The sequence below is a fragment of the Alnus glutinosa genome, chromosome 7 (assembly GCF_958979055.1).
Source record: "Alnus glutinosa chromosome 7, dhAlnGlut1.1, whole genome shotgun sequence".
NCBI lineage: Eukaryota > Viridiplantae > Streptophyta > Magnoliopsida > Fagales > Betulaceae > Alnus > Alnus glutinosa.
In genome coordinates, this window is record NC_084892.1 from 18,900,369 (window position 1) to 18,972,457 (window position 72,089).

The 72,089-nt window shown below is 35.6% G+C and overlaps 4 protein-coding genes across 5 annotated transcripts; 3 read left to right on the forward strand and 1 right to left on the reverse strand.

Annotated features, from left to right (window-relative positions):
- Nucleotides 1-20,366: 20,366 nt before the first annotated feature.
- On the forward strand, nt 20,367-21,208 carry LOC133872950 (protein SRC1-like). The gene is made up of 2 exons (XM_062310634.1): nt 20,367-20,826; nt 21,004-21,208. The coding sequence occupies exon 1, from the start codon at nt 20,450-20,452 to the stop codon at nt 20,795-20,797; it is 348 nt and encodes a 115-aa protein (XP_062166618.1). The 5' UTR covers nt 20,367-20,449; the 3' UTR covers nt 20,798-20,826; nt 21,004-21,208.
- Nucleotides 21,209-24,974: 3,766 nt separating this feature from the next.
- Nucleotides 24,975-25,795, forward strand: LOC133873038 (protein SRC1-like). The gene is made up of 2 exons (XM_062310750.1): nt 24,975-25,465; nt 25,609-25,795. The coding sequence occupies exon 1, from the start codon at nt 25,054-25,056 to the stop codon at nt 25,435-25,437; it is 384 nt and encodes a 127-aa protein (XP_062166734.1). The 5' UTR covers nt 24,975-25,053; the 3' UTR covers nt 25,438-25,465; nt 25,609-25,795.
- Nucleotides 25,796-28,767: 2,972 nt separating this feature from the next.
- On the forward strand, nt 28,768-35,004 carry LOC133873297 (uncharacterized). The gene is made up of 3 exons (XM_062311017.1): nt 28,768-33,121; nt 33,766-33,845; nt 34,006-35,004. The coding sequence occupies exons 1-3, from the start codon at nt 28,768-28,770 to the stop codon at nt 35,002-35,004; spliced, it is 5,433 nt and encodes a 1,810-aa protein (XP_062167001.1).
- Nucleotides 35,005-37,060: 2,056 nt separating this feature from the next.
- Nucleotides 37,061-39,287, reverse strand: LOC133872260 (protein VAPYRIN-like). Of its 2 annotated transcripts, none has more exons than XM_062309734.1 (2): nt 38,084-39,287; nt 37,061-37,941 (listed from the first exon to the last, which is right to left on the reverse strand). In XM_062309734.1, the coding sequence occupies exons 1-2, from the start codon at nt 38,997-38,999 to the stop codon at nt 37,238-37,240; spliced, it is 1,620 nt and encodes a 539-aa protein (XP_062165718.1). In that variant the 5' UTR covers nt 39,000-39,287; the 3' UTR covers nt 37,061-37,237. The 2 variants fall into 2 exon arrangements, with proteins under 2 accessions (XP_062165718.1, XP_062165720.1); XM_062309736.1 differs by having other exon boundaries at nt 37,061-37,938; nt 38,084-39,282.
- Between the last annotated feature and the right edge of the window lie 32,802 nt (nt 39,288-72,089).

Sequence of the window (72,089 nt, forward strand, 5' to 3'; positions counted from 1 at the left end):
ATTAAATGCCACATCAGCGCCACGTCAAATCAATAAGATGGCGACACGTGTCCATCTGAATAAAAAAAGGGGAGGGGTGGCTTGGCCACCCCCGGCCACCTCTGGGGGTGGCCGCAGCCTCCCTAAAGGCTGGGGGTGGCCATCGGGCCATCACTAGAAGGTCTAGGGGTGGACCAAAGGCCATCCCCGGCCACTGGGGGTGGCTGCGCGCCATTTTATTCAAATGAACACGTGTAGCCATCTTATTGGTTTGACGTGGTGCTGACGTGGCATTTAACAGAATCTGTCAAAAATTTTAACGGAACATGACTTCAAGGATCGATTTGTAATTATAGTTTACCATAAGGACCTCTCATAAACTTTTTAAACTATAGGGAGTGATTTGTAATTATGGCATACCCCAAGGACCAATGGTGCAATTATCCCTAAATATTTTTGACATTAGCAACGATTTTCAGCAACGACATATAAGTCGTTGCTACAGATTGCTTATTAGCAACGACTTTGAAAAGTCGTTGTTGTTAAGTGATATTTAGCAACAACTTTTATGTCGTTGCTAAAAAAGTCGTTGCTACTGGCCAAATTTCTTGTAGTGTGCAAGGCTTGGGGAACATTCGGCATTACCAGAATGCATGCAAATCTAAAGATAATCTAAATCTAACATGCTAAGTCTTAAACAAAGCTCCTAATAGCATAACTAGGGTATAACAAAACATGTCTCAATGACCATTTATGAAAATCAAGAGTGGTTGAAAGCTTATATTTTTGAAAATGTCATTTTCTTTTGAAAAGGGGAAAATAATTCTTTAAAGTTTGCATGAAATGAAATTGTAAAACTAATAATGAACCAGTAAAGAGAGAACATTAATACTCGTGAAAGAAAAGGTTAGGCAACAAGGGTTACCTCAATGAAGGTGGATTATCAACAAAATTATCCTCTTCTCACTCTAGAACTCTCTTCTAATCAAGAAACATGATACAATAGGTGTATACAGTAGAAATGGTTCTGAGAGGCATGGGGTAAGGGGTATTTATAGGTAAGGAATCCAGAGGATAATGATCAATTTGGTCATTTGGCGAATGTTCCTTAAGTAAGTGACGAACGTTCGTAACAAATTTAGGGTTGAACGATCGTTCAGCGTACGACAACGATCGTACATTGTACGATTTTACACACACACTGAAGGCCTGGGATGTACTTCCCGACACACTATACAATACATCAACGATCATTCGTGGTGAGGACCACGATTGTTTGTGAAGGGATAAGGATTGACTAGCCATGTCAACTAAGGTTTCTTGCGATCATTTGTGAAATGGTGACAAACATTCGTCAAAGGCATAATGAACGTTCCAGGAAAAATGGAGAATGTTCGTGGAGGAGATTAAATGAATTAAAAGAATTTTATTTATTTTGTAGAAAATTGTTGTCTTTTTGATGGTTGTGTGATTGGATTAAATTTTTCTAAAAATATTGATTTTTATACAAGGCATTACATTCCCCCCTTATAAAAATTTCGTAAAGAAATAAGCATTTTCAAATAAATATTCATGCAAACATCGTTATCCCAAATTATCCAAATTATTGAATAAAAGATGTTCAAAAATTTAACCAAAATTAAAAGCAAGGAAATGTCATAGAAAACCAAGGTAAACAAACAAAATAATAAAACTACCACTCTACGAGCATCTCATCAAAGGTCATCTCCTTGCTCGCCATCCCTTCCTTGATGAGGTTGATCATCGTGGTGAGGTGTGCCGACATTGACTGGTCAGCATCTCATTTGCCCCTCTCCTTTTTGAAGATGGCAATGTGGTCATCCACGAATGCCACAGTGAGCGCATCTCACCAAAAAGCTAGGCTGCCCAAGGGGGCATGACCTGGTCCTGAGGTGGTGGTTGGGGTGTTGTTGCCCCATCAGATGGCTGCGCTGCCACTGTGGTCATGTTACCCTTGCTCATGCTTATGAAGCACTTGGTGAAGGGCCCTAGGGGTTTCTGAGTATCTCCCCCATTCAAGGCCTCTATCCCGACTGTCCCCGCTATCTTCATAATCAGCCTTCCAAAGGTCAAAGCGTTGTTGGCCACAATCCTATGGACATTCCACATCATTCTAATGGAGTGGGTGGTGAAGTCGACAGGGATGTCTTGTAGCAGTGCATGTAGAAAGTAAGCCCTCTAAGATGTGATCGGGTTGATGTTGGAGACAGGGTAGATGCATGTTGCTACTATCCAACAAAGGAGGCAGACATCTACTGAGAGGATCTTGAGGAAATACTGAGTACCGGCCTCAATCTATCATGTGCCAAGGGTGGAGACGACCTCCATGTGGGATGGGGCCTGTTCGGGAGTCCATGGATAGGGCGAATCATCGACGAAAGGAGTGCTGTTGAGTTCGTGGATTAGGGAGGGAGAGATCAAAATCGGCTTCTCCTGGGGCATGGATCGGAAGATGCCATCCTCGTAGTCGTGCATGTTTGTATAGAACTCGCAAACCAAGGTGGGGGACACCTCCTCTACTGTGGAAAGCATCTCCACCCATTTCTTGGTGGTGAATACCTCTACCACTCGTGGAGCGAACTCCACGAGGTTGTCAAACTTCACGCTCATCTCCAAACCACATTCCTCCCCAAGTACTGTGTGAAGAATGTGTGGGATGCCTGTTGGGTGCAGAATTTGGTGCGGCTGCTTACCCCATTTTTATATTGGTTTGTTTTATTTCTAGGGCTATTTTTGAGAATTTTATAGTTATTAAATGTTAATGAAGTCATAATTATCATAATAATTTTGGGAAAGACACAGCATCCCAATTTTAGAATGATATTTGCATCAAGATTACACACATGAACTTCATAAATAATTTTATTAGATGTTTATGAATTGCATCGTGATTATCATAATAATTTTGGGAGAGCCACAGCATCCCGATTTTACAAATGATAATTGCATAAAGATTATACACGTGAACTTCATAAAGAGAATTAACATCATGTTGTAATTAATTCATAAATTTAATTACTTATCCCCACATGAACGTTTTTATTTTTAAGACTTAATTAGAATAAGATAGCAAATTTAGCGTTAAAGGTAAAGTTTCTCTTAGGCCCATTGATGGGCCCCATGATAGGCCGAATCTTAAAGATCCCTTGCAAGTTCCAGATGGGCCAATCACAAGGTCAAGAGCTAAGAAGATCAAGGAAGCAATGCAAGGATTGGTACAATCCACTTGGGCCGAGTTTGCAAATTTATCGAGAAAGACCCCAACATTCAATATGGGCTTCAAAGAAGATGAACCAGCTTTAATGCATGTGATCCAAGCTACATAAGGATAATATTATTGATAAGGATAAGATTATGGTAGATAGGTTTAATAGTTGAGTTGGAATGAAATTCCAACTTATTAGGTTTAGATTATCTACTATATCCTAGTGGATTGACAAGGATCATATTAGAGTAATAGGTGGAGCTAGAATATAATACCAACTCATTAGTATTAGATTAGGATTAGAATTTATTTGAATTTGAATTTGAATTTGATTTCTAGATCTTATCACTTTAGATTTTATCCATTTGTATTTCTATTTAAAGACCCTTTGGGTCCTTGATGAAAACAGAATTTGATAATGAATAAAGTTTTCTTTATAGAGAATTTTCAGTTTTCCCTACTTGTTCTTTATTGAACTAAGAACTTATCAAAGACATTTGCTTTGTGGCGTTCTCACCAATCTAGATTTTTGAAACAAGATTTCAACTGGTCTAGATCTTCTTGACTTGATTCTTGGCTTTCTTGGGTAGGTTTCAATTTGATTGAGGGTTCAAGGGAGATCGATCCCACGGGTTCACATCACCCACAGATACGAAAATTTTTATTTATTAATATTTAAATTTATTAGTCTTATTAATAAAAAGTAAATTTCATATGTGATGTAACCTTTGCCCATAGGTAGGTCGAAATTTACTATTAAAATAGCATTGATTAATTTAAATAAAGTTACTTCATAGCATTAAAGTATTTTATTTTATTCTCTTGGTCATTGTAGCTATTCCTACTACTCTACTTATTGGTAGTTTTATGTTCCAATACTTTATGGTAATAATTTTTTCTAACTGGAAAAAGAAAATGTGGTTTTTCACTTGGGGTGTTTGAAATTATATTTGGCGCTTCGTGTGGACAAACCACCTACTTTCACGGAATTAAGTATATCACATGAGATTATTAAGCATGAACAGTGGGAGTGATTTAATCGCCTAAGTTAGATGTCCATGAAATCTCATGTCACCAAAAGCATCAGACGTTTATTTCTGAATGTTTGAGGGCCAAAGATTTTATAAAAGCTGTTGATGAACATTTAGTGAGTTCTAATAAAGCTTTAGCCAGTACTTTAATAGAAAAAGCTTTAAACAAAAACTTTTTACAGTTTCAAAAGTGTTTCTAATCTCATTATGAGAATGAAGGATATGATAGTTGTAAGTCCCTAAAGGTTGAGATTGTTTGAGTCATTCTTGGTAAATTTCATTTTGAATTCTCTCTGCTAAATATGATATTTTATCTTGTGGCACACATAAGGATAATTAGTTGGTAAAAGAACCTCTAACCATGTGTGTTCAACAAAATGAGAGAATCTGAAAGTGTTCACATGGTTACTCATGTTAAGCAAAAGAACAATAAATGTAATCATGCCCAACATTTAAAGCATGAATAAGGTACCAAGAAAGTGTTATAGCAATCAAGATACCCATTTCTCCTACAAGAAGGAAAATTAAGGGCATATAAAGAAAGATTGCATGAAGTAAGAGAAATGATTTGAAATAAAGAAAATCTCATATATTTAGTGTGTTATGAATCTCTTTTCATTGACTTCCTTAAATATGTTGTAGATTGATTCTGGTTTAACAATCTACGTTGTCAACACAAATGCAAAGTTTTCTTAAAATGAATAACACATGTTTACAATTGGAGGTTGTTGGGATCTATAGATTAATTTTAAAATTCAATTATATTTTGGACCTCAATAATGTTTTATATTTTCCATAATTTTTTAGAAATTTAATTTCTATTTTAGTTTGTTAAATCAAATTTCTTTATTTTAAACTTTAAATTTTTATTTGGGGTGGAATATTAGTTGATGGTCTATTTAAAATTGATCTATATCCCAACTTTGAAACAAATTAATTGTTTATTTCTGCATATTGATGTCAACATAAAACGGAGTATGATAGATACACACAAAAGGAAAATGATTAGTAATAGTAATCTGCTATTAACCTTACAGATAAAAGCCTTGAAAAACCCGTTGTGTATATGTTAAACAGGATTCCATCTAAAGTTGTCCTTAAGACACCTAAATTTTGGAATAGATGGAAACCAATTTTTAAGTCATTTACTCATATAGGGTTGTCCTATTGAAGTCGGGATTCACAATCCACACATAGGGAAATTAGATTCAAGGACAACTAGTGAATTTTTTATATGCTATGCAGTAAAATCCAAAGGATTTAGGTTTTATTGTCTTTCTTATAGTACTAGAATTGTTGAGTCTATAAATGTAAAATTTTTAGAGGATTCTAAACATAGTAGGAGTGCTTATCCTCAAAAGATTGAATTAGAGAAAGCACAAGAGTTGCTAAGGCTCCTTTATCTAAAGAATGTTTGATTATGCTAAAGGAAATCCAAATTGATTACCTTGAACCACAATCAATTTCAATTCATAAGGAACAAGTTTAGAATGAACCTATTCAACCTCCTCCAAATGTAGAGGAAGTAGGATTAAGAAGATCCTCTAAGATAATTAGGCTAGCAATTCCTAGTGATTATGTTGTATACATCCAAGAGTTTGATTTTGACATTGGACCTAAAGATAATCCAAAATTATTTTCACAAGTCATGAGTGGAGATAACTCCACATTATGTTTCAATGCCATGAAGGAAGAGATGAAATCTATGGCTAAAAATCAAGTTTAGGATCTCGTTGACTTACCCAAGGGAGCAATAGCCATAGGCTGCAAATCGGTTTATAAAAACTAAAATGGATGCTTCCATTAATGTTGAACGATATAAAGCTAGACTCACATCCAATGGTTTTACTCAAAAGAAAGGTATTGATTATCATGAAATCTTCTCTCCAATGTCTAAGAATGGTTCATCATGACATTAGTAGCTCATTTTGACCTAGAGTTACATCAAACAGATGTGACAATAACTTTGATGAATATTGATCTTAAGTAGGAGGTTTACATGAAACAACCAAAATGTTTTATGGATAACAGTCAGAATACTTGAAAATTAAAAAAAAAAACTATTTATGGGCTAAGATAGGTCTCTCGTTGGTGGTATACAAAAATCTTTACAAGATTAGTATATATACTTTAACATCCCCAACCCAGAAAGGGGTAGGATTGTCAATTTACTCTCTTAGGGGTGCAAAGATTACTAAGGTTTACCAAAGCAATTGCTACATGTGATACAAAATGCATGATAGAATAAAAACATCAATTTAAAACTTTATAAAATGCAGAAAAGCTTGATGTAAACAAAATATAATTATCATTCTTCATTAGATAAGCCAAAATCCTGAAATTGTGCCAATGCACTTGTTAAAAAGGTATGCTGCTCAGATGGACTCAATAATTAACCTCGCCCCCATTCTGGCCTCCTAGACTGAATTGTTAATCACCTGAAAACAAAAGTAAACTAAATGAGCTGAAAGGCTCAGTAAGTAAATCCCCAACCAGAAAACAATTAGGTTAGCCGCAAGACTGGCTCATCAGCTAATTAATCAAAGTACACTTAGCATGACCTAGAGATGGATTACCGTCTTCTCAACGTCCTTCAGTGGGTGTGCTTCCATCTCAAGCAACGGTACTAAGCTTAAACCTCTGTAAATATCTCTGGGGCTAAAATAATCTTTTCCACACACGTGCCTTCATCTCATAAAACTTTTCTCATTCTTTTCACTTCTCTTGGTACATCTTGAGGCAATGTGTAGGAGGGTTTTACATTTATACACTTCTCTTTTTCATCACTTTCTAAAAGTAGTGACTTCCCCATCTCGGAAACTTTAGAAAAAGACCTAGAGATGGATTACCGTCTTCTCAACATCCTTCAGCGAGTGCGCTTCCATCTCAAGCAACGTTAATAAGCTTAAACCTTTGTAAATATCTCTGGGGCCAAAATAATCTTCTCCACACACTTGCCTTCATCTCATAAAACTTTTCTTATTCTTTTCACTTCTCTTGGTACATCTTGAGGCAATGTGTAAGAGGGTTTTACATTTATACACTTCTCTTTTTCATCACTTTCTAAAAGTAGTGACTTCCCCATCTCGAAAACTTTAGAAAAAGACTGATTTGCTATAGTTAGAAAACCTTTCATAACTAAGGTCTTTCTCAACAAATTTTTGATTTCAAGGATATTCCTTTCCACAAACAACTTTTCATTTAAAAAACTCTTTAGAAATATTTATACAAGTAAGGTAAATTTACAATACACAAACAGAACAATTATTCACAAGTACGCTAAAAATTCTAATTTCAAATATATCACTTGCCACAAACACTTTTCAATTCAAAAACTCTTAGAAATCTTTCATGCAAACAAGGTAAATTTGCAATATATAAATAGAACAATTATTCACAAATATGCTGAAATAATGGATAAAGTAATATGACATGAAATAATCTTAGAAGGGGTAAAGGATCTACTTACCTCTCTGAATGCAGTTAAGTCAATTTCTTGGTAACTAGTTAGTCACCTGAGTACATTAAATAAATTATTACGTAATACTCGTCACTAGACAACATCCTGACACCACTATGGTTCGTCTTGCTAGCCAATTGAGAATAGACTCACTAGGTATATTTAACGACATTAACTGAATAATAATTAAACAATTAAATAGGCAATAGAATTTTTTTTATTATTTGAAATAGGACTCAACAAAGGCACATGTCATAAGAAATATTTCTATTAGAGTTATATAATTTGATGAAGTTTCATGTGATTAATTTAATAAGAAAAAGAGGCTACATGTGTTGTGAAGACATACCTCATTATATATATACATATAAGTTACCAATATATTATAGGTTGTTAAAGTAACTCCATAAAAATATACAATAGGATTATCAATACCAATCCTTTTACGCTTTGTGTACACGTGTTAACATATATTAAAAAAAAAGTATTAACACGTGCTACCAACTAAAATTTTGACAAACTTAGGCATCACAAAGTTATACATACACAAAATAAATTATTAAAAGCTCTGTTATTTTAAGCAATTTACAAGAAGGTTTAAAACACTTGAATTAAATCTGTTTTTGTTTCTTTGTGGAACAGATTTAAAACAACTAAAATTTAATAGAATTATAGAAGCATTCCATGGAAAAACTTGTTACAGCTAGGAGAGAAGAAAAGGAAAATTTAAACAATCCAAACAGCAAGGTAACAAGAGTGGAAAACAAGTAAATAGTAGGCTAAAGTAACTATGTCTTGTGACTAAAACAAAAAGAAAACAAGGATAATAAAATAAAAAGTAGGTAACAGGGCATGGAGACCCCTACGGTACATATTAAAAAAAGGAAACATGAGAGGATAGGTCCTTGACCTGCTGTGGTTGTACACCAAATAAATAAATAAATAAAGAGAACAAGATGTAAGAATAAATCGTGCTACGGTTGAAAAAGAAAGGAAAGGAAAAAGAAATAGGACAAGACATGGGGATCCTGTTACGGTCAGAACATAAAGAAACAGAAAGGAAAGTGGGTGACCGACTATAAATGGTGCCTCAATAGAAAAGAGAAGAAAAAGAAAATACATATCCAACCTACATAGTACTCGGCCATCATAGGTAAAAAGAAAACAGTAAGGCAAACAAAACAAGTCCTGTTAAGGTGCTACGGATAGCAATCAAAGACACTGACAGAAAAGAGATAAAGGAAAAGCAATCTAGTCGATACAGTGAGGAAATAGAAAAGAAAAAGAAAAGAATACAAGGGATTGCGGCCAAACCAAAAGAAAAGAAGAAGAAAACAAAAGGTTACATTTGTCTGCAGTGGGAGAGACAGCTTGTAGAAATTTTATAGGGTTGGGGAAAGGGAGTGACGGCTACAAGGTGTATTTATAGGGTTGGGGTTTTATTATTTGGTGGCTGCTAGGGCTTTGACAATTAGGGTTTTACATGTAAGACTAAAAATTGGGTATTTCAATATTAATATAAAAATTTTGAAGTGTAAAAGTGGCATTTAATATTAATATAAAAATTATTAAATGTAAAAGCATGTATTTAATAAAATATAGAAGCGGGTATTTAATAAAATATAAAAGAGGGTATTTAATATGAATAATAAAATATTAAATATAAACTCAAGTGTTTACTATTCAAAATATCAAATTGGGTTTTTAATATTTCTACTCAATGATCCATTCTCATTGCTAAGTCAAACCTACTATTACCTAGTTTCTTAATTAATAGCAATTTACCATTCTAACATCTAAAGAAGATTATGATTTTACATATACCTTAAGGTCAGTGGAAGTAAATTAATATTTCTAGTCCTATATGTAAATATTATTTTGCAAATAGTGATTTAAGTTTTGCTACATGAAGTTGCTCTCACAAAATTTTGAAATGAAGGATTTGGGTGAAACCTCTTAAGTCTTTGACTTTAAGATTCACAGAGACATAAAAAAGAATATTAACACTGTCTCAGAAGGCCTACATTGAAAAAGTTTTGGGAAGATTTAGAATGAAGGATTTTGCACCTTCAGTAGCACCTATTATTAAAAAGGATAAATTCAATAAAAATTAAACAGATAATTGCACCACAGGTCCTTGGGATATGCCATAATTACGAATCACTTCCTATAGTTTAAAAAGTTCATGGAAAGTCATTGTGGTAAATTATAATTACAAATTGATCCCAAGAGTCAAATTCCGTTAAAATTTTTAACACATTCTGTTAAATGCCAGTGCCACATCAAACCAAATAAATAAATAAACTTATTTAAAAAAAAAAATTAAAATTCAAAAAAAGAAAACAAAAAGGAAGGAGTGGTCGCGCGCCACCCCTGGAAGGTCTAGGGGTGGCCTGAAGGCCATCCCCAAGCCACTGGGGGTAGCTGCACGCCACCCCTTCCCTTTTTTCTTTTTTCTTTTTGAATTTTAATTTTTTTAAAAAAAAAATATAAGTTTATTTATTTATTTTTTAATAAATTTATATTTTTTTTATTAAAATGGACACGTGTCACCATCTTATTGGTTTGATGTGGCGCTAACGTGACATTTAACAGAATCTGTTAAAAAATTTAATGGAATTGGACTCCAATGATCGATTTGTAATTATAGTTTATCACAATAAACTTCCATGAACTTTTAAACCATAGGGAGTGATTTGTAATTATAAAATACCTAAGGAACAGTGGTGCAATTATCCCAAAATTAAAATCCCCAAAATGTATTGGAACAGGAGTAGATGAAAAGTCTTTTGTAAGTATCTGCAGTATGCAACCTAATGCAAGCACAAATCTACACTAGACCTAACCATTGGACTGACAGTTTGACTAGTGGGTTAATGGAGAGAGGCAAATAAAGTCTTACAATATACGCAATGAATCAAGAATTACAACTTAACCTAAATATACACTTTTCATTTGGAGATGGTTGGTTAGTCAAATTGATTTGAATTTTGCTGAATGTGTAGAAAGTAGAAAGTTTACTTCAGGATATATTTTCTTATTGTGAAAAGGCTATATCATAGAGATGCAATAAGCAAACTACATTTGCTACGTCTACCATGAAAGCTAAAATTATTACATGCTATGAATTCACTACACAGACATGATGAATGAGACATTTATTAAAAGTCTCAAGATTGTCGATTTTACAGTTAGACCATAAAGATATATATATTTTGCGATAATTCTACCATAGTTTTCTTTTGTAAGAACAATGAGTAAAAGCAGAAGTAAATATATCGACATCAAGTATTTCTGTACGAGAAAGAACATTAAGAGACAAAAAAGTGTCTATTGAGCATATAAGTACTGAATTAATGATTGCAGATCCCATGACTAAAAGTTTACCGGTTAAGAAAGTATAAACTCATGCAGAGTATATAAAACTCAAAATTCATTTTTTCTTAGTTTCTTTCTATTTGGTCTATAGACATGAAGTTATTATAAAGTTTTTGTGCACATTTGTTATCTTATCCATGGGGATAAAATTAAAGTTGGACCTGGATAATTTATTGCAAGTTTATTCATAAAGTTTGATTGCCTATATAGTACTCATTTAGGGAATATGATATACGTAATGCATGGAAGGGACAGCTTATTATATAAAGTTTTATCGTCATAATTCATGTGTAGCATTTCTTGTGTGAGTGGGAGGATTCCATGAATGATTGGAATAAATAAAGTAATGGTCATATTGTAGAACCGAACATCATAAGGAATTATATGTGTCATAAGGGCCAAATGGGAGAATGTAAGAAATTTCACATAGATCATACCACAATCTATCACACTTAGATTGTACCATGATCGAGCACACTTAGATCGTGCCACGATCTATCACATTTAGATCATACCACGATCTATCACATTGATTGTACCACGATCGATCACACTTAGATCGTACCACAATCGATCACACTTAGATCATACCACGATCGATCACATTTAGATCGTACCATGATCTATCACACTTAGATCGTACTACAATCTATCACATTGATCGTACCACGATCGATCAAATAGATTATACCACGATCGATCACATTGATCATACAACGATCGATCAAATAGATTATACCACAATCGATCACATTGATTGTACCACGATCTATCACATAGATTGTACCACGATCGATCACACAGGATCGTACCACGATCCATCACAGAGATCATACCACGATTGATCACACATGATCATGTGATGGATTGTGGTACGATCTATGTGATCGATCGTGGTACAATTTATATATCCCCCAAAATACCAATTGTGTCAATGTTCTCCATAATGACAAAAATACCTTTCATAAAATTATTAAAATATATATATATATATATATATATATATATATATATATATATATATATATATAAAAAAAAAATAAGGGGTAATTACTTTTTCCCCCCATGAACTACCGGTCTGTGTCACTTTGCCCCCATGAACTACCACTTCGACCAAAAAAGAGCATCAAACTACCATTTTTACGTACTTTGGCCCCTTTCGTCAGTCAAATTCATGCAAAGACTTAAATGCCCTAACTCAATTTCAAAAATGACCTAAATACCTTCATCTTAAACACACACACAAAAAAAAAAAAAAAAAAAAAAAAAAAAAAAAAAAAAAGCTAAAGGAAAAGGGGGTGGCTGAGGTGGCCAGGTGGTTGGCGGCCACCCCATCTTATCTCTAGGGTGGCCGCCACCCCCCTTAGGCCGGGGTGGGCCGCGAGCCACCTTAGAGGTGCCCGGTGCCACCTCTGGGGGTGGTTCATGCACCACCCCCCCTTAGGTTTTTTTTTTTTGTTTTTTTTTTAAAAAATATATATATTAATTTTAATATTTTTTATTAATTACTGTAGAGGGCATTTTGGTATTTAAATCAAAATTAACGGTAAAAAATGGCATATTCCATCCAAGTTAATTGGATTCCCTGATGGAAGGGGTCAAAATATGTAAAGATGGTAGTTTGATGCTCTTTTTTTGTCGAAGTGGTACTTCACGGGGGCAAAATGACACAGGCCGGTAGTTCATGGGGGGAAAAGGTAATTTCCCCATAAAATAATAAAAAAAATTATAGAAAAATAAATAAATAAAAACTAGTTTTAATTTTTTTTGTTTGTTTATTTAATTTTTTATATATATAATTTTCAGTTTTTTTTAAACAAATTTTTTTCCTTTTTTCTTTAATTTTTTTAATTTATTTAAAAAAATATTTTTTCATATGTACTTTTTCCTATAATTAATATGTAATACTATATTTAATTAGCTAGTATACTATATGCTTAGTTATCAAAAAATTAATTAAACATAAAAATAAGTGATTGGAAAAAAAGGGTCCAGTTACTTACAAAAAAAAAAATGCTCCAGTTGGAGTCGTTTTGGAAGAAAACGACTCTAATTTTGGAGTCGTTTTCTTCCAAAACGACTCTAAATTTTGGGGTCCTGCGCTCACATTCAAGGTTTTGAATTTTTATTTTTTTATTTTTTTTTTCCTTCCTCATACCCAAAAAATATCTCATTCACTCTCATCTCTCTTAATCTCTCTTCCTTTCTCCCTTTCTTTCTTCTTTATTGTTCAGAGTTCTTCTTCTCCCTTCTTCCTCTCTCTCTCTCTCACGATGACCACCGTCATGGGTCTCAAGAGACCCACAACCACTGTCTCTTGAGACCCAGGACGTGGGTCTCTTGAGACCTAGCCGTGGGTTTTTTGAGACCCAGGCCTTGGGTCTCTTGGCAGGGCTCGAGAGCGGCGGTCTTCTTCCACCTACTACATCCCTCCCCACCGCACCAACCGCACCCAACTGCACTCGCGCATGTACCTCTTCTCCCCAACCCCAGCAAACCCTAAACCACCTTTCCAATCCCAAACCAAATGCCTCCTCTTCGCCTCCCTCTTCACCATTCCTTTCCTCTTCTATCTCTTTACCACCGCCCAGAAGATCCACCAATCCACCAAGTTTGCCCAACCCAAGTCCAACTTCTTCGGTGTGTTCATCAATGCCAGCCCCACTGGTGCCCGCATCCGTGTCTTCGAGTTCCTCAGCGAGGGCCGGATCCCGCTCATGGACGGGACTGACTCCAGCTCCATAAAGGTGCGTCCGGGTCTCTTAAGACTCAGCTGTGGGTCTCTTCAGACCCTGGTCGTGGGTCTCTCGGCAAGGCTCGAGAGCCTTCGTTCATCTGCCCAGGTGAAGAACAGGTTTTTTTTTTTTTCCTATGCTTCCGAAAATCATATTATTTCTGATTATGGGTTTCTATGTTTTTGAAAATCACATTTTAGTTTTGCTTTTGATTTTCGTGTTGTAACATTTTTGTTTGTGAAAATGTCACATCGAGAATCAAGGTCCATGAGCTGCGTCAGAAATTGAAGGCCAAGCTGCTGAACCAGCTCAAGGATCTCAAGGCAGATCTTTCCCTCCTCCGCGTCACCAAGGTCACCGGTGGTGCACACAACAAGCTCTCCAAGATGTACTCTCTCTCTCTCTCTCTCTCTCTCTCTCTGGTTTTATTTTCAAAAGGCAAAGTCTTTGTTTTTTATATTATTGTTGGTATTTTTTGGGGGGTTTCCTAGGTAATACAGAAAGGTAGTGAGGCTGTCGATTGCGTAGGTGTTGATGGTGATATCGCAAAAGCAGGAGGTTCTGAGGGAAGTTTACAGGAAGACTTCGAGTTTAATTCATGTATTTTTTTGTGCTTTGTAAATTTAAGCTTTACTGGTTTCATTTTTCTTCTTCTTCTTCTTTCTTTTTTCCCCCTTGGGTTGCAGTAACTCTAAATGGAATTGGCATTGAGGCTTTTGGTTCAAAGTTTTGAAGGATTGTTCAAGATATTGAATTGGGTTGTATGTGGACTTCTTGTAGATCTCGATCAAGAACTGTTAGTTTTTATGTTGGCTGCAATCTGTTGGACAAAATCACTTCTATGTAATATTGCTGCTTTCACAGGGATGCTGCTTTATCCAGAGTCTACTCTTCAGCTATGTTCTTCGAGAAGATTCTGTGAAGTTTTCAAGGATTTGTTTCAATTCCCTGTCAGCCGTCCGGACGATGTGGCATTCCATCCGGACGCTCATCAGTCAGCAACATCCGTCCGGACGATGAGATCTTTCCGTCCGGACGCCCATCAGTGTCTAGATGCTTCGAACAGTTCAAGGTTTCATCCGTCCGGACGTAATGGCAAATCGTCCGGACGCTCTTCAGAGTTTGAGAAGACCCCAGTGTTCCAGCGCATCCGTCCGGACAACGTGGCTATACTGTCTGGACGCCATTCAGTGTTTGACAAGCATTAGGGTTTCTAACTCAAGACACAATTATGTGAAGACGGCTGCTACCGTCCGGACGATGTGTGATCCCGTCCGGACGATGTTCTCTATAAGGCAAGACGTGCATACAAAGTTCAACCGTCCAAACGGCAATCTTCATGGTCCGGACGATCAAACTTCATATATGGAAATTGCATGCATCAGTTCAACCGTCCGGACGTTAGCCTTCAAGGTTTGGACGCTCAAAGTCTTTATATGGTAATGACGTGCAGCCAAAGTGCAACCGTCCGGACGATAGGGCATCACCGTCCGGACGCGGCCTTGTATGGAAGCTTTCTGTGCTACTTTGGAAAGGCGGTTGCAGTTGACCGTCCGGACGCTCGGTCAAACCGTCCGGACACCCTCGGGTATTTTGGTCATAACGTTTTACTCAAATATCGGATTGGGACGAAATCGGCTTCATTGGAAAGCTAAGAAAAATTTCTGTAATTTGAGTATCTTGAAGGCCATTAATAGCGTCCAGACAGCCTCCATCCGGACGAAAAGATTTGCCCGTCCGGATGGCCCTGCAGAAAATTCCAGAATACTTTTCAAACAAGAAAACCTTGGCCCATCCGGACGGCCCAAGTCTCCCGTCCGGACGCGCGTGCCTCAGACTCCGTTTTTGACTCAAAATAGGGTTTCCTAAGCCTATAAATAAGATGCTCTAGGCATGCTTTCAACATAGAATTCGGTGGTGAATTCTCTACAGCTTCGAGATGGTGTTTAGGGAGATATTGAAGATCTGCTAGCTCTCTAGCTTTGCCAGTGTTTGATTTGATCAGCTGTGAAGTCTATCTTAGGGGTTGACCTTAAGGTAAATGATTCCATTGAAGAACCCTTCAGGTAGGAGACCTGGTTGGGAAGCGCTCGTGTTGGGTTACACGTTAGAGAGTAAGGTACGACCACTGCATCAGGAGTATGTGAGTGTTACTGCTTTGTATCTAGCTTTGTCTTCTAAATAGTGGATATCCTGGGTTTAGCTGCCCCAGAGTGGTTTTTCTCTTAACTGAGTTTCCACTTCGTTAACAAAATATTTGTCTCCTTTAATTCCGCATTTAATATTTTGTTGCACACTGTTTTACACACACTGTTAAATTAGAAGTCCATTTATTTTTTCAAGAACTATTGTGGATTAGTTCTTTTAATTTTTTTTTTTATTATTTTTTTTTCAATTTAGAGTCGTTTTAGGGGTTCCTAAAACGACTCTATTTTTTTTTTAATTTATTTATTTAGAGCCATTTTGGGTCCTTAAAACGACTCCAACTAGATGGAGCCGTTTTAGTCTAAAACGGCTCTAAACGTTTTGAGCTGTTTTTGTTAAAACGGCTCCAAACCGGTTTGAGCCGTTCTGGTTAAAACGGTTCAAACCGGTTTGAGCCATTTTAATTAAAACGACTCTAATTCGAGCCGTTTTTGTCCAAAACGACTCAAACCGAGACTATAATACTTGATATGTGGAGCCATTTTGAAAATAGCTAAAAAAAAAAAAAAAAAAAAAAATGGTTCAAAACATTTTGAGCCGTTTTTAGGCCTTAAAATGGCTAAAAAAAAATACGACTAAAAACACTTTTTTTTTGTAGTGAATTATAAAATAAATACAATTACAGTTTTATTGTAATAGTAATTATTTAATAATTCTAATTATAGTATTCAATATGATTTATTCCATATAAATGGTTCATGATAAAACTATTATTATATTTAATTATTCTGATTTTATTCTTTGATGAGAGGAGAAAAGTCAGCTAACCAATAAAGATGAGGGTCCCTGACTTATTTATATATAAGAGCCCTGTATAACCATCTACTATCACTGGTAGGCATAGGTCAGAAGAGCCTCTCTAAATTTTTGTTTTCTAGATTTTCTGTTGTTGCATAAAAGTTTTCTTCACTTTGCTTGAACAAAGCAATGGTTAAAGTTATTTATAATCATTCTGCTGCTTATGCTTATTTAAATTATTAAATTAGCATTTGATTTATATTATGCTAACAAAAATAACATCCAACCAATTGAAGTTGTAGACACCGGTCGTAACACAGTATAGTCAAATCGGCACTCCTCAAACCACCAAGTGTTAAGGAAAGTACACATTGCATCAACCATTTCCCACCTCGAGCTCCACCGAAAGCCTTACATTTGGGTACGGAAACCACCCCACAGTCGACATGTGGCATCGAGTCACATCACAGGCCACTGTACACCTCCAATCTCAAGATTCGGGGGTAGGAGAATCCAACTCATCAATGCTAAGCACAAACACATTATATAAAAAAAAAAATATATATATATATATATATATAAAAGAAGAAAAAAGACAACTCCAATCGGGGAAATTCTGAGTGATTTTCTTATCATTTCTAAAAAGGAAAACAACGATCATGATTTAAGCCACGTCCTTATCAAACTCATCAATTACTGTTCTTGTCATATGTTAAAAGGAAAATGCTGTACTCACACCCAAATTCCCACAACATTTTTTTACAACCTGATGTGGAATTTTCACATCAGATCTTTTTTTTCTTTTTCCAACCTGATGAAAACTCTCTCTCTCTCTCTCTCTCTCTCTCTCTCTCTCTCTTGTTCTTCTCTCCTCTCGCTCTTCTCTCTCTCATTCTTCTTTTCTCTTCCGGTCGGCAACTGAAAACGGAGACGGTGACGGAGAGAGCCGGATCTGGACAAGATCCGGGCTTTTCCCGGCCGTCTGGTCGGGATCTGGTCGTTCCCCTGCCGTTCTGGCTGGGGATCCGGTCCTTCCCGACCAGAACGAGCCTGTCGGGATCCGGTTGTTCCCTGGCCGTTCTGGCCGGGGATCCGATCCTTCCCGGCCAGATCCTGGCCGGGATTCGGCCCTTTCTTGGCCAGTCAACTAGGATCCGGCCGTTCTGGCCGTTTCCCGGCCAGAACGGCTGGATTGGCTATCAGGTTGTGGGAGGGAAGAGAAGATGGAGGGAGGTGGGAGGGAAGAGAAGATGGAGGGAGGAAGTGGAGAGGAAAAAAAAAAAAAAAAAAAATCTGATGTGGAATGCCACATCGGGTTGTAGGGATTTGATTGTGGAGGTTTGTGTGGATTTGGTTGTGGAGGTTTGTGTGTGAGTGCAGCAGCCCTCATGTTAAAAAATAGAAATTAAAAAAAAAAAAAAAAAAAAAAAAAGAAAAAAAAAAAGAGGAGGCTCCAACAAATGGACCCGTTTGGTAACTTCCTCCCCTCCCCTCCACTTCTTCATTTCTTTCGCTTCGTCCAAAAAAAAAAAATCAACTTTAAAATATTTTAATTTTTTTTATTTTTTACATGACATCAACAATTTTTTGTTACTATTTAAATAAAAAAATCTATTATAATATAATTTTTTTTATCACTTTTTAATATAAATTTTTTCTACTTGATATGATACCAATCACTTTTTCCTATTACGAAAAAAGAATTTATCTCATATGGGAAGGAGTTGCCGAACAAAGCCATTGGTGATATCGACTCCTAGATCAAGTTATCAAATTTGAGATCTACTCAGAAGAAGAAGAAGAAAAAAAACACTTTCTTGGAAACTTAGAGTAAGCCGTTGGTTTCGTCCGGATAACACTCCCAATATGTCGACATCCCCCGTATTCTTTATAATTTTTTTTTTTTTAACAACCCCGTATTGGTTTTGAAGGAAGGTTGTGGATAATGGATATCTACTCTCTAGCTACTATGCAACCGCACAACAGGATAACACTCCCAAGATGTCGGCAAGCGACCATAAATATCTGCAACGTTCGATTAAAAGAAGCCGTTGTTTGGAGATTGGAATAGTTCTTCGTGATCCTTATTGATAGTGTGGGGCCCGACTCTCAGTGGATGGCACCTATCCTCTATTGATTCGATGACAAGTGTCAGAAGCACGTGAATTTCTCTGAACTCGTAATGGCGTGTGTGGCCCTCAATCCTCATTAGCCCTCATCAAAAGGTCAAAGTTTCTTGTCCGCATCTGGTGCCGTGTCCCACGGCTTTATCGACATCTCTTATCCGTTATAAAACACATCTTCAGATATTTTGTCCTTTTTCATTTCTTTTGTGTATATTTGGATGTGGGAATTATAAATTTTTTTTATTGAATAAAAGACTTTACTAAGCTTAACCTCAATAATCCAAACCTTACAGTGAAGACCGAAAACAACTCCTGCATATGGACAAAACCTCCTAACTAGGAAAACAATAAATACAACACAACATCAAAACAGAACAACAAAGAACAGATCAAACAAAGGCTATTGCACAACAGAGAGCCTCAACCTTATAACAACTACTGCTAAAAGCAAAACCAGATAACAACATAGCAGAAAAAGCAAAAATAAATTTGCAGCAACCACAAAGAAATTATAAATTATTTATTTGAGAATTTCATTATAAAATATTTCAGATGGTTTTGAATTCTTAGAGAAGATCGATAGATTAGTAAATCAGTAAGATTTAAATCTATCCATACATTTTAATAATAGAAACTTTCATATTTTTCCACATTTTTTTCCGCTTAATTAAAATTGAAATCAAAATCTTTCTTTTAAATTATTTTTGTTCAAATAAATCAGATTAATTCCATTACAAGCTTCAACACGCTTTCCTTTTTTTTTTTTTCTTTTTTCTTTTTTTATTCAAATCTGGGAAAGGAGGAAAAAAATCTGGGAAAGGAGAAAAAAAAGAATTGCACCATGATAAAGCACAAAATTGGTGAACAATCCAAACAGTATTTCCTAACCAACAAGAAAAAGGCAGTTCTTTTTTATTTTATTGCTATCCCATAATATTAACATGACATACCAACTAATTCTTAAATCAAATTTTGATAAAAAAATAAAAAAAAAAAAATTCAAAAATTTAGATATTACTATAATGTTAAAGAAAAATGATATTTACATAATAAATTCACACAACACACTCACATAATTTATGTGACTTGTATAAATATATTGTGTAAAAATTATGTAAATTTTATTTCGTAAAAATCAAAATAAGACGTTAAAAACTAACATTTTTATGATATAACTATTTTATAATATTAACGTAATACTTCTGATCCATCTTTAAATTATTAATTATTAATAACAAAATAAAAAATAATAATAATTAATTCGATAGGGTCAGCAGTTTAAAATATAAAAAAATTGTATATAAAATTACTATTTTTCTTATCCTGACATGACATTTTGTACTGAATCGGATTTGATCTTCTAGCAGAAATGAAGTCCACGTGTACACGTAAAATGGGCACGTTTGTAATTTCGAAGCAAACACGGTTTGGATATTTTTTCGTTTCCTTTGGTGTGACGTGTAACTTGAATACTTTATATATAGGAGCCTTGGCACTTCGTTTCTCTTCAGATCCGATCACAACAGACCTTTTTTCACACACAGAAAAGAAAAGAAAACCAGAGAGCGACAATGGCAGGAATCGTGCACAAGATTGGAGAGACCCTTCACCTAGGAGGCAACAAGAAAGAAGACCAGCAGCACCAGGGAGAGCAGCACAAGGCCGGAGAGCTTCACGGCGAGCACAGGGCCGGAGATCAGTACAAGACTGGAGATCAGCACCGTGGCGAGCACAAGGCCGGAGATCAGTACAGGCCTGAGCACCAGGGCGAGCACAAGGAAGGGTTTGGAGAGAAGATCAAGGACAAGCTCCATGGCGGTGGCGAGGGCCAGGACGGAAAGAAGAAGAAGAAGGAGAAGAAGAAGAAACATGGTGAAGGCCACGACGGCCACGACAGCAGTAGCAGCGACAGCGACTAGATGTCACACACATGAAACATCATGCCTAGGTATTTTCAAACACATATATACACGTGTACATACATCGAACGCACATATAATGTGAATTTTGAGTTTTTTTTTTTTTTTTTTTAAGTAATTTGTGAAGAAAATTCGTTTATTAATGTTTTTTTCTCTTCATTTCATAAACTAATTTGGTAGTATTTCTTCTTTTGTACGTATTGCAGGTGGTGTACGGGGTGACTGTAGGAGTGAGATCCCTCTCCATGGAAATAAAATAAAAACGAACAAAATCTTTGTCTCACTTCCTCTTACTATTTATATTTAAGTGTTCGTACGTATCTAGCCTAGCTGCCTAGGCAAGCTCGGGATGTAACACCCACTTTTTTATGATGTACGGAGGATTATAATAATATGTTTATGTTGTATTTATCCATCGGTCTATCTATATTTGATTACACTTTTATTACGATGTTTGGTCTCTACCGTTGTTTTTGTTATATTCTTAATTTTTTGCTAAAAAAATATTTTTTCAGATTTTTAAAAAGTAATGTTATATATTATATTTTTATTTCACAATTATTTTTAATTGGTCATTAAATTAGATTGTTGTAAAATAAAAATATGATTTTCTTACTCTTCTCAAAGTAATTAAATAATTAACGTGACAATAAACGTTCGAGTTAAACAGGACAACTTTTAGCATAAAACCCCTAAATCATTTTTCAAAACCTGGCTGATAGACTCGATCAACTCGATCAACTTGATCTCTCACAATTTGGATAATAGAACTATCTGAATGTTCAATAATTGAGGTTCAAAATTCTTAAATGAGCAACTCTGAATTATAGGAGAATGAGATCAAGTAATGTAATATTGAGAAATGTTATTTCTTCATTTTTCATTTGAGATGGTTTAGAAATTCTGAAATAAAATTAAAAAAAGAATTGAATAAAAATTAAGTAAAATTTAATATTTAAGAAATTACAATTTACGAACTAATATTTTCTATAATATTAGAACAAATTAAAGATTTTGAATCTTGTGCTCCAAAAAATATCTCCTACATAATTTTTGAACTTCCATTTTGAAAATCTTAAAACTCTTAAGAGCTAGCGTGACACTTATCATCAATTAGCAAAATTTATTTGTAAAGTGAAAATTCGTTAATGAAGATGAGGAAAAACTTTTTCTCTCTCTCAGACGAGGTATAATCAAAGTCCATTAAGCTTAATTTGAAGAATCTCGAAGATCTTTATTCTCAGCGGATCCTTTCATTTTGTCTTTAGTTAACTTTTCTCTTATACAAACGGACAAAAATCAAAATCCATAAAACCAAGAGAGGAAAATATTTTAACCTTTATTCTATCTTTTCAATTCTTTTTTAAGATGTGCTCCAAATATTATATGCCACAACATGGAGATGAAGTTTTCTTTAGTTATGGGTCTCTTCTACATTCTTAACACATAAAAGGCACACTATAATGGATTGAATTCAACCCTCATGTAAGAAATCATTCCCAAACAAATGAGACCTGTACTAAATTAAAGCCATCTCCAGAATAAAACAAATGTACACTCTGGCCATGTACATTCTGGCCGATCAAACTTTACCGTAACCTTCAAATTCTGCGTATCCCCTCACCAAGCCACCACTCTCAAAATTAGACTATAGCGATACCTTAATTTAGCAGCTTAGTATTAGTACCACTTGGCCCGTTAGCGCGAATGACATAAAGGGAGTGTGTGTTTATGAAATCAGATAATAATTTGCATTGTAGATCGAAAAGGACATTGTATTTATCGCTACTTCGGGTTCAATTTTTGCCTCCTTCGCAAGAAGCGCATACATCGATTTCTGATCGTTTCGCTTTGGTTTGATAACTTCCAAATAAATTTTTTTCTTTTTTTGTTTATATTTTTATTCTTCTATAATCTTTTATTTTAAATTAAAATTGTCATTTCGTAACAACTCTATAAAAAATTACTAAAATCCATACTAATAGATCATTTTGTTAGACATACCACATGAATTTATTAATTAAGTGCATTTTGAAATCACAAAGATTTATTTGTTATAAGGTCAAATCACATCAATTAATTTAATAATCTTTTCTTTATTTTTTTAAGGAAGCCTTTTAATGCTATTTTAGGGGCTTTGTTTCTTAAAAGGCTTTAAGGGACCATCTAAATTGCATGCACATCTAACTCGCCACATATGCCACCATCTATTATAACTTTATTCGAATGTAATTTTGTTCTTGGAATTATTTCTCTTATATTTACGGTTTGTTTAAAATTGTGTTAAAGATCTTAAAAAGTATTTTTAGTAAATAAAAAGTTGTGCTAAACAAAAAATTAATTTTTTTAATTTACTTTTTGGCTCTAAAAAAAGTCAAAATTGTGCTTTGAGTAAGCTTGAAAATGAAGCTTTTTTCTAAAAAGCTTTTTCAATGAGAAATTCTATTTCCCAACACAATCTCAAACTTGCTCTTAATCGTACGCTGCTATCACGTGCCCAAGTACAATTGGATTTGGAGTTGGACAGTTGTTGTTTCACTTTTAACTCCAAGATGAATAAATTAAACCTCTAAACAGAGGCGGAGCTACCCCAGGCCTTGGGGGCACCTGCCCCCTCCCCCTTAAGGCCTGGGTTTCCCCCCTCCCCAAAAAAAATTCCTTAAAAATAAATAAATAAATTTTACCCATAAATTTTTTATATTTTTAGTTTTGGCCCTCCCCAATTTTTTTTCTTTCAATTTGGCCCTTTCAAATACCAAATCGTAGCTCCGCCCTGCCTCCACATACACTAAACTTCCTCTCTAAGCAAAGCTCTCTCTTCTGTAAGCCAACTTCTTCTCCAAAAAAAGCTGTTTGCAAAGGGAGGGAAAATCCTCTAAACTTCCCTCCTCCTCCTCCTCCCCTTTTCTTGACATTTTCAATAACGGGTTTATCTCGTCTTAGGATGAGAAGCCCCCTTCCCGTGCCTTTTGGTTATATTGTTTCTCGTATACATTGTCTAACCGCTTTAACTTGCGGCCATCTTTTTTGGTATTCGTGTCAAGAATTCATAGTTGTTTTATTCATTTGATGCATTTTTTTTTTTTTTAATTTATGTTTATCTGCATTGATCTGGTTGTTTTGAAGCTTATTATTGGGTTGTCCAACCTTTTATTGTTGGTTTGACTGTAGTTCATCTTTGATGTACTTAAGAAGAAAAAAAAAAAGGGGGGGGGCCAGAATTTCATCTTGCGGCAAGATGAATAGGCTTGCTTTGGACTGGTCCAACTTCTTCTTCTTATATGGATATAATAGTAAGGGACTATTTTGTTAAGTAGTTACTAGGGAGCTGTGGATAACATAATGGGTTGGGTTGTTAGCAGGTGTGGGCTATTATAAATAGGTCCATATTGTAACAGAAGATCAGAGAGGATGAAAAAGTATAGTCCTGTTTGGTTAGATATTTGTAATTGGAGATTTGGGCCTCTCGAATAGCCCATAACAATTCTTGTTCAAATTCAGTACAATTCCATCACATATTGTTAGAATAGATTCCGGTTTGGTATTTGCTGAACCGAAAGAGTCTGTCTTCATTATCCTGTAAAAGAGAAAACTGCATTGGGGGAGGACCAGACAATCTCACTTCGATGTTGAAGTCAATATTATCTCAAACGTAATCTCTTTTTTGTCACTGAGAGCAATCAAAAAATTAACTGTGTAGTTGTGAGGTATTTATAGACGATCAATATTACCGTGACATGCCAACTAATTCTTACATCGATCTATTTTTGTTAAAAAAAAAAAAAACTCAAAAAATTAGATAATGTTTAAATTAATATTTTTATCTTATAATTATTTTATAATATTGACATAATAATTTTAATTTATATTTAAATTAATAATAATTAATAAAAAATTAAAAAATTAATTAATACGATAGGGTCGGCATTTTAAAATATAAAAATATTGTATATAAAACTACTATTTTTCTTATCCTGACATGACATTTTGTACTTTATTAGATTTGATCTTCTAGCATTCCGTATTAGCAGATATGAAGTCCACGTGTACACGCAAAATGGGCATGTATGTAATTTCGAAGCAAACACGGTTTGTCGGTTTGGATATTTCTTTTGGATATTTTTTTTTTGTTTCCTTGTGTGACGTGTACCTTGAATGCTTTATATATAGGAGCCTTGGAGCTTCGTTTCTCTTCAATCCGATCACAACAAGCATTTTTTCACAGAGAGAAAAGAAAAGAAAACCAGAGAGAGACAATGGCAGGAATCGTGCACAAGATTGGAGAGACCCTCAACCCAGGAGGCAACAAGAAAGAAGACCAGCAGCACCAGGGACAGCAGCACAGGGCCGGAGATCAGTACAATACCGGAGATCAGTACCGTGGCGAGAACAGGGCTGGAGATCAGTACAAGACCGGAGATCAGTACCGTGGCGAGAACAGGGCCGGAGATCAGTACCGTGGCGAGCAAAAGGCCGGAGATCAGTACAGGCCTGAGCACCAGGGCGAGCGCAAGGAAGGGTTTGGAGAGAAGATCAAGGACAAGCTCCATGGCGGCGGCGAGGGCCAGGACGGAAAGAAGAAGAAGGAGAGGAAGAAACATGGTGAAGGCCACGACGGCAGTAGCAGCGACAGCGACTAGATGTCACAACTTGAAACATCATGCCTAGGTATTTTCAAACATATAAAACACGTGTAGATACATAGCACGCACAGATATGTGACACGTGTTTGTTAGTGTGAATTTTGAGTTAATTATTTTTTCTTTCATTTCATAAACTAATTTGGTAGTATTTCTTCTTTTGTTTTGCAGGTGGTGTACGTGGTCACTGAAGGAGTGAGATCCTTCTCGATGGAAATATATAAAATAAAATCTTTGTATCATTTTCCTCTTACTATTTATAGTATGAGTGTTCTTACCTAGCCTAGGCAAGCTCTGGATGTAACACCCACTTTTTATGATGTAATAATAATATAATAATATGTTTCTGTTTTATTTATCGATCGGTGTAGAAATTGTGTTTGTATCATTAATTGTTCTTATCCATATTTGATCACACTATTTTTATTTAAGGATCATTTTTAATCAATAATTGAATTAGCTATGGTTAAAATAATAACAATAATAACAACTGTCGATTAAGATGGTCACGTCAACATTATAAGATAATTGTAAAATAAAAATATTGTATTATTACTCTTTTTAAAATAATTAATGTTACAATAAACGTTCACTTTTAGCATAAAACCCCTATGACCACCCAAATCATTTTTCAAAACCTGGCTGATAGATTCGATTAACTTGATCTCTCACAATTGGGATAATAGAACTATCTGAATGCCCAACAATTGAGGTTCAAAATCTCTCTTTAAAAAAAAAAAAAAAAAAGGTTCAAATTCTTTTACTTTATATATATATATATATATATTCAAATTCCTTTCAATAGGATTATAAACCTAAACCTTAAATGAGCAAAACTCTGAATTAAAGGAGAATGAGATCAAGTAATGTAATATTGAGAAATGTTATTTCCTCATTTTTCATTTGAGATGGGTTAGAAAATTTGAAATAAAATTAAAAAAGAATTGAGTAAAATTTAATATTTAAAAAATTACAATTTACGAAATAATATTTTCTATAATATTAGAACAAATTAAAGATTTTGAATCTTGTGCTCCAAAAATATCTCCTACATAATTTTTCAACTTCCATTTTGAAAATCTTAAACTCTAAGAGCTAGCATGACACTTATCATCAATTAGCAAAATTTATTTGTAAAGTGAAAATTCGTTAGTGAAGATGAGGAAAAACTTGTTCTCTCTCTCATACGAGGTATAATTAAAGGTCCATCAAGGTTAATTTGAAGACTCTCGAAGGCCATTATTCTTGGTGGATCCTTTCATTTTTGTCTTTAGTTAGCTTTCCCCTCTGTCCATTAAAGTTAAAAATATGAAGACTCTTGAAGATATCATTATTCTCAGTGGATACTTTGATTTTGTCTTTAGTTAACTTTTCACTTATACAAACGGACAAAAATAAAAATCCATAAAACCAAGAGAGGAAAATATTTTAACCTTTATTCTATCTTTTCAATTCTTTTGTAAGATGCTCTCCAAATATTTTGAGGGGCAAACTTGTCCATCCACATTTTTATGGACAAGTTTGCCCCTTAAAAATTATAATACATTAACTGGATTCCTGCTGGAGAGGATCCAAATGCAAATATTATGCCACAACATAGAGATGAAGTTTTCTTTAGTTATGGGTCTCTCCTCAACATTCTTAATTAACACATGAAAGGCACACTATGAAGGCACACTATGATGGATTGAATTCAACAGACCCATACTAAATTAAAGCCATCTCCAAAAGAAAGTAGATGTGCACTTTGGCCAGTCACTCTACCGTAACCTCCAAACTTCGCGTATCCCCTCACCGAGCCACCATACTCTCTAGACTAGACTCTAGTGACACCCTAATGTAGGCTATCTAGCAGCTTAGTGTTAGTCCCACTCGGCCTCATCAGCGCGAATGACGTAAAGGGAGTGTGTGTTTATGAAATCAAATAATAATTAGCATTGTAGGTCGAAAAGAAAATTTTACCTATCGCCACATCGGGTTCAGCTTCTGCCTACTTCAGAGGAAGCGCATACACCCTTACCTGAATAGTCGGTTTCTGATTTGCTTTGGTTCAATCACTTCCAAATAAATTTTTTTCTTTCGTTTTTTTTTTATTCTTTTATAATCTTTTATTTGAGATTAAAATTGTAATTTCTTAACAACTCCATAAAAAATTACTAAAATCTATGCTAATAGATCATTTTGTTAGAAATACCACATGAATTTATTAATTCAGTGCATTTTGAAATCACAAAGATTTATTTGTTATAAGGTCAGATCACATTAATTAATTTAATAATCTTTTCTTTATTTTTTTAAGGAAGCCTTTTAATGCTATTTTTAGGAGCTTTGTTTCTTGAAAGACTTTTAAGGGACCATCTAAATCGCATGCACATCTAACTCGCCTACTCACACTCATCTTTTCTGGAAGCTTCACTTGCGGAGATTGGCTCTAGACCTTCTTTTGTATGGAGAAGCATCTTTAAAGCTAGAGATTTGCTGCAGCTGGGATTATTGTGGAGAGTAGGGGATGGTTAGTCAATCTCAGTGTGGAACTCAAAGTGGCTTCCTTCACCAACTACATATCAAGTCCAATCGACCCCTAGGATCCTGGGGGAGAATGCTACGGTTTCTGACATGGGTATGTCCAGTCTACTACTGGGTTTAGGCCCATCATAATGGGACCAAAAGATGTCCTTTTTGAGTTTCTTAGGTCCAAATTAAAGTTCAAGACGTTATCTTTCCAGCCCAAGAAGTTTCAGTCTATTTGGAGAAACAGAAAAAAAGATACGACCGTTTTGAAATTAGTCGTTGGGTCCACCCGAAAAATCCGGGATGTTGTTTTCTTACTTTTGAAAATCCCTTGTCTCCTTGCCTGTTTTTTGGATCTTGTCCCCTGTCTATCTCCTGAATTTCCTGACCTGTTTGCCATGTCTTTTTTTTGTGTAATAATTGCAGCATGGTTGTCTTGTTTGTCCTATGCTTGGAGGGTTGTTCCAAGCTCTTTTAATACTTGTGGTTGTAAGCTGAAGGGGAACGTTTTTGGAGTGTGAAAATCAGTTTGGTTTGTGACAAGAGTGAATCCTCATTCTTGTAAATTCTGTATCTCTTGGGTGTTAACCTTTGGGTGGTGAACTTTCTATAGTTCTGTATCCCCTGATTTAATCCTTGGGGTGGTGATAATCTATATCCCCTTGGTGAATCTCTTGGGTGGTGAACTCCTATCCTTAATTTCTTGTTCATTTCTTGAGTTTCCTGTTCCTCCATTTCAATCCGGTATCAAATTGGTATCAGAGCTTTGGTTTCTCAAGAGGGATCTCTAGTACCTTGATCTCCATAGTTCTTGTTATTATGGCTGCTCGTGGTCGTCGTGGTCAAGCTAATCCGGTAGCAGCTCCAGAAGCACCGCCACAAGGAGACCCGCGAGATATCGAAATGGAGGCCTTGAGGAGACAAGTACAGCAGCTCCAACAACGCCTAGAGCGTTACGAAGCTTCTGAACATGGTGCATCTCATCATGGATCGGATGTTGAAGTTTCTAGCAATGATGGAGACGAAGTTAATCCTTTTCACCATGCTCGTAGTCACGCCTCAAGTGACAGCACTCCACCTCACCCACGTAACCTCAGAAATCATGTTTTCCGAAGGGGTTGTGACGTCAAGGTGGACATTCCAGAATTTGAAGGAAGAATGCAACCCGATGAATTCATTGATTGGCTCAACACCATAGAGCGAATCTTTGATTACAAAGATGTTCCAGATCACAACAAAGTGAAGCTTGTTGCCATCAAGCTACGAAAACATGCTTCTATTTGGTGGGAACACCTTAAGAGGCAGCGAGAACGTGAGAGAAAGAGTCGCATTGTAACTTGGGTGAAGATGAGGAAGGCTCTTAAGAAGAAGTATTTACCAGATCATTATAGGCAAGATGCTTTTCTTAAATTCCACAACTTTCGACAGAATGATCTCTCCGTGGAAGAATACACAGCAGAGTTCGATCATTCTATGATGCGTTGTGACATCGTAGAGCCCGAAGAACAAATGGTTGCCCGCTATCTTGGAGGGTTACGTCTTGAGATCAGTAATGTTGTACAACTGCAACCCTACGGGACTTACAATGATGTTTTCAAGCTAGCACTCAAGGTGGAGAAACAATTGAAGGAGGGGCGTAGGAGCACCTATCGGCCTTTCAATCGTGATGGAAGCACAAACCGGGGGAGTAGTTCTACTTCTAAGGCCAGTCCACCAACCAAGACAGCAGCTGTCAAACCACCTGCTAAGAATGAAGCCCCATCAGGTTCTAATCATTTCAATACTTCTAATTCAAGTAGAAAATGCTTTAAATGTCATGGTTTTGGACATATTGCTTCTGATTGTCCAAATCGCAAGATAATCTCCCTTGTTGAGGAAGAATTGGAAGATAATGCGGAGGAGCAAGTTGAGGAAGAATCTGAGGAGGAGTTGACATATGCAGATCAAGGAGAGTCTCTTGTCATTCGTAGGCTCTTAAGATCAACTTATGCAGAAGATGATTGGCTTCGGAACAACATTTTTCACACCAAATGCACTTCCAATGGCAAGGTGTGTGATGTTATCATTGATGGGGGAAGTTGTGAGAATGTGGTGTCTACAACCATGGTGGAGAAGCTGAATCTGAAAACCGAAGCTCATTCCCATCCTTACAAACTTCAATGGCTTCGAAAGGGCAATGATATCCAGGTAACTAAGAAATGCTTAGTTCAATTCTCCATTGGAAAAAATTATCAAGATGAAGTTATGTGTGATGTTGTTCCTATGGATGCTTGTCACATACTACTTGGTAGGCCCTGGCAGTATGATAGAAAAACTGTCCATAATGGTCTCAAAAACACCTATTCTTTTGTAAAAGATGGAGTTAAAGTGATTTTGGCCCCATTAAAAATGGTAATTACTCCTAAACCATCTAAAGGGGAGGGTTGTAACTTACTATCTGTAGGTGAAGTTGAGAAAACCTTAACTGAATGTGGGAAGGGGTATGTTCTTATTGTAGTTGAAAAGAAAGACCCCATTGAAATTCCACTTATGATACAACCACTTCTTGAGGAATTCCCTGATGTTATTCCCGAAGAACTTCCACCGGGCCTTCCACCTATGAGGGGTATACAACACCATATTGATCTTATTCCAGGTTCTGTCTTACCTAACAAATCAGCCTATAGGATGAATCCAAGGGAGCACGAAGAGTTGCAAAGGCAAGTTGATGAGCTGATCTCCAAAGGCCTTGTGCGAGAAAGCATGAGTCCTTGCGCCGTTCCTGCACTTCTCGTACCAAAGAAGGATGGCTCATGGCGTATGTGTATCGATAGCAGGGCTGTGAACAAAATCACCATCCGCTACCGTTTTCCCATTCCACGGTTGGATGATCTCCTAGATCAGCTTCATGGAGCCACAATCTTCTCAAACATCGATCTTCGCAGTGGATATCATCAAATTCGCATGAGAGATGGCGATGAATGGAAGACAGCGTTCAAAACGAGAGATGGTCTTTATGAATGGATGGTTATGCCATTCGGACTATCTAATGCTCCAAGTACTTTTATGCGCCTTATGAATCATATTTTCAAACCATTTATGGGTCAATTTGTTGTTGTTTACTTTGATGACATCTTAGTTTATAGCAAGTCTCAAGAACAACATATGGATCATCTTCGTCAAGTTTTACAAACTCTGCGAGAGCAAAAGCTGTATGTCAACTTGAAGAAGTGTCATTTCTGCACCAATAGTCTTTTGTTCTTAGGCTATGTTGTTTGCAAAGAAGGAATCATGATGGATCCAAGCAAGATAGAGGCAATCACCAGCTGGCCTACTCCCAAGTCCCTCCATGATATAAGAAGCTTTCATGGACTTGCATCATTCTATCGACGGTTCATCAGAGGATTCAGCACCGTCATTGCACCTATCACGGAATGCCTTAAGGGAGGAACATTCAAGTGGACGGAGGAAGCCCAGAAGAGCTTTGAAATTCTCAAACAGAAAGTAACGGGGGCCCCGATCCTTACACTTCCAGATTTCTCCAAGGTGTTCGAAATTGATTGCGATGCCTCTAATTTGGGGATTGGTGGTGTTCTCAGTCAAGAAGGTAAGCCCATTGCCATTTTTAGTGAAAAGCTCAATGAATCTCGGAAGAAGTATTCAACCTATGACAAAGAATTCTATGCTCTTGTTCGAACCTTGGAGCATTGGAGTCATTATCTACTCCATAAAGAGTTTATACTTCATTCTGATCATGAAGCTTTAAAGTATTTGAGCAGCCAGCAAAAACTCAGCAAGCGACATGCAAAGTGGAGTGAATTCTTGCAAGCTTATTCATTCTCCATCAAGCACAAGTCAGGTAAACTCAATCAAGTTGCTGACGCCCTAAGTCGAAGACACTCTTTACTTAACACTATGCAAGTGCAGGTTTTGGGTTTTGAAGTTGTCAAAGAACTTTACAAGGATGATCCTGATTTTGGCAATGTATGGAAGGAATGTTCTAATGGTCCTAACAACCATTTCTTGTTACAAGATGGTTTTCTTTTCAAAGACAATCACTTGTGCATTCCTCAATGTTCGCTGAGGGAAGCCATTATCAAAGAAGCCCATGGAGGAAGCCTTGCTGGTCATTTTGGAAGGGATAAAACTTTAACTCTTGTGCAGGAACATTTCGTTTGGCCCAAAATGGTGCAAGATGTTGCTCGACACGTGAAGCAATGCCAAATTTGCCACCGCGCAAAAAGTCGTAAACAAAACACTGGGCTATACATTCCATTACTTGTTCCTAATGCCCCATGGGAGGATGTTAGTATTGATTTTGTTGTAGGTTTACCAAGAACCCAAAGGAACAAAGACTCTATTATGGTGGTGGTTGATCGATTCTCAAAGATGGCTCATTTTGTTCCTTGCAACAAAACTCTTGATGCATCTCATGTTGCTGACCTGTACTTCAGAGAAATAGTCAAGCTTCATGGCATTCCTAAGACGATCACCTCTGATCGTGATTCCAAATTCGTCGGGCATTTTTGGCGTACTCTTTGGCGAAGGCTTGGTACTATCCTTCAATTCAGCTCTGCTTATCATCCCCAGACAGATGGCCAAACTGAAGTTGTTAATCGGAGTTTGGGGAATCTCTTGAGAAGCTTTGTAGGGAAGAACATCCGTCAATGGGATCTCCTCCTAGCTCAAGCTGAATTTACTTATAATAGGTCTACAAGCCAAACCACTGGTTGTAGCCCATTTGAGGCTGTCTATGGTCTTAAACCCATTACCCCTCTTGATTTGGCTCCACTTCCTACTAATACTCAATTTAGTGGAGATGCTGATGAACGAACGAAGGAGATCAAGAAATTACATGAACAGATTCGAGCTCATATTGAGAAGCAAAATGAGAAGTACCGCAAGCAAGCAAATAAACATAGGAAGCCTGCAACTTTCCAGGAAGGAGATCTGGTGTGGATTCACCTTCGAAAGGAGCGTTTTCCCATGAAGCGTCGATCTAAACTTTTGCCTCGAGCTGATGGTCCATTTAGGGTACTTCAACGCATTGGAGAAAATGCTTACAAGATTGAACTCCCTGAAGATTTTGGAGTATCTGCAACCTTCAATGTGAGTGACTTATCTCCATATGAAGAAAATGAAGAAATCGTGAACTTGAGGGCAAGTCCTCATCAATCGGGGGAACCTGACATGGGTATGTCCAGTCTACTACTGGGTTTAGGCCCATCACAATGGGACCAAAAGATGTCCTTTTTGAGAGTTTCTTAGGTCCAAATTAAAGTTCAAGACGTTATCTTTCCAGCCCAAGAAGTTTCAGTCTATTTGGAGAAACAGAAAAAAAGATACGACCGTTTTGAAATTAGTCGTTGGGTCCACCCGAAAAATCCGGGATGTTGTTTTCTTACTTTTGAAAATCCCTTGTCTCCTTGCCTGTTTTTTGGATCTTGTCCCCTGTCTATCTCCTGAATTTCCTGACCTGTTTGCCATGTCTTTTTTTTGTGTAATAATTGCAGCATGGTTGTCTTGTTTGTCCTATGCTTGGAGGGTTGTTCCAAGCTCTTTTAATACTTGTGGTTGTAAGCTGAAGGGGAACGTTTTTGGAGTGTGAAAATCAGTTTGGTTTGTGACAAGAGTGAATCCTCATTCTTGTAAATTCTGTATCTCTTGGGTGTTAACCTTTGAGTGGTGAACTTCCTATAGTTCTGTATCCCCTGATTTAATCCTTGGGGTGGTGATAATCTATATCCCCTTGGTGAATCTCTTGGGTGGTGAACTCCTATCCTTAATTTCTTGTTCATTTCTTGAGTTTCCTGTTCCTCCATTTCAATCCGGTATCAGTTTCAAGTCTGATTAAGAGGGAATATGGTTGCTGGAATGAGGAACTTATTGATGATGTTTTTGAAGAGACAGAAGCAAATGTGATTAAAGCAATCCCTCTAAACCTTTTATTGCTTCCTGACGGCTGACAGGCTGGTATGGAGGGGAACCACGGATGGGGTGTTCTCTGTGAGGAGCGCCTACCACTTGGGGAAAGAGTATCAAAATAACTTATCTGACCAATGCTCTCATGCGGGAAAGGATAATGGAGTTTGGAAGGCTATTTGGAAGCTGGGGGTCCCTGGGCCAGTGAAGATGTTTATTTGGCGTGCATGCCATAATCTGTTGCCTACCCGAGTAAATTTAGTAAAAAGGAAGGTAATTGATAATGCTCTTTGTCCTTGTTGTGATAGGGAGGAGGAGACTGTGCTTCATGTGCTCTGGCTTTGTCCTGCTGCCCAGGATGTTTGGGGTGGGTGCAAGTCCAGCTTCCAGAAGTGTAGAAGTGAAGCTACTACTTTTGTTGAACTGTTCGCAGAGAGTGTATTGCGTTTTGATCCAGACACTTTGGACTTGATGGTGGTCATTGCTCGAAAAATCTGGCTCAGACGAAACTCTTTGGTTTTTGAAGGTATTTTTCGGCATCCAAATGAAGTTCTAGCTGATGCAATGGTCTCTTTGGAGGAATTCAAGAAATGTAATAGTCAGGAAGTTCAGTTAGAACCAGCCCCTGCTAGTTCCATAGTGTCTCCAAAACTGCAGCTGTGGCAACCTCCCCTGATAGGAATAGTTAAAGTCAATTGGGATGCGGTGATTGTTTCTAAGGAAGGCTGTCTGGGCTTGGGGATAGTTGCTCGGGATTTTCAGGGTTATTTTTTGGGAGCAAAATGTGTGGTGAAGCGTGTGGTTGTTGATCCTAAAACGGCAGAGGCAATGGCTGCTCTTTGGGCAGTTCAATTTTGTAAGGAAGTAGGTTTTTTTGAAGTTTTGTTTGAAGGTGATGTTGCACAGGTTGTTGCGGACATTAAGTCAAATCGTCCCCAATTTTCTAAAAGTGGCCTTTTTGTGGAAAGCATTCGTTCAGAGATTCAGTTCCTAAGGTATGCAGATTTTGTGTATGTTCATAGAGAAGCTAACATGGCGGCCAATGTCATGGCAAAACAAGCTTTGTTCGGTAAGGAGGATAGGTGCTGGCTTGAAGATATTCCTTTGTGTATTTCTCATAGAGAAATGCTAAACATCCAAACATATTGTTTGTAGGGAGCAATTGTTTGTAGGGAGCATTCCTCTTTCTCATATTGTTTGTAGGGAGCAATTGTTTCCCTAGATCCTGGTATCTTTGAGGATCAAGTTGTCTGCTTTTGATATTAATAAAGTTGAGATATTTTCCGTTCAAAAAAAAAACTCGCCGCATATGCCATCATTTGTTATAACTTTATTGGAATATAATTTTATTCTTGGAATTATTTCTCTTATATTTAGGGTTTGTTTAATATAGTGTTAAGGAACTTAAAAAGTGTTTTTAGTATATAAAAAGTTGTGCTAAACAAAAAATTATTATTTATTATTTATTTATTTTATTTACTTTTTTTTCTCTAAAAAAAGTCAAAACTGCGTTTTGAGTAAGTTTGAAAATGAAACTTTTTCCTAAAAAGCTTTTTCAATAGAGAAGTTCTATTTCCTAACGCAATTCCAAATATACTCTTAATCATACGCGGATGTCATATGCCCAAGTACAATTGGATTTGGAGTTGGACAGTTATTGTTTCACTTTTAACTCCAAGATGAATAAACCTCCACATATAATAAACTTCCTTTCTAAGCAAAGCTCTTTCTCCCGTAAGCCAACTTCTTCTCCAAGAAAAGCTGTTTGTAAGAGGAGAGAAAATCCTCTAAATTTCCCCCCTCCTCCTCGATCCCCTTTTCGTGACGTTTTCAATAACGGGTTTATCTCGTCTTAGGATGAGAAGCCCCCTTCTCGTGTATTTTGGTTATGTTGTTTTTGGTATGTATTGTCAAACCGCTTTAACTTGCGGCCATCTTTTTTGGTATTCATGCTAAGAATTCATAGAATCACGACATTCATTTGATGTATTTTCTTTTAATTTATGTTTATCCGCATTGATCTGGTTGTTTTGAAGCTTATTACTGGTTTGTCCAACCCTTTATTGTTGTTCTTACTGTAGCTCATCTTTGCTGTACTTAAAAAGAATAAAAAAAAAAGAAAGAAGGAAAAGTAAAAGAAAAAGAAAAAGAAAAAGGGGAAAATGAATAGCTTGCTTCGGACTGGTCCAACTTCTTCTTCGATCTTACATGGATATAATAGTAAGGGGCTATTTGGGCTATTATAAATAGGTCCATATTGTAACAGAAGAGAGGATGAAAAAGTATAGTCCTGTTTAGTTAGATATTTGTAATCGGAGATTTGGTCATCTCGAATAGCCCAGAACAGTTCTTGTTCAAATTCAGTACAATTCCATCATATTCAGTTCATATTTCCACTACATTCTATCTCTCAACTTCATTGTCAATTCCAAATTCGTATCCATTACCCATCCATCGATCTATAATAAAAAATACATAAAGAAACTACATTAGCTATGAGAGGGACAATTCCTCCTATATATGGCTATGAGATTGAAAATTTTATGGGAAAATTGACGGATAGAAATTTCCTACAAACTGGTTTGTAGGAAATTTCATACAATTCATATATAATATTGACATGTGTCATTTGGCATGTGAGAAACACATATTGTTTTAATAGAATATGCTTCTCACATGCTATTTTACTAGCATTAATAGAAAAATATGTACTTCTCACATGTTTAAAAGACACATGTCACTCTTATATTTGGATTGTACGAAATTTCCTACAAACCAGTTTGTAGGAAATTTCTGTCCGGAAAAGAGTACCTGTATCATGTTGATGGGCTCTTTCGCTCTCTATTTTTGGCCAATGTTCATTTGTTTTACGGTTGTGTTAGTAAGCCTCGTCAAAATTTCTTGAGTTGAGTATCCAAATTCGAACAGATAAAGATTTACAGCAATTATTTGTCCGAATTGTTAGTAATTTAAGACTTATTTATTAAAATAAATTTTAGGTTGTCCGATCACCTATTCGGAAAGATGGGTTCCATATAAAGTTTCTCACATTATCTGCCTAAATTGTTAGCAATTGAATTTCTGTAAATCCCAATTCCAAATGGAACTTATTTAATTAGGAATATGGATGATGGCTTTCATATTTATGATAAGTTAAGATTTTATTTTATTGATACGTATAAATAGAACAGGGACTCTGAGTTGGTTGATCTGCAAGAAAGAGCTAGTTATCATCTTACATAAGGCTACCAACGGATTCTTTGGCATGCAGGATGATACAAATCAATACATGTACGTGGAACTTCATATAATTTTCTTAACAACTTATAGTAACAACAATATGTATTTAGAGCCGAAAACAAAGATCCATTTTGACGGGAAGTACTTGCTAGAGCACCGCCAACGGCAGTGACCGATCAAAGCTACTCCGAAGCGCTCTGGCTCTACCGGACTTCTTCTTCTTCAGGTCCCCCATTTCCGTCTCTTTCGCGGCAAGCTTTTTGTTTCCGAACGGAACCGGGCCGGATGCTGGAACCAGTATCATATTATCTTTGGTAGCGCCGCCATGGATGAGGATTCTTGTGACACCAATGTAGTGCAGAGATTCAGCTATTTGTAGCGGAGTCACGCCCTTGTTGGTTCGCGCTTCCACATCAGCTCCCTTCTTTACAAGCAACTCTATCACTTCAGTTTGTCCGGACTCCACCGCGCAGTGCAAAGCTGTGTAACCATCTTCGTCTTTAGCATCAATATCAATACCTCTCTCGATTAGAGCTCGCACTGCATTGATTTTCCCTTTAAACGAGGCTCTATGCAGTGCAGTCCATCCATGTTGGTCTCTCCCATTAATGGCTGCGCCGTTCTCAACAAGCCTTTGGATTGTTCTTACTTCGCCCTTTCGAGCAGCAACACATAGACTGTCTCCGAGCTTGAGCGCATCGAAAAGCCGGTTTTGTCCGTGCTCCGCTGCAACTTCGTATGCCGTTTTTCCGATCCGGTTTCGAATGTCTTTGTTGGCTCCCTTTTGTAGCAAAAGCTTCACCATCTGCTCGTCGCCTAAGCTTGCGGCTATGTGTAATGGCGTGTCACCTGCTAAAATATAAATTAAATTATTAAATTCATCAATTTTTGTAAGTTTAAGCTTTTGTATCAGTGGTGATCCTAAGTCGAGTGTTAGAATATATATGAAACGATTAAATTCATATAAGCTTAAGGTTTTGAAATAAGTAATCACCTTGTCGGGCGTTACAGACATCAGCCCTCGCACCGCTTGCCAACAAAAGCCTCGCGCACTCCTTTCTTCCCTCTTCGACGGCGAGGTGTAAAGCCGTGTTCCCGTCGTTCGTGAGCGCGTCCACATTAGCCCCCTTGAGTAATAGAAGCCTCAACACATCAACGTGACCCTCGCCGGCCGCAAGATGAATCGGACCCGAAGCAGCGGACTTCGACCGTTCTGTACTAGCTCGATGAGCCAATAATAGCTCCACTATCAGGGATTCTCCGGCGACCGTTGCCGCCTCAAGCGGGCTCGACCCTGAACGGCTTTGAGCCTCCACGTCCGGCTCAAATTCCAGAAGTAACTGGACAAGATCGGCTCGACTCTGAGCAATTGCTAAGTGAAGTAACGTTTGGCCATGCACGTCCACCGAGTCCACCGCCCTCGAATCGACTTCACTACTCTCAAGAACATCCCGAATTTCATCCATAGAACCATCGGCCACAAGCTGAGCCAAAACTGGCGAGCCGACGAACATGATTTTTATGCCGCTGTCTATAAAAACTTGCTTCTTCTTGGTCGTGAACCAGTCGTTTGGGACAGCATCAAACCCAGACGAAGGTTCCTTAATGGCCGCTCCCGGAACCACCACGCTATGCAAAAGGAAGGAGTCATCGCAGTGAGGGAACGAGTGTGGAAGATTCGAGCCCGGCGGGAGATGATAAACAATCTCTATAGTTAACGTGGCGAGAGGAGATATAATCCCGGCCTGTGGCCTGACAGTGTAACGGGTCTTGATCAACGGCTGAAGCCGGAAGGCGACCGGCATGGTGTACATGACGTTCCGCAACGTGAGCTCGCCGGAACATTTCTGGCCGTGTTCGATACGGATAGGGACGAGGTTTGAGGGCTCTAAGCTTATAAGCCTGTCCATCGATCTTTACGTACGTTCAAATGGTGGGTTTTGGAGGAAAAGGAAGACCCATGAATTGAAGGGGGTTCGATCGAGGAAGACGAAAGGAAGTGAAGGAGAAGGTTTCGTCGGTGTATTTTAAGGGAAGGGAAATGGCCGGCCACAAGGAGAAATTGCCAAGTGGGGGGTGTTGAAAACAATGCTGAATTGTTCTATTCGGCGTCTCAACTGCATAACTCCAAGGACAGTTGTGTAGGTTAAAGCAACAGAGAATCGATTCGGAGATGCTTCTGCCAAGTCCATTTCATTGCTATTAGCCTATTACTATTATTACTGTACTCTATATAATATTAGTTTACAAAAAGCCACTTTGTTCTTTTTGTTCCACCAATGTATGCTCACATTAAATAATTATTTATTTTTTGATATAACGAATTAAGTGGGATCGAGGCATATTATGGGCATGGTCAAGTTGGACTAGCTAAAGGTTATTTTGATTATTTGTAATAAAAATTAGCAAAAAATAGCCCATTCACCTAGTTATTTTAACTAAAAAAAAATTAATTGCTAGAAGTTGGGATATTTGAAAAGGCCTTAACAAGAATAATATTTGAGAGACAATATCGTTCAAAGTTAAGATAACAAATAAAAAAAAATTAATTATTTAATTAATATGCTAAAAAATATGAACCCAAACAAAAATTTGAGATTATTCAAAAGTAGAAGAAAATTATAAATAATTTGTTTTTTTTTTTTTTGGGGGGGGGGGGGGGGGGGTTGGAAAAGCCTTAACAAGAATGAATAAAGAAAGACAATCATTTGGTCGGGGGCAAGAGTAGGGACAAAAGCACAAAACCAACAGTATCACTGTAGAGAAATGCTATAGCATTTTCTGGTGTTTTTCTAGTGTTCTCTTACCTTTTAATTACATCTATATCCTTTTGGATGGCATAGATGTAATTTTTGAACAACAAAAATTACATTTATGCTATCCCATAAGAATATTAGGAGAATACCAGAAGATGCTCTAGCATTCCTCATCGTTATATCAGTTGTTAGATTTGGTCCCGTGGATTTATTCTTTGTCGCATTGGGTTTTATTGTTTGTTTTGAGCAAACGTGAGAAACAAAAGAAATCAGACAACGTCATCATTAACTTCACTAACCACCACTATTTTTTATGTGTTTATCAAATTGGTTTATTTATTTATTTTTTCATTCGCTTTGGCCAAAGACCATAAATCTAGCTCGGCCACTTGGAGCCATTTGGTTTGGCAAAATTCTAAGCTTGAGGTTGAGGGTCCCCTCTAAAGTCTAAATACATTTCTTTTCTTTCTTCTTTTGCTTCTTCTTGGTTTCTTTAATAATTTTTTTTTGACGTGATTAACTGGATATATGATAGTAAGATGATAATTCTGATTTAGCTTTGAGCAATTAATGGCAACATTTCTGTTAAATGAATGGAGTGAGTAATTTTAAAATCCGGTTGTTTCACAAACGTTAATTTTTCATAGTTGAATATAGGCTTGACAATTTGGGTTGACGGGTCAGGTTCGTCTCAATGCAACCGACTCGTTTACACAAACGAGTCTAACACGAATTTGACCCGATTATTAATCGGGTTAAAACTTATAGCTATAACTCGAATACGACCCGATTGTGAACCGGGTTACACGACACAAACTTGATGAACCCGTTAACGTGTGCCCACTACTCAGTGCCCATCCCACAGGCTATGAGGTAGAGCAGGGCTAGAGAGCTTAGACCTCTGGCTCCGACGACCAGAATCGAGGACTTTAGGAGGTTCGACTGGGCTTCGACCTCGAAAGATCCGTTGGGGACGACATCGGTGGAGATCGGAGGGAAAGAGCCATTGGGGACGACGCCGTTTTGGAGGGTTGCGTGGTGGAGCTCGGCTTTGAGAGCTGAAATTCGACGGTCTATATCAACTTTTGCGGCTTTGAGAGCCTGGAGCTCGTGGAGGATTCGAGAGGCCTCTCGGCCGTTAGACTCCATTGGGTTGGAATCGATGAACCCGTTAGAAGACGTGCTGTGTGAACTTCATGAAGACGGTGAAGTGAAAAGAAAACTAGAAAAGTGATGCTTGATGCGGCTAGGGTTTTCTGGTTTTGGTCCTTTTGGAGTCTTGGACCTAAAGTGACTTTTTTTAAAATAAATAAATAAATAATTGTGTTAGCGGGTCAACCGGGGGGTTGACCCACCAAACACAATTATAAACGAGGTTATAATTGGGTTGACCCGACTATGACCAGAACCCAATAATGTCAAATAACCAAAACTCTGTATTTTCGTGTGTCGTGTTCATACCGGGTTCGCGAATCGTATCAAAAATTACCAACCCTAATTGTATAGCAGTCGTATAACAATATATTAAATAATATTATTTTTTTGTCACATTTTATTTGTCATAACTCTCTGCTCCGTTTCAACTTCACACATAAGAAGATGCTGTAAAGAGGTGTATTTGTCTCTATTTCAGACAAACTCAGTTTTTTATTTTATTTTATGGGATTTACTAATGAATATATATGTGTGTGTGTGTGTTTTATTTTTCGCTTAAAAAAATGTTTTGATATGATATAAATATGAAAAGTATTTTTTTTATGGAATTTACTGATTAAAATATATATATATATATATAAAAGGTATTCCCACTTTGAAAAAATTCAATCAAATGTAGAGCGACTCTATACTTACATTTATTTATTTTAAAAAAATAGTGGTCATGCGACTATTGTAGAGGGATGGCTGCCCGACCAACCTTGACCTTTTGTTGGGAAAAGTTATAGGTTACAAACTCGCAACCATGTCCCTTAAGGAATCAGAATAGTCGAAGCATAAGAAGAAAATTATTCATTAAAAAAAAAAAAAATAGTATTGATTTGTACATCTCAAGCAAAAGACATTGGGAAATGATATTTACACTTCTTGTGCACTACAACTACACTCACACAAGACACATTGACGTGGGGCTCACACATTGGGTCCCACCCCGATGTATCTTGTGTGAGTGTAATTGTTGTGAGGATGATGTATAAGTATCATTTTCTAAAGACATTTTACGATTGTTTCAGTCACCAATAAAAATGATTGTAAAGATTTTAATTATCCAAGTGTCGACAACCCAAAGACAGTTGTCTACGTTGAAGCAACACAGTCAGTCGATTCGGAGATGCTTTTGCCAAGTCGATTTCATTGCAATTACTATACTATACTATACTATACTATACTATACTATACTATACTATATATTTTAGTTTACAAAAAGCCACTTGTTCTTTTTGTTCTACCAATGCTCACATTAAATAATTATTTTGAGCCATTTGATTTGAGCCCAAACATTAGAAACAATCGGCTAAGGACTATGCCTAATGAAGCGGAGGTCACTAGTTCAAATCCTCGTGTCATCATTAATTTCACTAACCACCACTATTTTTATGTGTTTATCTAATTGGTGTTTTTGTTTCATTCCCTTTGGCCAAACACCATAAATCTCGGCCACTTGGAGCCATTTGGTTTGAGAATTCTAAGCTCTCTAGGGTCCCCTTTAAATAGATTTCTTTCCTTCTTCTTTCTTTTCTTCGTTGTTTTTTTTTTATTCCTATTTTATATATATATATATATATATATATATATATATATATATATATATATATATATATATATATATATATATATATATATATATATATTTTGACTTGATTAACCGGATATATGATAGTAAGATGATAATTCTGATTTGTCTTTGAGGAATTAATTAATGGCAACATATATATTTTGACTTGATTAACCGGATATATGATAGTAAGATGATAATTCTGATTTGTCTTTGAGGAATTAATTAATGGCAACATTTCAGTTAAATGAATGGAGTGAGTGGTTTAAAAATCCGGTTGTATGGCAAATGTTAATTTTCATAATTGTATAGGAGTCGTATAAGAATGTACGTACTAAATAACATTATTTTTGTGTCATATTAGAACACTTTTTTAAATTAAAGAAAGAAAAAAAAAAGAAAAAAAAAAAAAACTCTCTCCAAAACACTTTTTTAAATTAGCATAGTGTAACAAAATTTGGTGACTATTGCTTACGGTTCTGCCTCATAGTTGTTTCATGTAGAGTAATGTTACACTTCACACCGAATGATATGGCGTGTTTTATGAGGTTTATACTTTTATTTATTTTTAATGTGCCTATAGCATTATTCTTTCTGCTAATTTGAAACCAATTAATAAAACGCTGAATTGATGTATTTTCATGTTCGTTTAAAAACATTTCTAGAGGTAAATAGAACCCAAACAAAACGGAGACACCAATAGCAAATAGGGGTGGGCAAATTATCCGACTACCAACTACCGCCTACTTACCGCTTACCGCTTACCGCTTATCGAACTGACATCGACAGCCTACTGACTTTATCGACAAAGTTGACTTAACTAACTTAACCAATTTAACCGACTTAGCCGCCTACCGAACGTTTTATGGGCAAATTATCAGACTACCACCTACCGACTGCTTATTAAACTGATATCGACTACCTACCGACTCTACCGACAAAGTTGGCTTAACCGACTTAACCACCAACCAAACCGACGCTCACCACTAATAGCAGACATTTTATTTGTCATAACTCTCTGCTCTGTTTCAACTTCACACATAAGAAGATGCCGTAAAGAGGTTAATTTTACGGCTATAGCCTATAAGTATTTATTTCTATTTCAGGCAAACTTGGCTTTTGTTTTTTTTTTTTTTTTTTTTTTTTTTTTTTTTTTTTTTTTGCATATAAAGTATATCTGTTTTGAAAAAATTCAAACAAATGTAGAGTGACTCTATACTTATAATTTATTTATTATTTTTTTAAAAAAATAGAGGCCATGTGACTACTATTTGTGAAGAAGAGGAATGGCTGTCCGACCAACCTTGACCTTTTTGTTGGGGGAAGTCATAGGTTACAAACTCGCAACCATGTCCCTTAAGCAAACATAATAGTCGAAACATAAGAAGAAAATTAGTGAAATTATAAACATCTCAAGCAAAAGACATTTTACCATTGTTTCACTAATAAAAATGATTGTAAAGATTTTAACTATCCAAGCGTCAACAACCCTTCGTGAAATTAAAAACTAAAGAAAAGTTGCAATTCAATAGTCACTACAAGAAAGTTGCTCATTAGCGGCAACCCTAATGTTGCTGCTAAAGATCACTTATTAGTGGTGACTTGTAATAGTTGCTACTACTACTCAATAATTACCGGCGACTTAGGCGTCGTTGTTGATTCTGGCTGCAAATTAATAACCAAAAGGGTCGCTGCAAATTACCTGCCAAGAATTTATAAACACGTGTGGTATTTAATGGGTGAATATTAGCAGCGACATGAGTCATCGCTAATAACAATTAAAATAAAAAGTATGTAGCGGTGACTTCTTGTCGCTGCTGATACTCTAGAATTAGTGGCGATATTCATACTCTTGAATTAGCGGCGACATTTGAATATCGCCGCTAATCAAGCATCTTCAGCGACGACACTTGACTGTCTCTATTGAAGGTCCTTCATCAGCGGCGAGTTTCAAGTGTCGCCGCTAATGGCCTTGATTAAAAAAAAAAAAAAAAAAAACTTAAATTATAGCCAATTAAAATCATATTGGCCTATTAGAATTATAATAGCATATTAAAAACATATTTTACTATTAAAATGTTTTAAAAATATTTAAACCTATAGAATTATTATTGTTATTATTATTTTTATATTATTAGTGAAGTTTTCTATTATATTCTATTATATTATATTATATTATATATTTATTATAAACACGTGTGGTATTTAATGGGTGCTTGTTCACAAGTGTTCCACGCCAATAAAATAAAAGCAAATACACACCCCTAACAAGAATAGTTAGCTTATCTGATTGTCCCACGTGAAAAAAATAAGGAGAATTTCTCACCTAAGTAAATTATAAAAGGGATGCAAGTTTATCTTATTGAGCTAATGCTCCGGTTGTCGCACATGGAAAGAAGAAGGAGAATTCCTTGCCCAAGTATTCTATAAAATGGGATGCCAGCTTCTCCTTTTGAACCAAGCCATGCAAGTGTCATTACGCATGCCAACAAAAGTAACTTTGAGTTTTAATTATAAAGTTGCCCTCAATTTGATGGTTGAGAAGTTAAAAGTTTTTACTAATGCTATTCAATACAATTTTGTCTCATTTGATGTTTGGGAAGATGAACTGTTTAAGTTAAAGAATTTTTTAAGAAAATTCTGTAAATTCTTCATTAGATAAGCTGGGCAAGCCGAGTTTTGAGTATTGGGCTTGCCTAGCAAGGGAGCTCGAGCTCAAGCTCACACAAGGAATTCTCCTTGGCGAGCTGAGCCGAGCTCAAATTTTATTAATCGTCACGAGCTCGGCTCGATCTCATGAAAATTTTAAATGAGACGAGCTTGGATAAGCACTATTCGCCCAAACTTAGCTCGTTTACAACCCTAGTCCAAACTGTAATGCCCAAGAAAATAAATAAGAGTTTAGCATTAATAAATTATATTTATTAAATAAGATGGAACTAGTATTAGATTTTAAATGAGTATATTTATATAATTGGTATAAAAGGGGTTTAAGTTAAGGCGATGGAAATAAGAGATAAAATACTAATAATGAATCATATGCTGTTAAATAATTAATTATAAGGGTTAAACCATAGTTTGATTAAATGAAGGGTAAGATATTAATTAGAAAAAGATAAAATTACTATAAAAAAGGGTGAAATAATGCAGTAATTTATAAAAGATAAGGCCTTAAAATAAAAAGAAAATCTCATCCACTACCACGTGTCTGGCTTTGGTTGGCTTAGAGCTTGAGAAGACAAAGAAGAAAAAAAAAAGTGAGGGCAAAGCCCTCTTCGTTCGACCAGCACCCCTTCCCCCTCTTTTTATTCTTTCCCTCTCCCACTTTCTATTCTTTCCCTTGCTCTTTCTCCCCTTTTCTTCGTTCTCTCACGCCCACCAGACCTGGAGATCGAGAGAGATGCGATGCTGAGAGTCAGAGAGAACTACCGAGAGTGAGAACAGATCAAGAGAGAGATCGAGACTGAGAGAGAGAGATGGAGAAATTGAGAGAGAGCTCGAGAGGCAATCTGAGAGAGAATAGATCGAGAGAGATGTAGAGATTGAGAGAGAGATGATGTGTGACCCAGAGAAAGAAACCGAGAGTGAGGGAGAAGTGTTTGTGGACTGGGCTTTGGCGCAGCTGGCGGTGCTTCCACCCAGTTCAGCCGACGGTCAGCTTTGATAGGCTTAGGCTCAGCACAGATTTCTCTTCCCCATCGTAAGTTTCATCTTCGTTTTCAATTGATCTGTTTTCATGTTAGCCTTGGCTTTGGGTATCGTAGTAGACTGATTGTTGGAGATTTTCTGCGGTTTGTGCTCCTCGGTGAGTGGTTGGCCAAGTGGTATTTTGTTGTTTGGGAAGAAGGGAATTTGTTCTTGGTTTTGAATCTTTGATTTGGAAGTTCCCGATTGGGGCTTTGGTATGGGTTTTCTGTTTAGGTGATTTTTGGGTTGGTTGGTGACCGAATCGCCTAAGGGTTTTAGTTGCAAATTCGAATGGGTAATAGGGGCAGAACTCTGTGTTGGTTCTCGGTAGTTTTGGGTTGCGTCCTTCGATCCTGATTGGGTGGGAGTTGGATTTGTGGTAGCCGAATGAGTCTTTCTCTTTGGGTTCTTGTAGCAACCGGTTGAGGAGTGGCTATGTGTTATTTGGAATTGGATTTTCGGTTGAAATAGAGAACGAGTTAATGTGGTGTCTAATAGAATAAAAACTCAAAGGGAGATGAAATAGTTAAAAGGAATAAATAAAAGTATAGTGTTGGGAATAAATGGGTAAAGTAAATGATTAAATAGATGTAAGAAATACAAGAATCGATTAATGAAAGAGTCAGAATAAATATAGACAGCAATTTGGATATCGAAATAAACATAACTAATATTGAGATAGAATTCATAAGAGATATGAACTAATAAAAAATTGATTCTAAGTATAATACCTAGCTCAAAAATCTATGTATATGCCTCAAGCTTTAGTAAATGAATATGTTACAAAATGGAATTATAATCTAATCTAATAGGAGTTATTAAATTAACATTGTAAATGAGATTAAGGCCCTATAGTCAAATCACATAGGTATTTATATAACAAAAGAATAAAGTGTTGAATAGAACATTTGAAGATGAAAATGTCATAGGATTTATAGTTTACTCCAATTAGGTTCATAACTTATTAAAGCATTTAGGTCTTATAGTCTAAACTACTTGGATGGTTAGTAATTAATATGGATAAAGTATTAAATGTAACGGTTAAGATGAGAATGTTGTAGAATGAGAAATGATCCAAAATAACCTTAAGTCAATAAATATAAATTAGTAATATTATTGAAATACATAAATAGACTTACAATCCAATCCATTTGGAGTAGTAATTAAATAAGTAATGCATTTATTCATGTACAATAAAAGTAGTTAAGTGTGTTATTGAATTAGGCTTATTTTAATAAGCGTTGAATGTATATAAAGACCAAAGATACCTTGTTAACTTAACTAGATAAAATAATGAAATTATGTAATCTTAGGTGTCTTAGGGTAAAGCAAGTACCTAGAATAAGTCATTCATTGTGGGTTTTTATAGAAGGGCAACGGTGCTTAGCTAGTTTTAGGAAAGTGAGAAATGCTACATAAGAGCACGCGAGTAGCTGTATGTGAAATGGGGTCTAAGGATTGAAACTAGTCCTCCAATATATAGTACCAGGTGACTAGATCGATAATGAGTACTTGAGTCATGAGTCCTATGCGGTCTACTAAAGATGAGTATTTAACTCACTGTGAAAAGATACTAAGTTTTGTGATTTTAAATTAGATTGCACGAATGTTATAAATGTTTAACTTCGAGCGGATATAATGTTGTTGTGTTATGTGATTTGAGATTGCTTTTGATATATGATGATATATTATTTTTATGATGATTTGTGAGCTTTAAAGTATGTTTTATGAATTGTGAAGGTGAAATGTTGTTGAACAATTCATGTCATATTTGCAAATAGTATGAAAAATATATGACTTTAAATAATGCATGAGTATGTGAAAGCATGGACATGATGATTATATGGCACGGACGTACAGAGCATGATGTAAAACAAAAACAAGAACATGAAACACTGAACTAAGACCATTTGGGTGAGAGTCCCATCGGCACCACGAAACTAAGACCGTTTGGGTGAGAGTCCCATCGGCATCATGTGTAAGACAGGTTGGATTGAAGTCCCTTCAGCATCAAGCAATAAGACCGTTTGGGTGAGAGTCCCATCGGCACTATGATATGATGAAAACCTATGAAAGCATGCATAGCACGATGATGTTTGAAATGTTTTATTGTTGATTTTTATGCTAGATGTATCAGTATGTATAAGTTTGAATGGGTCAGAGCATATGCATACCGCTACGACTGGTTTGCATAGGAGGATTTAAATGGTTTCTTGCTTTGGTGTACATGTATGCTTGTATTTCTCTAAAGTCGTGGAGTGCAAGTATATAAGTATAATTGAGACATATGATGTACATACATGTATGGTATAGATGAGTTTATATGTATATGCTTCCCAGCGGGAGATTGGAATATATAAATATAATCACAGCTAAGTAGTATGATTTCACGTATTTGTAAAATGCCAGTGTTTACCTTTTCAGCTACGAAACCTTTTAAAATAAATGTATTTATTTTCTATAAGGTAATTGATATTGTAAACGTATGGTAGAAAGAAAGAAAAGCAGGCTCTATGCGAACACCTAGTGGTTTATATACTCACTGAGACCGTTGACTCATTAATCCGCCTATGTTATTGTGGGGGTTCCATGATTGCATAGATATTGTTTTTGTTGCAGGTATGTGCATCATGGGTCATAGATTGCATGTGAGTTTAGAGGTCGTTGAAGGTATTCCTTCGAGTTACTGTCTCGTGAGGCATTGACTTAATCCAAGTTAATCTCTCGTTACGTGGTAGTAACTTATTCATTGTAATAATATATTGGGATGTATTGATGTTGAATAGTGATATAGAAGCTCTGATTAGTTTGTTTGATATATTATTATGTAAATTCATAGGCTAAAATTATTACAAGTATTTCTGTTGCTATCCGTACCCTTTGATAAGATGTACTCATGTTACGAGATGTTTAGTGTTCATGTAACACTCGGAAAAATAACAAGCTTAGATTAATAATGTATAAATATAAATATATGCATGCATGTGTATATGTATAGGATTTAATTAATTTACTTGTGGATTAATTAAAAGAAGTGAAATTAGTATTCCATATATATATATATATATACACGTGACTAGAAATGGATTTGAAGTCAGAATTTAGTCGAACTCGATTGAGCCACTTTATAGTGATCAAAATCGATCATGTGATAATATAATCGAACGATTAATAGAAGTCAAAATTGATCGAGCGGCTTTGTTTTACAGTGTAGTACAGTGTTCGTGTAAGCAACAGGTGTCGATTTTATTTCTTTTAATCTTTCAACCCAGTTCATGTTAATGACTTTAGAGGATTAAAAACTCATCCAGTAAGTATAATTAACCGAGTTTAATTCAAAACAAACTAAGTTTATTAAGGATGAGATTCTCGGTACATTAAGATAAAAGATAATACGTAGGTAATGATTTCTCTAAAAACTTGTTGATCACCCAGCTGTAGGGAACGGTTGTGCTGGTTTAATCTTGTCCATTCAGGTCCTCTATATAAGGAGAGCTTGAGTGATCCAGCCTTCCATCAAGAAACCAAAGAAATTCAGCAAGTATCTTTCACGTGAAAACACTCTGTTTCCTTTTCTTTTGAGTGCAGAAGCTCAAGCATAGAAACTCTCTTGTTTCTCCATGTTTCTATCACTTAGTAAACCGAAAATTAAAGCTTTGAATCACTCTCATTTCCCCGCAAAACCAGTAGAAAACAATATCAGAAACTGCCTCTGTTCTGGACCATAAAAATAGAGTATACAAACCATCTGTGTACTTTTGATTCTGGACGGCAGTTTTTCTATTCACCCGGGTTACTTAGATGCTGATCAGTGATTAGTTTTCCTTTCTACTTCTCTAAAATCATTGTCTTCCCTCATTTTAATTCATATGTTGTTCTTCTTCTCTTTAAGAGAAGTATCGGTTATATATATATATATATATATATATAAACTTCACTTTTTGTTTGTGAACAGAGAAGTTCAAGGCCATTACCAACAGCGATTCAGTAAGTTGAAGCTTGAATAGAACCAGTTGTGTGTTGTAGGAACTGTGGGTGTGTGAGTTTACTGACTTATGATATATATATATATATATATATATATATATATAGTGTTCGTGTGTGTGCGCGCTTCTAACTGAAAGTGAGTGAGTATTTGATAAAAAGTAAAGATGTGTGTGTGCTGTGTTTTGAACGTATGAGTGTGCTTTGTAGAGATGTGTGTTGTGTGTATGTTTTAAGTGGACAGTGAACGTGTTTGGTGAGATGAGTGAGTGTTTGATTAAAATATAAGTGTGCGCGCGCTGTGAACGAGAGTGGGGAGTGAGTTGTGTGAGTTTTATTAAGGTATGTGTGAACTTATTTTTAAAGGAAGAATATATGTATATATGTTATATATATAACTCACTATATATATAAAGGGATATTTTGTTAGAAAAGAAAATATTTTTGGTAGTGCTGTTACGCTTCTCAAATATTTTAAAATAATAACTAGCATTCAATATATTAAAGTTGTTATTTTGTCGGAGTTAAAATAATAGAATATCAATATTTTATACCATTGTGCTGTCCATTTTTATTAACATAAAATGATTGTTTTATTTGTTGGTATAACATATAAGAATGAGGTTATATTTATATAATTATTATATTTAATATTTATAGCCGTTGTGATGTCCAGATAAATAATGATTTCTTTATAAAATAAAGAAATAAGTGGTTTCACCTAGTATTATTTTCTAGTCTATTAATGTATGGGTCTAATTATGCAGTTTCTGTGGATAACCTTGGAAGCGGAAACAGTAAGTATCTTTATACTTATTGAGGGTGATGCTGGTGGATTTTTTCATAATATTGTGAATACTTATTTATTTATTTGTTTGTGCATGTGAATTTACATATTTTTCTGTTTTAATTAAATTGTTAAATAACAAAGTTGATATGCAGTAGGAGACGAGATGGCTGCCAGTGGGACCTTTGGCTCCCGTATTAACTTAATAAAAAGCGACTAAGACCTTTGGTTCTCAGTTAGCTGGGACCTTTGGCTTCTAGCAACATATAAATAAGCTTTAAGTGAACATTTGGCTTCCACAACACGTTAACTCGGACCGTTGGCTCCTTCATTAGTGGAGAGTAAACAGAAATTAATTAAGACATTGCATATAAAACTGTCATATTGTTACTTTATAATTGTGTATATATTCAATCTGTGTCTATGATTCGCGATCGTAGACTATATATTGCGTATACATGTGATTATGAAGCCATATTACATTGTGTTGCATTTATTAAATAAACAAGCATTCATTATATTTTAGGAAACAACGGATTAACTTTAGTATTGTTGTATTATTGTTTCTCTTTATATTATATATTATTACAGGATATAAGAAAGAGTATCAGGAGTACCCAGACTCTTAGATGGATCTGATGACAGTAGTTGAGGCTAGCTTGCCTCCATTTTGTGGATTACTCTATTCCAATTCTTTATTATATTATTTTGATAACGATATTTATAGTTCTGTTAATGTGTAATAATTATACTCTAGTTATTTTGGTTTGTAAATTATGTACCTTGTGTAGCACAAATACTATATTATGTGTAATTATTCAGTTACACTTTATATATCCATTTTAAGGTATTTTAGTTATAAACTCTATTGTGTTATTTAATTTCAAGTTTGTTGGATAAATATACATCCATTACCAATTTATCACTTTGATGATGTTGTAATATTACGTGAAAATCGAAAAATTTTCATTTACACTTTTTATAAAAGTGGGGCGTTACAGTTCATGACGCGTTGTCATGTTACTGCGATAATCCATTTTAAAAAATCAAAAAATTTAAAAAATTAAAAAATAGTAATCACACAAACACACTAAATGAGGTAAATGCCATGCAAATAGTCTAAGAAATGGTTGACTTTCCTCCCTCGTATATGTTCATCCATTATTAACTCTGACAGCTAGGGGTCTAATTCCTCAAAACGGAGTCGAGCCAAATTCATCCTAACCATCGAGAAAAATGGTTCCTCCACCACCGTTTTCGTCATCCTCAAAAGGCTAAACTATAAAACAACGCATATTTCATAGGTGAAAAAGATACAAATGTAAGTACACGACTTACAGAGTAAGAATGCAGATGAATTAACGTTGTTTATGCAATGAACTCAAATGGTTATCAAAAGGATTATAAATCACAAATAGTAATAAAGTAAGCTTCTCAGTTTTCAAGATCGTATGACAGGATGATCTAATATAGATTTAATATATGATAATTAAGAGAAATAGGTCATAATTTAGCTCCATATGGTCTACTCGGACACTTAACCCTTTGCGGCTCGAGTTGACACTGTCCATGGGACTTGCAGCACAATATTGGTGCCTCAAATATTGCTGAATACCGTCATATACTAATAGCCTTGACAAAGTCCATCCGTACATAGTGCGTCTGTCACAAATAACCATTGCATCTATGGCCAAAAATAAAAGTAAATCTCTTTGATCATAAGGCCAACCCAAATAAAAGTAATCATATGACCGTTATCCCGCACGTATCGGTGTACTATGCCATACGATGCAATTTAATTCATAGTCTTTTACATGAATGCATGTACAAACTCATCTCTTTGATTTTGTTATTTATCAATCATTTTCACAAAATAGAGTTCACACTATCAAAATGTATTTAATGTAAGTTGTAAACATGTACATGTGATACATAAAGTAAACATGCTATGTAGAAATTGTAAAAAAAAAAGTATCCAAAAATATCAAAGGATATAATATTAGGCTTTGATCGAAAATACCTTAAAACCTAAGTTAAGGTAGAAATGGTCATTTTGGGGAATCATTCAACGTTCAGTGACTAAGTCGATCGTTCGATCTAAGCACCGATCGTTCGACATCGAACATATGATGATTAGGCAGAACCTCCAGTTTTGAACAAGATGAATGTTTATATTGCCTTTTCCTTTAGATATATACGTACGTATGTATATGTTTTGCAATTGAGGGTGAAGGAATGTATATATATATATATATATATATATATATATATATATATATATATATATATATATATATTATCAAACCATTCTTTAATGCTTATTTTATCAGCTAATATTTTAAGTGATAAATATATGTCAGCTTACATACGTTGCTTTTCCATAGAGGATGGTTTCTTGATATGGAATTTCTGTCTTGGACGTGTGCTTCACGCAAGGCTGTATTTTGGTGAGCTAGCTCGCCCTTTGGAGTCGTGTTTGGCTGGTTGTTCACTGGGCCGGTAGGGGATGTATGCTGCCATTCTAGTAGTCTCTCTTTCCCTTGGGCTAGCTACTTGTGTATGGCAATGAAAATTAAGTTAGAGATAGGATTGTGGGCTTCTATTCCATATATGTTTCTTTACATATATATATATATATATATATATATTTGTGTGTGTGTGTGAACGCTAACGAGATTTAAGCCAAATCAAGTTATATACAATTTTGGTTCATGAGCCTAAAACGAGTTTATGTGAATTTGACTCATATAATATATGAGACAAAATTATTATTCAAGCTTGACTATTGATTAACCGAACCTAATTCAAGCTCTTCACGAACAATTCAATTTATTACATCCCTACTTATAATTAATTGTCATAAAAACACTTGCCTTTCGGTAATCCATGTGAAGATTTATTTATTTATTTATTTTTTTTTAGAGAATTTAATAAAAAGGGAAAGTTTTTAGAGGGATGAGTTTAATTTATAAAAGAAATGGAGAAAGATGAGGTTGGTTTTGAATTAGAAAAGACGTAACAATCAGTTGTTGGTGAAGGGCGATGAGAAGCCACCTCGTCATACATCACCACCAACCGCGCGGAATGTGATTCCAAGGTGGGTGTGGGGTTAGGTACTCAACCTTATAACATGTACCGTCTTTTTCAGTACTTTCTTTTTCATGTTTATCAAATTTTGACATCTTATTGCCTTATAACCATTTCTAACCTGTCAAAATCCTTGTTTGTCTATTCAATTCATCCTTATAGTCTAAAAGAAAAGTGTCCTATATAGAAGAAAACTACACAATTTATGGTAAAGCATGACTGGTCAATTTAACTGACTTTTTTTTTTTTTTTTGTTGAAAAGTTGTACAAAATGACTTCTGAATAAAGCCTAAGAAAAAGAAAAAGTATGTTGTTCGGTTGATACAATTTTTTAAAATGTGTTTTTGTTAAAAAAAAAAAAAAAGGTGCTATTATGAAATAGAAATGTAAAAATAATTTTGAGTGTTTTGTACTTAGAGTTATTTGCTAATGCTTTTTTTTTTTTTTTAAAACAAAAAAAAAAAGAAAAAAAAAAGAAGTAAAAAGCTCTTTCAAAAAGTGTTGTCAAACGATATCAGAATTTTTTTTTTATTGGTGGAAACTACTTAATTAAAATTTTAATGTGAAGATGGCATATTTGTATATGAAGATAAAAATGATGGATTATTTCCTACTGAGATGTGTAGAGATAGAGAAAACATCAGTCTCTCTCCTTTTGTTTTTTTTCCTCTAACACAATACATTCTTGGAAATATAATAAAATATAAAATAATTTAGAGAGGAAAAGTCGCATATAGATGATTTGAGGTTGAGGCTATGAACTGATTTCAGGATCAGAAACTACAATAAATAGTGGACTATTATAAATAAACTAGTTGCTCTAAATTCAATTTTATCGAATGATATTTTCCCTGCTATTAATTATAAAACAAGCCCTCACGGTTTGGCAGAATGATTTTTTTTTTTTTTTTTTCAGAAAGAAAAATTCTTAAAAATAATTCACTATAATTGTGTAAAAAAACAAAACACAAAATCAAATAATTTCTAAGGCAACAGGTGAAAACAATTTTTTATATTTGATAAAAAAATTCTATGGGTTAAATACATTTTAGCCCCCTAAACTACCACTATTTTTTCGAATGGTCCCCAAAACTACTAAAGCTTAGATTCTGGCCCCTCAAAGTACCAGATGCTTATTTTTTGACCCCATTGGTCAGTTTGGGCTATGTAAATGGACGAAACCAAGTCATGTGCATGACATGTGACTTTTTAAGTCCCAAAGCCCAAAAATACCATCTCCTTGCACCGAAATCTCATTCGTTTTCTCTCAATCTCCAAGACACCATCGCAGGTCAGTGAGGTCACACCGATCTCCATACTTCCTGGCGACGGATGAAGAAGGTGCTGCGGGAGGGTCGGCGGCGCTGGCGACAGGCGATGCGGTGGACAAGGAGGTCATCGACACCAAGTGGTTCTTCCTGGTGTCGATGACCCAATCGTTTGTCAACGGCGGGGGACTCGCCGGACAGTCGTTCTTCAGTTCTAGTCTGGTCTGGGTGACCTCGACGCCGACGAACGGCCACCCTTAGGGCCGAGCGAATTTTTCGGCGAACGGCCACCCTGGCAAAATACCAAGTCAAAACGAAAAATTTTAAAAAATGGGAATTTTTTGGCAAATAGCCCAGTGATTAATTTTTAAGCTTATGAAATTGTTTTTTGTGTTTTTGTTGTTGAAATACAATTTTGATTATTGTTATTGCAAAAAGGAAAGTATTTGAATTGAAAATAAATTCCCCACTTTGGTAGGAGACACTGCGTGCAAGTTGTTTGTAGAAATTTCTCAATGATCTCTTTCATTGAGTTTGCTGAAATACAACTCTTCCCATTACCATGCTCTGCATTATTCACCTCACGCCTCACGCCCCAGTGCTAGGTTTTAGAATTTGCAATTGAAATCGCGCCTCACGCATGTGACCAAACAATACTCCACAAAAAATACCCCTCCCTTAATCATGGGAATTTCATAGTGCAGAGGGAGGGGTATTTCGGGTTTTTGGGCTAAAAGGGTCACGTGCACGATTTTTGGGTTTTTGGGCTAAAAGAGTCACGTGCTATGCACATGACCCAGTTTCCGTTGGCATTGACGATATAAATGAATGGATGAGGCCAAAGAATAAGAAAGTGGTAGTTTGGAGGGCCAAAATCTAAGCATTGGTAGTTTGGGGGGCCATCCGGATAAAGGATGGTAGTTTGGAGGGCTAAAATGTATTTAACCCAAATTCTATTCTTTTATGTGAAAAGGAATCTTTTCTTATTTTCTTATTTTATACGGAAAAAAAATGTATAAGATTTTTTTATTATTATTATTTTATATATATATATATATATATATATATATATATATATATATATATATATATATATATATATATATATATTTAGATACAACATAAACCAATTACAACAAGAAAAAAAAAACACAAACACAGTAGGCCCTGGGCAACCCAAAATTTAAACTATGAACGTAAGTACGCGGGGACAATACTTTCGAAAATGAGGGCCCTTGGCTTGAGGCACGGATGCCACAAAGCCAGGGTCATCATTAAAGGTGATTTGACAAGGTATTGAGTCACAAAGACCCAAACACAAAAATAGGAGTGAACATGGGGAGATGGGTACAACAAAAAACCCATAAATACATAAAAAAAAAAAAAAAAAAACACAAACAGCAGCACTTGTATGGGTTGGGTGGGAGCCATTCCTGGAGGCGCGTGAGAAACACGCGCCGCCCAAGGGAGGCCTCTCAACAACAAGGAGAACTGGAACCAATTGGAGCTGCCGGGGGCTGAAGCAGAAAGGTGGAGGAGGATGCAGGCGTGAGCTCCACGCACCGGTTGATAAGAAGAGCATTTGGGCGCGTGGGAAGCACATGCCAACATCCAGGTGGCGATGGAGATGGAGAAGACCACCGACGGACTCCTGAGACTCCGGAGAACCCGTTTCAGAGGAGCATATCTTGAGAGAGAGGACGAAGGTGAGAAGATCCAAGTCCAAAAAACCTAAACCAAACACCAAACGAAAAATCCTCAAAACATGGTGGGTGATGGGGGATAGGCCGAAGAGACGTTGTTGATTAGAGGAAATCAAGTAAAAAACGGGAAAAGGGGGAGAAAACTCCGGTGCAAAGCCGGCTCGGTGGTTTGAGAGAGAGCTCTCAGACTTATTTGATCAAGGGTGGTTGTGTGGTTGTGGGGAGGGGGAAGGGATGACAGAAATGAAGGAGAGGGAAGCTTCATGGAGGGTGCACTAGTAGAGAACGAAAGGGGAGGATATTTCTAGAGAGAAGTTGGAGTGTCTCTCACTAGAAGGGGAGGATACGATTTATGGATTAAGTCGCAACTCTATGTTTATGCATGTGTGTATATGTATTTTTTATTTTTTATTTATAGGGATAGAAGTCAATTTTCTTTGTTTGTGGTTATTGCACTATTTTTATTACTCCCACCATCTCAAAATTAAATTTCTTGCTCTCTTTTTTTGGAACATGTCAAAATAAATGTTCACTTTTCAAACTAGAAGTTATTGTTCAAATTTTCATACTAGTCTTACTTTTAAAAAAGTATCTTATGAAAAATTATATTTCATCTACTATAGGGAAAAAAGAAAATAAAAAAGAAGCATTTGAATAAAATTGCTGAGTTTTTATATTTTTATTGAAGTGTCATTTTGTTGGGACTGGTGTCCAAAACTTCAATTGGTTGGGTGATACTTTTCCATAATTATATAATATTGAACATTGGACATATACATTAATGTTTTACATGCACATATATGTTTGAATATTTTCATATTATATACATGTGAGGTCCCGAAATTACATTGTATTTTATTGTTTGAGTAAATGCATTATCACACAGAAAATCATAATCATAGGCCCTTGTAACTTATAAAATATTATTCATAGTCATAAAGGTAACTGGAAAATCCATCTAGATTATAACATGTTAACTTCAACGATTTGTTTTGATTAGGAGAAGCAACTAGGCTTCAAGTTGATATATTGGTGTAAGAGCAAGGTAGTGCTATGTACCGAACGGACCACGTGAGTCAACATTCTTTTAACACTGTAACAAAGAATGATGTACGTGCATAACTGTTTATAACAGTTACTCTAAATTCTAAGATGATTGTGAACTCAGATGTAAAGTATATGTCACTTTGATGTATCGATGAGTGAGATCTTTCCAGGGTAAACATCTCTGTGCATTAGGTTATTGCATGTAGCATTGTGAGAACACCCTCTTGAAGAATGAATCCAAATCCTTTGTTAAGAACAAATCGATAAAGAATATTCATCTTCATATAGATTTAATGAAAATGATCATTTTAAAGTTTGTGCTTGAGTGTTTCAATGAGATTTACTGAAACTTATATGTACAAGGTGAGGTGGAATCTCATAGGGTACAAAAGAATAATCATGTGATTAAACCAGGTTATCAAGAAAAAGAGGTAGTGAACAAAGCAATAGTGTTTGGACTTTGGTTCAACTACAGAATGATTGCATGGAGATGTAATATGTAATAAATAAGTACGTCACAAGGATTAATTGATTAATCGAAAATACATATTCGAATGAAGTCACATTTGTTTCGTGAAATCAATTGTGATTAATAGTGTAGTGTGACAAGTGGCACAAGCCTATTAAAGCTAATTGTATTTTTTTCTCTTTTGGTCCCTCTAATGAGCTGATGTAAAATTGACTATTTGTTTTGAGCCTCAGTTACGGATTTATCTATTTTGGATGTTTTATTTTATAAAACATAGGCAAAAGAATTTAATTCCTATGTGCCTTATTATTTGGAGTGATTGGGCTTAAGAATTTAATTCCTAAAGGCTTAGGCAATTAAAGAGCTTTAGGCTCAGAGATTTAATTCCTCAAGGCTAAAGCAGAGTTAAAAAACTATTGGGCTAATGAGATAAAACTCAAGCCCAAGCCTTGGGTTTTTTGAATAAGGGTTAGGGTTAAACCTAGCCTTAGGTGGCATATGTGGAGATGTTATCTCCCCATGGTTGACGATCACAACGGGACTTATCCCCTTATGACTACAACTCCTAGTTTACTAGGAGTTACTAACCTAGTTCTAGTAGGATCCAATAGTGTTTTTTTCCCTATGTTTTCAAGTAAACCTGAATCTATAATAGAGGACCACATTGAATCATAAACATAACTTGAGCTTGTGTAAGTGAAGAGCTTAAGTTCATAAACAGTTTTATGAAATGCACAATTGGGTGCAAGAGAGTTGTGAGAAATATTCAAGAGAGAATATTTATTTTTCTCAAGTTTATGCTTCAAGTTATTCTCGAGAATTGAGAATAGTTTTGTGAGTCCACACTCACAGTCATATTCAGTCATCAAAGAGAAGATCTGAAGGTTGAATCCAGAACACGTTCTTCATCATTCAAAATGCAAGACAAATTACAAGTAGAGTTATATTAGCCCTAAATGCGTAGAAGAGGCTGAATTCGATTGTAAATATCACAACCTTGTGTATTTATTTTTAATCTAGCCTTGTTTATCTTGAAGACAAAGATCTTGGGATTGTTTTCTGCTGCGTATACTCTTATATGCATGATCCCAACACATTTCTCATCAAAATATTTAGTTTAAATTATGGATTTTTTTTTTTTTTTTTTAAAATAATTTTGAGCTTATCTTCATTTTATGATAGATGAAACTTTATAAATGATATGCATGCTATTAGAAAACGTATGCCTTTTAAGCTCTGTTTGTTTCAACGAAAAATCTTTTTTGGGAAACGTTTTTTTATATTTTTTGTGTTTGCTACGACCAAAACTCTTGGTCAAATCGAAAATGTTTTCAGTTGACTTGGAAAACCTTATTTAATTTTAGTAAAATGGTTTTCCTTTTAAAACCATAAGCCACTTCCTAAGTTTGAGTTTCTCATTCTCACACGCATTCCCTATTGTAGTTCATTCTCCGCTGCCGTCGGAGGTCGCTAGAGATCATTGGCCAACGCCTTCGTAGTTCACCGAAACTCACCAATTGCTGTTGGATTTCGCTGGAATCCCCCACAGGTGTTTGCAGAAAGTTGCATGCCTTTTTTTGCCTCCATTAGAGGTCGACAGTTGTTGGTGTCGTTGCTAATTTTTCGTATGAGCCAAATGCCAAAAAATGTTTTCTGCTGAAATCAATTTCCTAAAAAATGATTTTGCTGAGAATATTTTCCAAAAGAAAACATTTTACGTTATAAACAAAATAGCAACATTTGATGTTTGCTCGTATTTATAATCGTATACATATATTAGGTTTGGAAAGAAAATATAGAACATATAAGGAAAGGAAATCATTCCTATTCTAGAGTACATGCTCGTATGAAAATAAAATATACATAAGGAAATATACAACATATAATTGTTATTGTTAATTTGTGGTCTCATGTAATATTGTCAACTTGAGCAGCACGTAGATCGTGGACAACTGGGATATTTTCTAGATTTGATTCTTCAATTGTCTCCTTATTTATGAGAGGCTTGACTTGTGAGTGAGAAGCATGATTATCTTCAATACGCCCTTGCAATAACAACATGGAGGAGGGACAGATGTTGAGATTGGAGGAAAGTGTTGCTGAAAATTTGAAGATAACCGTGGATTGGTAAGGATATCAGCTACTTGATCCTTACTGCATGAGAACTTAACAACTAGTGTTTTGGCTTCAACCTGTTCATGAAAAAAGTGATAGTCTTTTGCAATGTGTTTGATACGGGCATGAAACAATGGGTTTGAAGTTAAAAATGTGGCCCAATATTATCATAAAATAACACGGGAGGTGAGTGTAAGAAGACCCCAAGCTTGGAAAGTAAAGATTGAATTCAAGTGAGTTCAACAGCAGCATTGGGAATTACCATATATTCATATTTTGTAATGGAGCAAGAGATTGTTGGTTGTTTCTTAGATTTTAAGAAATAAGATTACTTCCAAGAAAAACACAGAAACCTGAAGTAGACTTGCGGTCATCCGAGCAACCAGCCCAATCAGCATCTATATAGGCCGTGAGTTGAGAACATGAACTTCTTTTAATCACCTGCCCATGCGTAATGATGTGTTTCAAGTAGTGAAGGATTCACTTAACAACCGACCAATGGGTATCCCAAGGATCTTGCATAAATTGAGAAACCTTATTCACAACAAAGGCAATGTCGGGTCGTGTTATGGAAAGATATTGTAGAGCACCCATTGTGCTGCGATAAAGAGTAGGATCCGAAAAAAAAAGTGCTCAAGATATTGCTTAGAGGAGGAGATGCAGCCATTGGAGATGTAATTGGCTTGGCAATAAGCATGTTTGTCCTTTGTATCACGTTAGTTATATATTGATTCTATGAGAGATGTATTGCAGTGGGATTTTTGGTAACCTCAATACCAAGAAAAAAAAATGGCCAAGATCCTCGATAGGATAATCTAATGAAAGAGCCTTGATTAGTTGATTAAGAGCCTTGGGGTCAGATCATGTAAGAACAATATCATCCACATAGACCAATGCAAATATACGAACGCCAAAAGAATTGAAAATAAAGAGAGATGAGCTTGATTTCGAGCCAACAAACCCAAGATAAAGAAGTCAAGTGCTAAGTTTGGAGAACCACGCTTGAGGAGCTTGTTTGAGGCCATTGATGTGGTCGTTTGTGTAACGTCAATAATAAATACCATTCGCAATAGTACGAATCATTGTCGAATATGACTATGAAGATGGTATCAAATCTTAGGGAATGCGTTGGATTTGTTATCAAGTCTCAGCAAAATTTACTCTGACTTAACTCAAATGTAAAATGATTTGTTTGTTTTTGTTTTGAAATTATATTACATGCTGAAATGTAAATTGAAGTGTAAATAGATGAGAGTAGAAGATAGAGAATTGATTTTACCACTAACTTCGTAACAATGGCTATCGTATTTAACAAGGAAAACTCATTCTATGCATGATATGACTCATGTGTGTTTGTCAAGCATACAACAATGTAGTCAAGAAAACATCATCATCAAGAAATAAGTATAACCCATTTTCGGTTAGCACGGATCGTCCACGTACATTATTCTAAACTAAGGTGTAGTATGATCCGTCTTTCCTAGACATTGACTATCAAATCTCTCAATTTAGTTACATACAATCAAGGATTAAGCATAACTCGATTATCTTCGGTTAGCACAAATCGTCTACCAATATTACACTAAACTAGGGTGTAGTACGATTTGTCTTATTTAGACATAGCCTATCAAAATCTCTTAATTGTATGTCAAAGAAAACCGTTGCATAACCATGCTTCTGATAATTACAGAAAATAAGAATGGTTTGAGTTCAATCAATATAAAAAATAATAAAAATAAAAACTTTCTAAGACAAGATAAGCATTTCATCAAAATTGAATATAAACTTTAAAACCAATTACATGAATTTGAAACTCTCAAGGTTATACAACCATCATACATATGCAAAAAATCTCAAAGAGAAAATACAATTAAGCCATTGCTACTTAAAGAGGGCTACATCAATATATATCATATAAAGAGATTAGCAACTCATGGAGGTGCTGGAAATCACTTTTGTTGAAGAGAAATTCATCCTAGAGCTGTTGTGTACGTTCTGCCTGCTGAGAGAGAAATTAAAAAACTCTCCTCCTTTCCAAGTGTGTAACAATCCCCATTTTAAAAGAAAATCATCTTTCCTCTTCATGAAGAAAGGTATATTCTTCTCTTTTTCCACATTGACGGAGGCCTATATTCCCCTTTATTTTTTTATTTTTTTATTTTTTTTTTGCACTTCTGCTGCAACTTCGTATTTCGGCGCTGCCGAATGCGCTCCAACCCTTTTTTGGTGTGCTTGAACTCACTACGCTAGCTGGTTGGATTCCTACGCTCTATCTTCTAGCTGTGCACATGTGCACTCGAGACCTTCTGGTTTGTGCTTGAGTGGTTTACCTTCGCAAAAAATTGAAATTGCCTTTTAAGCTCAAAATTGATGACTTTACTTGTTATTTTCCTTAGAAATCTAAAGATGCTTAAAACACAAAAACAATGTAAAACATTATATTACAAAGAAGTTAAAGGGTTAACAAATGAAAGTTAAGGGGCTTGAATGTGCAATATTCAACGCTTATCAAGCTATAGATAACCTCTTTTACAACCTACAATGTTAATGGTTGAGGAAGGAGGAACCGAGGTCTAGGTGCCATTTATAATCAGGGCATAAAACTCATCAGACTTTGCCTTACAACAAACTGCATGTTTGACCACAGAAGTGAAGCACGTAGGTTCTGTATCAGTGTTGGTGATGGAGGCGATTAAGGCACGGGGTATCAAGTACTTGATGGTATACGTATCGTCAATGGGTCATTTGGGTTTGTAAATATTGTGCCGAGACCGAGTTGTCATAGGATGGTTTATTAGTGGTGCAATGGTTGAGGTCATATGTGGGGAAGCAGGACGAGTAACATACACGATATAGTAGAGATGACAGGATCACGGCCAGTAGTGTCAAAACCAAGATGCGGGGTTGATGGAGACTCACGAGTATCCAAGTGAGATTGAGCAACAGGAGGACATGAGTTGAATGCATGGAGCGGTTGGACCAGGAGGAGAGGTTTTGATTGGACGTGAATCATGAAGACCATGCAGCAGTAGATGGGACAACACGCTGAGCCAGGCTGGATGAGGTACGTGAACATGCAGAGGAAATGTCTGTGGAGGGAGTCGCCGAATGACCATGAGAGAAAACTAAAGGGATCGAGAACAACAGGACGAGAGACATCAGGCCGCAGCAGCACAATAGAGACGCTTTGCTGAACAGGGAAAACAGTCTCGCTGAATTAAAGTAACAAGGCGTTCTATGATCATCTTCCCATGCATATTGAATATCAAAACACTTGTAGCCAGTATGAGGCTTACTATAACCAAGGAACGCACGATTTTTCGAAGGAAAATAAAATTTATGGGAGTTTTAAGGTCTTAAGTAAGGAAAGCACTCACACCTAAATTTTTTTAAGAAATTTGTAATCATGACTTCTGCCAAATAATAATTCAAATTGGGATTTCTAACTATTAACAGATGATGGTAATCTGTTAATGAGGAAGGTGGCCGTATCAAATTAGGCCTCATCCCAAAAATTAAAGGGAATCTTAGAATGAAAAAGAAGAGCTAATTTAGGATTGACTATATGACGATTTTTCCGTTCAACACTCTCATTTTAAAAGCGAGTGTGTGGAGAAGTCTGCCTATAAGAGATACCAGAGGAGCTCAAATGTTTTTGCAAATGAATAAATTCCCCTCCGACATAGGTTTGAATCGATTTAATGGAAATCCAAATATTTCTCAACTTAAGGTTTGAAATTTAAAGGAAAGAGCCACAAATGGCGACTAAAATCATCTGCAATGCATAAATAATATCATTTATTATTCAATGAGAGAAGAGGGGCAAGGCCCCATACATCAAGAAATAACCAATGAAAAGGGGAAGTAGACACCAAAGAAGAAGCACCGAAATGAAGTCGGTGCATCTTGCCTTCCTAACAAGCAGGACAAATTTGAGAAGGCTTATTGGACAGCACAGGAAGAGAGAGCTTGGACAAGACACTACGAGCAATGTTGAAAGCAGGATGGCCAAGACAAAGATGCCAAGAATCCATGGAGACTCGTTCGCTTAGAGATGATTCCCTATTCAAATAAACTTCACAGTAGTTTCCTTTGTCTTTTTCTTATACCAGTTAAATATTATTTACATATCTCATAGATCCATGCTAGGCACAGATTGGCAGCTTCCGATCATAAATTTGGTATCTTCCTCTGTAAAAGGCTGATGATGGTGGCTCATGGTGGCCAGTGGAGGTGCATATAGTGCGGGCTGAAAGGACAGAAACACTTGTACGACACGTGTGGGTGTGTCACAGGTTGGTTCGGGATGATTTTCGGTGGACATGGAGTCGCCAAAGGCAAATCTATCAAACGAAGGGAGCATCGAAAGGATTGGACGTCTGTGGTGGCGCGTGGCTGAATGGACAGTATTTTAGGGTGACACGTGAGGATGACTATGGCGGTGATTTCGCGCCGGGGGGGGGGGGGGGGCAATGGACACGCCTTCTTCAAATCTATCGATTGGCATTGCTACCAAGGTGATTGGATGATTTTGGAGGGCGGAGTTTCAAAGGCAGAAACTCTTGACGGAGCATGGAGGCGTGACTGGACTGTTTAGGCCAAAAAAAAGATTGTTGTGATACCCTGTTGAGATTTGTGTATAAATCTAATATAGCGGAAGGAGGAGGGAGAAAAGAGACAAAATTTACGTGGTTTAGTTTATGCCCTACGTCTATAGAGTAAAGTCAAAAGAGCTACATTGTGCTCAATAACTTGATTGTTTAGAATACATAGGTCCATATTTATAGTTGAATAAGTCGACTTATACAAGTAAATCTAAATTGACTAGGAAACACAAACCAACCTAAACTAGGAAATACAAATCAATAATATTATATTCAAAATATATTTAGAATATATTCTAACACTTTCAAATAAATGCTAAAGGAAAGAGAAGAAAAAGAAAGTCATTTAAATATTCTTTCAAATAAATGCTATGAGAAAGAGGAGGAAAATAAAATAAAAAAAGAGTTTTTTTTTTTTTAATAAAATAATGGTTAGAGAAGCAAAAGTGCCATCTTAGATTTAGGGTAGCACTTTTGTTTCCCTTGATTTAGGGAACATAAGAACAATCTCACCAGCTTCTCTAAAGTCTATCCCCTTTCTTAAATATATTAAAAAACTTAAAAAAAAAGTCAAAGAAAATCATATGTAGCAGATACTATATGCATTCCCTAAATATTGGGAATGCTAAAATTCTAGTCAATGCATTAGGTAATACTTTAGTTATCCATTATTTTAATACAAAATTCTTCTCTCTCTTCTCTTTGTCTTTTATTGGGAACTATGTTAAATTTTGTAAAAATGTGATGATAAGTAGGAAATTTGTATTTTGTAAATAAATAATATTTTAATAGTATATATAAGGAAAGCTATTGTGAAATGTATTTTGATAGGGAAACAAAAAATAATTTTTTTTCTTTAAATTCGTGGAAAATCATAGAAAAGCTGCTGAGAATGCTATAAGGATATTTATTGTAGTAGGCTTTTAGAGTGTTTTTCCCCTACATTTAAGAAATGGAATGAAATTTAAAAAGTCGGTTACTAGTTGCTGTTTTAGACTTTTAGTTGATGTGGGCCTTCATAGTATATATATATATATATATATTTAACCATTTCGGGGTATCTCCCATTTTATTTGTAGCTTTTTTACTATTTAATTCATTTTTTTACCTAACCTTTAAAACAAAAAAATAATAATAATAATTAAAAAAAAAAAAACGAAAAACTCGTGTATCTTGCTTCTCGCCACTCTACCACGTGGACGTTTGCGAGCCCACGTGTTATTTATTTTACAAAAAAAAAAAAAAAAAAAAAAAAAAAATCTGTAATAATTTTTTCATTGAGGAGTCAGGACGAGTCAAATTCATACCCTCTTCGGTTGCTCTCTTTTTTCAGTTAGTTGTTGGTCAGATCCCCTTCCTTTTTTCTTTTAAAAAAAATAAAAATTCCTCGCGTTGGTTGTAGTCTAAGATAATGCACCGGTCATTCTGTAATATTCTTTCTATTTAATCAATTATTAGTTTACCAAAAAATCCTAACTCCAAAGACTTGGAGCGCGTGGTCCACGCTCCCTTAAGAAGCGTGGTAATTAATTATTTTGCCTTATCACGTACCTGTGTTGGGTTGCGTGACTTTAGAGAGTGCCACTTAGGCCATCTCCAGCAGAAGCTTCATTTTAACCAAAAAGTCAAATTTGACTATTTTTACCACTTTTTCTTCATCCAGCAGAATAGTCATCTTAATTTTTTTCTTAACTTCAGCAACAGTGAATAGCCACTACTGGCTATTCACTGTTCACATGTTTACTATTTTTTTATTGTTTTTTTCACTTCCCTCTTTCTCTCACTCCTCTCTCTCGCGTCTCGCCCACCGAAGAGTCTCTCGCCCACCGGAGATGACGATAGCCGACGCCGACGCCGACGCCGACGCCGACGCCGACGCCGACGCCGACGCCTCTCTCTCTGTACTGACGCCGCTCGAAATAGGCACCGGTCTCCTCTCTAAGTGCCGACGCCGAGGTCCGACCGAGCCTTCCAAAGCTCCAAAGCCGAACGAGACCGTCCTTGACGACCCAGATGTCGCCGCCGTCTACGTTCGTTGCTGGCCGACTCCACCGTCTTCGTCTCCAGGAACTCCACAATCTCCAGCTTCCCCACCGTCAGATCGCCCACCACATGGTACAAAAACACCGTTCTCAATCCCCCGTTTGTCTGTCGAGAAACACCAAGGAGAAGTAAAGAAAAATGTTGAATCCGGCTTCCCCACCGACAATCGACCGCACCAGCAACCATCGACTATTCTGAGTCTTGGGTGTGGGTGGGCAAGGCTGGTTTGGTTCTGGGTCTTGGGCGTGGGTGGGCAAGCTTGGTTTCAGTGGTTTGGTTGTGGGTTTGATGGGGTTGGCCGGTTGGGGCTGAGGACGGAAGAGAGAAAAAAAAAAAAAAAACAATAAAAAAATATTATTTAAAAAAAATAAAGAGTGGGATAGATATTATTGTTGGAATGTTTTTAAGATAACCAGTAGTTAAAATAGAGATTGTCACTTTTTGAGTAGCTACTTTAACTCCAACTGCTGGAGATAGCCTTACACGATCCAATCTGTGGTACCACCGACTCGTATGGTGTCGGCCGCTCTCTGTAATTTCTCTCTGCCACTGAATTTGGCCCCTGTTCTTCTACACATTCATTACAATGATCGGGCCACGAGAGAGAGAGAGAGAGAGCGTTTTTGAGAAGCTAGTTTTCCGCGGGGGCCATGCATAAAGGTCCACCTATGTATCTTGTTTGTGTAAAAATTGTGTACTTTTAATTGTACAATTAATGCATTTTTTTTATTTTATTAGGTTGATGGGTTAATGTCTATCTGTCTTTAAATTAATTTATATTTTTCAAAATGGCTTTTCTAAAGGTTCGTGGGAACTATCTGTCCATTAAAATAAAGGTAAGATGAGGGTGTAGAATATAATATTACTCTTAATTATATATTCCACATAATTTTCCTTTAAATTAGAATGAAGGAATATTTTTTTTAGAAAAAAATTTAGATGTCTATAAAATTATTATGTATGTTTTAATAGGTAAGAAATATACATTTTTTTTAATAGCATGTTAGAAGCACATATTTTTTTAATTGAATTTAATCCAATTTTATTAATATTATTAAAAAAATATGTTATTCTCACATGTTAAAAAGTACATGACAATTTTGTAATTTAAGTTATAAAAAAGGTTATATATTATTTAACCTCCTAAATTAACAACCATTTTTTATGAACTACTACAAACTGGCTAAGTCTCATTATTTGACCCTACAAACTGTTAATTTGTTATTATTTATTAAAATAAGGGTATTTTTGAAATATTTTGATCAAATTTTATTTTTCATCTAATTTAACCATCAAAATTGACTGATATAACTAAATTGTAACAAATTGATAATTTGAATGGCTAAATTATAACAATTATCAGTTATAGTGCTTTATATGGGTTAAATAATATTTACCCAATATAAAAAATTATGTCTATATACATAAGACAGAGGTGAGGCTGGTGAGCAACCAAAAAAGCAAATCTAAAATCTGACGCTGACCTAAGATGACGTCAGGCTTGAGTAAAATCTGAGTCGGCATTTAGCTCACCGAATTTCTTGTAGGCACTACATTTGTTTTATGGCATTCCGTGAATCATCTTCTTTGTGCGGCTGTCCTGGTTTGGTCCTATCTTTTCTTTGATTTTTGACACGTTATCTTTTAAAGATCTAACGGTAGAGACAAAAGTTTGTTTTAATTAACGTTTGTTAATCTCTAAATTTACCAGAAAAAAAAAAAAAAAAAAAAAAAAAAAAAAAAAAACACTCTCTTCCTCTGTAGAAAGAACTCAAGCAAAAAGCTCTTTAAGAAAGGCAAAGTAGGTGATGTTTCTTATATTAAAAGAAATATATTAATATGATATTGTAGTTTATGTACTTTTTATAGGATTGATTGTAATTAAGTTTGATGGGTAATCAAATCATATTAATTCTCTTAAATAAAAGTCTTCTATATTATAAGATCATTAAGAAATAAGAGCATAATATAACCTTTTGAATTTTGTCATGTGGATGTACGTCATAAACCGAACTACGTAAAACTCTTGTCTCTATTTGTAGTTATTCCGCTATTGCTTTTTATATTTCTCTATCATTATGATTTTCTTTAGATGGCTTAAAAAAAAGAAAAAAGAAAAAAGAAAAAAGAAGAAAAATAGTGGATCAAGGAGGACAATGGTATCTAGCTAATCAAGTTTCAGCGGCAACCAAATCATCATCATCACCCAACAAGTTAGAACCCTAGTTCTCTAAAGTTCCTGTACAATTTTATAATTAAAGCGGGGATAGAAATAGAACACAAAATTTTGGTTTGACTTTAAAGGCCTACATCCATTGTTAAGAAGTACTTTTATAGGGCTACATCTTGATTTATTAACTTTGATTGATTTGTGTTATAAATGACTACTTATAGAGAATATGTGTTAGATGAAGTGAGTTAAGAAAGGTAATCAATCTAGTAAATACATAATAAGTAAATAACATAAATATAGAAAATATTTTAAATTCTAATATCTCCTCAAACTTAAGGTAGAAGCTTGAGTTTGAAAAAAAAAAAAAAAATTATATCTTTCGAGGTGAAGCGAATCTGGCGCGGCAATGACCAGAAGCTGGACATGAGCTCGAGTTTCAAATGTCTTGATGAATCAAATCCGAATCTTGTGTGACAAGCATGGAAGTTTGGACATGAGCTCGGACTCGCTTCTGCGTGAACCATAGGCTACAGGCTGACCACCTCTATTAAGGGGTTTAAATGGCTTGAAGATGGACTTCAGGTAAAAATAAAACCTAACTCCAATCGGCTTTGCAATCTTCTTAGCTCATAACTAGCCCAAAGTTACTATTAATTACACAAGAGCTCTCTAACTATTTAAAATTGTGTTTGATCCATCAATGAAATATCTATAGTGAAATAAAGTTAAAAAAACAGTTACTGTCACTTTATTTCAACTACTTCTCAATTCTATGAGACCCCAATTTAGTCTTTTAATTATTCATACACTCTTAAAATCCAATTCTATAGAGTATATTTATTTTAGTAACTCTTTACTAAAATGGTCAAGCCCGATACTTCAGAACAACCAATTTTCGTTAAATCTATGTTAAAGGAATATTTCTTATCTCTTAATGAGATTATGAATTTCATTTTGAGGAGTAGTATTCCCGGAATGTTATATGTGATTACCCAATATATTGAGGTATTGACCATATAAGATCTCACTCTTAAATACATCAATCTACACTTACACATTTGAGTTCATAGTATGATTGAAAATCAATGCTATAAGCATCCTTGAGTTTAATTATTCATATGAAAGTAGTTTATAGAATAATAACTCACAATAGCCCAGTTCAGCATATTCCAAATATACCCTCATATCATTTAAAGGTCTCCACTTTTATGATTAAGCAGATCATCATAATTGATATGTTATAGTCTTATAAGATGAAACATCCAATTTCGTCACCGACCATGAACTAAAGCTTATAAGTCACAAGGAAATACATAATGATCATGCAATCTCAAAAGATAAAACACTTTTATTAATAAGTAAATAAAAAAATGTCATACAAATTGAATTTTGGGATATTATTCCTAACAATTCTAGCATTTAGCAGCAAATGAAATAACCTAAGCCTTGCAGGTTGAGAGTGTTACAAGATGTACGAAGTTGGCAATATTACTATGGATTGTAGAAAATAACGTGTTAAAAATTTATGTGATTTTTATATGCATTTTTTAAAATATATGTGAAAATTACATACTCTATTAAAAATATATATGAGAATTAAAAATCCTTGTGATTCAAAACTCATATTAGTTTAATAAACTAATTATTATTTTTTTTTAAAATATAATTTATTACCAGAAGGAAACACCCAAATAAAAGTACATAAAAAAAAAAAAAAAAAAACTAGAGATCTAAATTAAGTTTATGTGATGAGTTTTGATACGAGTATTACAACTTTTACTATAAGTTTTATTACAAACTAATGTGATAATCCATAATTGCTAAAATAATATTTAAAAAAAAATTGAATTATCAATCTGATTAATTAGTGATTGACTAGTTAACCATACACTCTTAATTATTTAACTAATTATGAACGATTACATTAGTTTGTATGAAAGTTATAATACATCAAACATTTTTGTCATGTACTGCCAAGCGGCTTAATGTAAACGATACGAAATACAATGTAACTTGTAGACTGCATTCATTAAATGGATACACAAAACCCATGATCATGCAATCTCAAAAAATAAAACACTTTTATTAATAAAAAAAAATGTCATAGAAATTAAAATTTAGGATATTATCCCTTAGCAATTCAAGCATTCTACAGCAAATTCCATAAAATAAAGCATTTATGTGCCGCCGACAAAAGTTTAAGGACAGAAATACTTTCATGTATGGATAATGGATGCATCATGCATGGACGACTTTGTTCTCCAAAGAGGCCAAGAATGTGCATGTGGTTCTTCCCGTTGGACCGTTGGGAATCAATTTTAATTTGCTAAAAAAACTGGAGAACTATTATAATTTAGGCACTTAATAGATTTTTTTAAGGTGAATGAAATCTACTGTAAGAGTCTCGAAATTCTACCTATTATTTTGCAATATATATTAATATACAATCAAGTGAGATACAACAAATTAAGAAAAAAAAAATTAAAGATTTGTTTTAAATTGATAAA

Coding starts and splice junctions, on each gene's coding strand:
- LOC133873038 (XM_062310750.1), top strand. CDS start 25,054: ATGGCAGGAATCGTGCACAAGATTGGAGAGACCCTCAACCCAGGAGGC.
- LOC133872950 (XM_062310634.1), top strand. CDS start 20,450: ATGGCAGGAATCGTGCACAAGATTGGAGAGACCCTTCACCTAGGAGGC.
- LOC133872260 (XM_062309734.1), bottom strand. CDS start 38,999: ATGGACAGGCTTATAAGCTTAGAGCCCTCAAACCTCGTCCCTATCCGT. Junction 37,942..38,083: donor TGTCTGTAACGCCCGACAAG/GTGATTACTTAT, acceptor TTTATATTTTAG/CAGGTGACACGCCATTACAC.
- LOC133873297 (XM_062311017.1), top strand. CDS start 28,768: ATGGCTGCTCGTGGTCGTCGTGGTCAAGCTAATCCGGTAGCAGCTCCA. Junction 33,122..33,765: donor ATCGGGGGAACCTGACATGG/GTATGTCCAGTC, acceptor ATCCGGTATCAG/TTTCAAGTCTGATTAAGAGG. Junction 33,846..34,005: donor TTGAAGAGACAGAAGCAAAT/GTGATTAAAGCA, acceptor CATGCGGGAAAG/GATAATGGAGTTTGGAAGGC.